Raw genomic sequence first — 72,089 nt, 5'->3', positions numbered from 1 at the left:
CATGTGCAGCAAAGAATTAGACAAACAAATTAATGAAGATGGTGATGACATTTAGGTCATTAGTTTCCTACATTCTTAATTGCATCTTTCCAGTTCCATTAACTGTTTTTAGTAGATCTCCTTTGGCTATATTAGATGTTCATGATGTCGAGATCTAAAAATCATGGACTCACCCTGATCTGCTGCATGTTCTTAGCTCTTCAACAGTAGAGAACCTCACTGTGGCCCAAACATAATAAAGTTCACTTTCACATCTTTATTTAATCTGAACCTTTCCCACACTGGAGAATTTTATTGAAATCCTCATTTGAGGGCCCTTCTAATCCATGCCTAACAATTTGAGAACCAGTGTGTACATATCTTTAAATATTATTCATGTCAGTGTGCCTAAATAAGATTCATGTGCCTGAGAATTCTTTATTAAAAATGTGATTTAGGGACACATGACACATAGTGACATGCCAGCTCATCCACCACTAACCCAACTGCTCATAAATCACCTCTTTGAAAATGAACCAGAAGAGTCCAGGAAGAGTTTACTTGCAAGTACCCAGTGTCTCAGGAAATACAATTGTCATGCTGGCAGAGCATGAGTACATTTAAGAGATGACATTATTTGCCTCTATGCCACAGTTTAGGTATCAGACAGCTGAAGAAAACAAAAACAAACACACAAACAAAAAACCCAAACCACCCTTATGATGTCATGTGTATCATAAAGATGATTGTCCAGAAACTCTCCTGCTGTCCTGATGTCTGTGATGGGCCTGTTCAGCTGATCCTGGCAAAAGGGGCAATGGCCACTCCACCTCAACTTGCCTGTGAACGAGCTCTGAATTCTACAGAGAACAAATGGGAACAGTCAGAGGGCTGGGCTGTCTGTACAGGGATCAACCTCCTCACCTCCTCACCTCCTTACCTCCTCACCTCTGCCTCCTACTTTTGCTTGAATACAAACTTTGTCTCCCTTCTCAGGGCATAAGCTGTGTCTTTCTTTATCAGTATGATATTAGTGACCCTGGTGAGCAACTCCCTTGATGGTGCAAACCAAACATTGCATAAGAGAACAATAAATCACAGTGCTGTTTAACGGTGACCACAGGTTTCCCCTCCATAGTTACCAGAAGCAAAGGTACAGGAAAAAATACCAACACAAATAAAACTTAAAATTCAGGAGTTGGATATTCACGAATTGCCACCTGGGTCAAATGAAGTCTTTCCACAAACTTCCTATTCCCATTTGGGTGTGTGGCCAAGCCTCTTTGTACCTTATCCTCCTATTCTCACCAGCAAAGCAGAGCAACACTTCCCTGTCTAAGGCTGAATATATCAAAGATTGTGATATACCCACATATTTTGGCAATAAAGTTGTAGAAGTATCTTGGGTAGATAAAATCTCTCCAAACAAAATACTGGATTCTTTTAAAAGAATAACTTTTTTTTTTTTTTTTTTTTTTTTTTCAGTTCAATCAAGCTAAAAGAACAATGTTCATTATACAAACAGGTTTTCTGATGTAATTACCAGGGTTTCAAAGTCCCCTCCTGTACTTAACACTCAGGTTATGGAGCTTGTTGCCAAGCAATTACCCCTTAGATTTGCTTTAATCCATGCCGATCATTTCCCAGAGTTGATCATTACTGCAGACTTTAATTGCCTTTGTTGGTTTGTATGTTGCTGGAGTTCAAACAGAGCAGATTAACAGGAGGCTGCCAGCCACAAAACCCTTTGAAAAAAAGGCGGGAAGATGACTTAAGAAGCTCAGTGTACTTTATTTCAAGGACTTCCCAGAAATTGTGGTTCACACCTATATTATCCTCAGAGAAGGTCTGCAGGAGTTATATCCCAATCTCGCTACTATCAGCTTTACAGCGGTACCAGCTATCTGTGTTGCATGGAGTTGCAGGCAAGAAAGTTAGTAAGGAATTGGAAAAACAATGACTGAATTAAGCAGAAAGAAGGATAAGAACATTATCTGTGGATAGTGAAGAAGACAAGACAACCAAGATATCCAGTGCATGTAAATCTGAAGCCTGTGTCAGTAGGACAGACTGTCCCACACTATCACTCCTGTGTGGTTTGGGTTTGCAGGTCACTGGGAAAGAAGGGCACTCTCATTCCTACTCCAAACACACAACCTGGTTCCCATCCCTTCAGATCACGTCATTTATCTAAAGGAAGCTGCCAGGTGCAGCAGGAAGCTGGATTGAGTCTGTGATAAAAGAGATCTTTTCCTCCAATAACATGGTTTATCTATTAAGTGACGCTGCTTTTAGAAGAGGCTCAGTACGTTTGCAACATCCCCCCTGGTAATGAGGTTAATGCACTTGATACAGCTGATACTGTGCAGCATTCATCAGGACCATTTCATTTAAACACCAGATACATCTGCAGCCATTCAGTACTTTGCCATCTAACCCAAACTCACAAAAAAATTCTGGTTTTCAGTTTGTTTCCCATGTAAGCATAAAAACTCTTTCTACATTTGCTACTTTTAGCGCAGATTTAAGCTAATACAAAAGAGAGGTAAATTTTGTCCACACCATACATTTTTCTTCCTTCCCACACTATCGTTATCTCTTTTTCTTTGTACTTCGGTAACACCTAAAAGCTCTGGCAGCACACCAGGGGTTGCACCAGCTCTCAATATTGTACAGCTACATGGCAGTCTCAATTAGAGTGGTATCACAAACCCAAAGAAAAGTAGGTACAACGCATATGTGTGCTTGAAAATTAGCAAAATCTGGGAAGAAGGAAGTGAAAAAACCAAACATCACATAAAAATGTGACAAGCAATAGCCGGATTTACGGATAGTCAGTGGTGACAGTGCATCAGAGGGTGACAAGGTTATGTTTGTGTAGTTTATGCGGCAGGAACATGTTGCTACAGCCACCAAACAATCATCAGGCATAGTGCATGTTTACACACAGCTGTGCCATGACAAGAACAGACTTTATAGGGAGAGAAAGGAAAAGAGCTAACTTCATGGGAATTCGATGTCGCAGTGTATGACCTATACCAGGAGCCCATTATGCAGTAATAATCTTTAGATCTTTGGGACAATTTTTTAGCATGGCCTGTTGTGATAGGACAAAGGGTAGCAGTTTTAGACTGCAGGAGGGTCAATTTAGGCTAGGCTTGCTATAAGGAAGTGGGGTGGTTTTGTTTTTTTTTCCAATGAGGGGGTAAAGCATTGGAACAGTTTGCCCAGAGACGTAATAGATACCCCATTCCTGGAAACATTTAAGGTCAGATTGGATGGGGCTCTGAGCAACCCAATGGCAGGGGCGTTGGACTAGATGATCTTGAAAGGTCTCTTCCAAACCAAATTATTTTATGATTCTATGTTCTGAGCTCCTGAAGAATACTTTCTTAAAAATCCCTTAGAGGCCCCCACCACAGTCTCAGGATAAGGGCCTGGAGTGAGAGGCACGTTGTTACAGCCCCTTGGAGAACAGCCTGAGGTGTTCTGCATGGGGAGAGGCCGTATGAGCCAGTGCTCCAAAGTCCTTCTTTTTCCTCCTTCCTTGTCTAGATAAATAGATATTCTCTATCTGTGAGAACAAACGGGCTTGTTCAATGAGAAGGTGCAATTGTGCTGTGATACTCTCCCAGAACAACTGACAACATTCAGCAGGTAGCTGCTACCTGGAAAACTATTTAAACTGGACAAAATGGGAAATGAAAAAATAAGGGTTTACACACTTTCATTTGCTGTTTTGGGAGAAAAACCAAAAGACTACGGTTAAAAGAAAATTTGAGAAAAGCAAATAAAGTAGAGTGGAGATCATCAACCCTAAGACAGAATACTTTAACTGAGAAATTGTTGGTGTGGAGATAGAAGGCACTGCTTATGATGTGTGGAACAAGACTATCATACAAGGAGAACAAGAGAACCTGGAATAATAGAGATGGACTGGAATGTAATAGTATAAATGTGAGGTTCCACAGCTGGGAATAAACACCACTAATATTTGCCATGAATAGAGGCTAAGGAAAGAGAAACAAAATATTTTGTGTATACAGTCAACAAAGAACAATAGGCAACCATTATGTTGTAACTGTGAAGAGGAATAATGCAGTCCTAAACTGTTATGGGATGTGATATTTCAAAGAAAAAATGAAGAGGGACTAAAGTCACCATTCCAAAATGTGAAAATATTTGTGCAATTCCAGCCCTACATTTTCAAAGCAAGTTAAAATGGGAATGGACAGGAAAACAGATATATTTTTTGCTTGTTCCAATAAAACAGATTGTCAGGAATACAACTGTTTTCTTCCTTATAACTGTAGATCTGAATTATGGAGTAAAAAAAGACATTTAAGATTAAGGACTTTGTTGACTCAAGAGGGAATTGAGTACACACCAGCCATAAATGTAGTTAGCTTGCAAATTGCAAGAAAAACATCTATCTATCTGAGAAAATAATTTCTAGAAATTTCCATAGGAAAAACCCCAATGCATAAACAGAATAATCATGGAACTTGATAAATTTACTAAATATATATTTTATGGCATATTTGCCTCCAACAGAATAGGAACAGACTTACTGAACCAGGAGATGACTTTCCACTCTATGTCTAAAACAGAATTCACCCTTTGTAGAAGATGCAAAATTCAAAATAAAAATATCCTTGAGTCTACAGTTTGAACCTTTACAAGAGTTTTAAATAGTTTCAAGATTCTTAAGTTTCAGCCATGGCTCATAACTTGTATATCACACATCTGTTTGGCTCTGAGGTTTTTATACGTAGTTTAAAGAGACATTTTTTCCTCTTATGGGATTTGTTCCATTTTTTTTGTGGGATCTTCCAAACACCAGATTAAAAGCATCTGCATCAAACCCATCTTGGACATCACTGCCAACATTTAGTCCTTCCTTTGCCACAGAACAGGGTTTTGTTGGGCTTCCTCAGCTTGACAGCATTTTTACATCTGGGAACACGAACCAAGAAAAGCTTAGGGAAAATATAACAAGAAATAATAATACTCATTCTGGCTGGAGGAAAGTGCCAGAACTTGCTGCAGAAAATGACTAGTTTAATGCTTATGTAGGCTTTTCCTGTCCGATTTAGAAGGACAACAGAAAAAGTTGCTATGAGAAATATTTCCGTAGAAAGAAAGCTACAAGTTAAACAGAGTAGGAAAGACAGAGGCAGCTGTTCTGCAGGGCACACATCAGATTTTTCTCTTCAATCAATATGCATCAATGAATTGGAAACAAATTGCTGAAACTGTGCTTGGCCAGGATGCTCACAGCTCAGGGACTCACCCACGTGTGAGGCTTGCCCTGGCCCTGGGTTGATCTGGGTTGTTTCGGTGGATTTAAAGTGAAAGTGAGCAGACATTCACAGGAAACTGGGAAATTCAGATTTGGATTGGGCCTCTCCAACTCACCTTCACTTGCTATTTTCTTAAACCCAGATCTTCTCAGGAGACCAACCTGAGGGTCCTGATGCATATGGTCATATTTAAGGACAGGAGACAGAGATGTTACATATCTTCCTTTGCTTCAAAGTGTATCACAGGCACACCAGTACTCCTTAGAGCTGATTTCTGAAGCATCTGCACCTTGTGGCTGGCTCTCATTGCACCTTGTGACACAAGCTGTGTTAGAAGTTTTCCCATGTCTGAGGTATCTACAGGACCCTTCTCCAGGGGGAATTCTCTACTTCTCTCACAGATGAGGGCATGTACAGGATATATATTTTTTTTTCAATCTAACCAACAATTTTCACTACATTTAGAAGAATCTAGTCATGTTTACAGTTTTGTTCCCATCCTCTATGTCCAGCCAGCAAACAGGTACAAAATGTACCAGCATAAGATATTTGGACACACTTAAGCAGTGCATTGGAACATATGCCTCTTTTTCTTTGAAAACAAGGCTAGAAAGCCTGTTCTAAAATCTAGAATATAAGTTAGAGTACACAAGAGTATTCACCTTTTTTTCAAGACCTGGGATACAAAGAGCTTTGCTTATACTTCGTGGACTTCTCAGCTCACTGATGGGCACAGGGTTAATAACTGCACTCACAGAAGCAGCAAGCTTTGGATTCATCCCATCTCATGTGGGCTGAAGACTTGGTCTGTACTTAGTGGAAATGGAAAAAGTCAGAATTGCATCCCCATGACACTTTTCTCTCTATGCTGGTGGCAGAGAAAGCCCAGAATTATTTTGGTCCTCGTAACTTCAAGTGCTGACTCTGGCTGGAGCACTGTGTTCATCCCACCACAGCATTTCCACTGACACAAATTGTTCTGGAATGGCTGCAAAAGGCTCTGAGAAAAAACTTAATGTAGGGCCCATAACTGCTGCAGAGAGCTCTGGCTCTTCTGAAATGTAGGGGGGATGGTGAAAAGGTTTGTCTTTCTGGAACTCTAAACAAGGGTGGCAACTGCATCATTTGTGCTGATGGTAAGAGTTTGCCTCCTTTACAGCTATTGCATAAGGAAAATATCTACTGCCCACTTTGCAATGATTTGCCATTTTTACTGTGCCAAAGCAAGGTTTTATAAGTGTCTCTGTCTTTGCACATTAAATCCAGGGTGTGTAAGAAAAAAAGAATGTGGGGCTGGTAAAAAAAATGCATAGGATTTCTTAAGGAAATTTTTTATTGTGTAGCAGAGAAAAGAGAACCAAAGGGTCTTTTATCTGTAAAAGGACAGAATTTGAGAAGCAAATTTTAGGCAGAAAAGGCTAATGTTTTTTCTACTTCCTTTGGCCTCAGGAAATGGAGAATCACTTTAAAGATGAATAGTGAGAGAACCCTTGAATTTCTTTTTCCATTTCAATTAAAATGGGTGCTCACTCATAGATATTTCAAATAGAAGCAACACTTTTGAGCAGCACTCAGTCAAAGAAATCAAGGGTTGGCTCAAAGAGGAAGGTTAATCAGTAGATAGAGTGTTAGCACAGAATTTACAAAACCTATTGCAGAACAGGGAGTTGAATACAAGCCTCCTATATGACCTTAAATTACATCACCTTTCTCTACCTTGCCTTTGCTTTTCACATGTACTTGATGTGTTCCCATAGTCCAGTGAAAGCAGGGACTGGACAGACACATGAGTTAAACAAAGCAAACTTCAAAACCAAGTGGTAAACCAGCCTGACTGTGATGAGGATTAATAAAAATAATTGGATTATTTCAAGTTCCAGGTCCTGTTATAAATATTTTGCACCAGTATTTGAATGAGCACCTTGCCTTGCACACTGAAAACATTTGTGGGGCCAGGCGTTATCTAACAGGAGAAGGTGGATGAGGTCTTCTTCAGTGAGGAAAGTTTCTTGGGGAAAATGAAGCCAAGGGTATGAAGTGAGAGGAAGAAAAGTCCAAGGTGCTTTGTCAGATCTCACTCTGTCAGGTTTGAAGTTGAACTAGTGCATATGCAAAGACCTGTGCAACTCTGCACCATCAAAGCCTACTGAATCAAATTCATCACCTTTGCATTTCACAAATAATTTAATCCACCAAATGTCATACTTGACTGCATATGCCTGTAACCTTCTCTAGCTAGAAATCTATGATTTGGTTCCAGTTAATCTATCTTATCTTTTTTCCTCCTCAAATTGGTGTTACCTAGATGTTAGCTACAAAAGCCCCTTCCTGGCACAATTCTGTGTCTTTTAGTCATATGTTCCAGTATGAATGAGATGTTTGATATGCTAGTCATAAAAGAACTAACCCTCCAGAGAAAAATATCATTATCTGACACTGCACAAAGTGCATGTCAAATGGCCTTTAAGTTTGAGTCATTTAAGGCTTTTAATTTCTGAATGCAATTGTAAAAATGAAAGCTTTGCTCCCATCTCAAGCTTTGTTAATCAAACAGTTAAAAATCAGACAAACAAACATCATCAGCAAACACAGCTCCAACTGATCATGATTTCTACCTTCATCCAGTGACTGAACTGGTTTCTTTATTTTCACAGGACGCAAGAATGGAAATTCTTTGAAAGTGTTATAAATAGCATTCCTTCTTAATCTGTTTTAATCTTGCTTTATTTTAGTAATCTAGTGTTTAGTCCTCCTTGCACTGGCAAATCAGGAGTCCAAAATGTACGTATTTATTTACATTATCCTTAATATCACAGATTAAAAAGCTTCCCCTCCCTTAATATACATTTAATAAATCCATTTTTCCATCAACAGCTTCTGCTTTGGCCTCTATTTGAGACACCACCCTCTGCTCTGATGTAATACACTGCTCTCACATGTTTATTTCCAGCCCAGCTCAGGCAATGGCAGTGAGTGCCTTAGGAACGCAGACAGGCGGATCCCCACATTTGAGCTCATTTTCTGATTTCTTGCTATCAGTGTCCCATAATCCTGCTTTATTTCCTGCTTTTGGTACCCATTGCCAAATCACAGCTAATTGCAGGGCCCGACCATAAACCCTCATCTGTTCAGATGGATTCCTGCACTCTCAGAAGCCTGGCACTTCTGTTTCACTCCTTGCTGGTGGGAAGATTTTTTTACAGGCATACTAAAGACAGATTAAGGCTGATGGGGATGAACTACACAGGGTATTCTGTTCAACAGTGAAACCTCAGGCGTGTTACAGATACTGTGAAACAGCAAATTCATTTTCCAAAATAATATTGCGTTAGCTCTGCAGATTGCACTGATGCCACCAATACTTTCATCACCGAGTATTAAGATTCCTTTTTCTTTCCTTTAATCTTCGAAGAAACAACTTTCCACCTGATAAAAATCAGCAAAGTATGTTGATAAGCACATCATCAGCTACGCCTTTAGATTAGGTTATATTTGATTTAACATTATTAATTATTCTACTTTCCAATGAGTAATCAGCCAAGTGATTGCCTGCCCAAGCCATAGCAGAACATCCACACATGTTGTGTAACCTGCAACTGTGGTAAGCTGAAGGATTCCTCACAGTATAAAGATCTGGATAGAAAACTTGATAAGCTATATAGGAATTTCTTCAATAGATGCACACATCTGTAGGCCAACATCTGGACACCACATGCAGGTTTAGGATGTCCAAGAACCAAAGCAGAAAGAAGATTGTATTGTCCTGAGTACACTTTAACTTCAGTAGCCTTCATCCCTTCTGGGCAATAAAATGGTTGAGTTGAAGTAGAGTGGGAGAGGAGAAGAACCCAAAGGTGAGCACAAAAAGACAGAATCCCTGCTAATACAAAGAGATACATCAAAGCAAAAAGACAGAGAAGCTGTGGTCAAAGGAACCACAAAACTATGTGCCAACCAAACCTGCAGTGAGGAGAGTCTTATAAGCACACAAAGACACCAAATACTTCTTCATAAATTTAAAGCCAGACAGCACACTAAAAGATTAAGCCTGGCCTCTTGGATGCCATTAAACCACATACTACACTCTTGGGTTAAGGATAAGAGTTTAGGTTTGACTAAAGCTCATCTTGCAAAAATGCATATAGGCCTGATGTGAAAATGTCAAGAAATGTAAGATCCAGTACTGTCCTTCAGGACTCTACCCCAGATTAAAACAAAATTTAAAAAAAAAAAAAAAAAAAAAAAAAAAAAAAAAAAAAAAAAAAGCTATTTTAGTGGTAAAATTTTCATTCAGTTTAGAGCCCTTGTTTCTGATTGTCTTTCTGTGACAGACTGAGCAGAGTTCAACAACAAGCATTTTCTCTAGTGAAAATATTTCTGTTCACAATGAAGTCATCCCTGTATCTTTCTTGCTGTGGCAGATGAATATCCCTAGGTGTCTCTCTGTTATTTCTGCTTAGAAGAAAGAGTTTGCTGACTGGATTGAAATTACAGCTCACGGTTACAGTTTGCCCCTAAAAGTGAGTAAATTAAACAAGTTAATCAGTAAAACTGACAGTTTTTTTAAAGGTGAAAAGTGGCAAAGAAGAGACAAATTCTGATAAAAACATCAACAAAGACATACAATGGGAAATTACCTTGTGGTCTGTTACTCAACCGTTAGATGTCCCCATGTGCCATCAGGACAGGACACTGGCTGGGCAAACAAAAGGGACTAAACAGCCACACAAGCCTCCGGGTTTGTAGCATTCACTCTGTGTGTGTATGTTTCATACACATTTACTGCTTGAGAGCAACAATGATTGTCTCAATGTTAGTAGTTCCAGAGGGGAGATTTCAAAGATGCAGTGACTATGAAAAAACTCACACGGGATCTTATTCAAACAGCCACAGGTTGAACCTCAGTTATTAAAGTCAGTGTTCTCTGTACAAAGAAACAAGACTGGAGTAGAGAACAGAGGCCAAGTTATTGATGGATATTTATTTACCTACAGATCAGAGCTAATAATTTGGTTCTCCTGCACTAGTGGCCACATTGCACCTCCCCACCAGAACCACACATGACTTTAGAAAACAAACAAGGTAAGACCACATCTTCAGCTGCTGTAAATTAAAATTTATGATTAACACCTTCATCTCAAGCACTAGTCAGATGGCTGGAGCAGTTACAGCTCAGAGATTGCCAGCCCTGCCATTGGGGCAGCCCAGCAAAATTACCCACAGGCACTGCAGTCTACAGAAAGGCATGTGAAAGTAAACTTTGGGTTAGGATTTGAGATTTGTAGCTCAAGATCTGCTTCACCAGCATTTTGGCAAGATGCTGAGTACCAGGAAAGAAATGGACAGCTAGATGCAGTAACTTCCACAGTCATCTCAGTTCCATCAGTTCCATCTGCCTGTGGGAGGAGTGACCTCCTCCCTTCAGTGACAAGCACAAATATCTCCAATGACATTTTTAGTTGAAGAGTAGGTGCTTGAGAACAATTGTTTTACCTTTCTTTATCTATTATTTTAGTTAGCTGAATGCTGAACTTGCAAGCCTAGTCCATCTCCTGAACAACTCAACTTTGTGCTCATTTTGAGCAAAGCACTGTACTGTTTTAACCAATATTTATTCTTTTGTTCATAAAATCATTTCATTTACTAAAACAAGAACCAGGACACAGTATCGTTTTTAGCCCTACTAACATCTCCTATGCTTCAACAGATAATCACACAAAAACACACACAAAAAAATTAAAAACCATTAAGGAATGCAGTGATAGCCAAAGGATCATTTCTAGATTTACTTAGTCAACACACAGGAAAATGGAGACACTCCCCTTTTCATTAACTGAGGAGCCAGCTTGGAGATGGCACAGGGAGTTTCACAACACTTCCTTTCTGACAGATGAAAGGCTGCAGATTATTCAGTAGTGAAGGTGAGCCAGGGGAAGACAGGAACATCCAGGATGACAAGGCTGTCCACACCCACTAGCAATTTTTAACCAGAGGACTGAGTTACAAGCAAATATGAGCCAGCTACATCTGTAAAACTATTCCTTTTAGATGTTCAAGGACAAGACTGCAAAGGCTGCAGAGGATAATTTGCTAGGAGCTCATTTGAAAAGCCACCACCAATGGGCTGACATTTCAATAGAGATGTGGAATGGGGCTGGCCCAAGTACTTTCAGCTGGAGTGGAGTCAAGACCCTGCACACTTAAGGAAAAGTTTCTTGAGGTATTTGAGGACATTGAGTTTTCCTGTGTCTCCAGTGCTGTGTGAGACATTAAGCACTCTATGCTTTACTTGGAAAAAACCATTCATTTCATGGCAATAATTAATGTACAGTCAAAAATGCCTTCACTCCACCACACACATTCCTCCCACTCCCTCATGCTAACCAGCAGGACTACAAGCAGGAGCATATGCTCTTCCTCTCCCCCCCATCGGTCTTCCCCTCTTCTGGTGACAGAAGGTACTTACACTGGCAGCTTGGAGCAGTTTCACAGACATGCTTGGCTCATACCACAAGTGGTTAACCAAGACATCAATAAACTACTCAGCAGAGGACTCCAGGGACTTACCTCCTCCGAGTACTCCCTTGCAGCTGGATTCCAGCAATGTGGAGCCAGCTTCTGGCTCCAGCTCTGCTAGGAGATGGCTGGAGCCCTGCACCCCATTCCCTGGCTCCCTGCAGGCTGCACACAGAGGTTTTGGCTCTGGGGCACATGTTGCCTCCTCCTGGTTTGCTTTGGCCACTCTCAGACAGCTGGCCTGAATCTTCCCTTGTCACTGCTGCAATAATGGTTTGAGGAGTGCAGGGTCAAGGCAGGCCAGGAGACCTGGATGGCTCTGGCTGGAATAATAAGGGATTTGTCCAGCCAACAACAGGCAGCAGGTTTGACTCTTTTTCCAGGACCAGGGACATAGTAGAAAAGGTCTGAGGTTTTGAATACAGGGCTACAGCAGGGAATTCAAAACCTTTTCCTGTAGATGCACATTTTATGGGCCAAAACAAGTCCATATAAAAAGAGTTTCTGCCAGAAGCATTTATTCCAGGTCTCCAAGTAGAATAAACAAAGCACTTCTGTAAGGGGATAAGGACAGGCTTACAACAGTTTGGGTCAATTTTGCAGGATTGCCTGGGATCCCAGAGCCCTACAGGAGTTTGGTATCCAGCAAAAGATCCTTGGACTAACCTGGCCCCCAGTCAACCCAAAAGGAACGAGGCAGAGGTTGTGGGGGTGACTGTGATGACAGTGATGGGGTCAGTGTCACATCATGGAACCAGGGAAGCCCCAACCTTCTTGGTTACACTCTGATGTGAATCCAGTCCCTTTGGAGACCTATGAGCAAGGATGACTGACACCAGAACACAGCACACTGAGCTAACTGGGGAGGTAAACCCTCCTGTCCACCCCGCTGTAAGCAAAACTACTAATGCCCAGAGATGGAGGAACTCTCTTCTCTCCCTCCTGGCTGGTGTGTCCCCAGTCTCCTCTCAGCTGTGGCCCTCCTGCAGTTTGGGAGCACATTAGACAATGCAGAGGGCACTTCACTGAACTGAAGCACTGAGCATCTCAGAACACAGAGCCAACCCAGCTCCCAGGGAAGCCTCCTCCTAGAAAGTCAAGTAAGGTTTCAGTAGCTGGAGTAGAAGTGGGATAAACTTGACCTTGAAACAAGATGCCATTTCCTGGGGGTAAGAATGATTAAACACGGGACAATTTGCCAAGTGAGAGGAGGAATCACTTAGATCCTTTAAAACAAGATTAGATCTCTTTATCAAACCTATGACTTAATCCCATTTCTGGGGAGAAGTTCTACAGTCTAAGTGAGCCAGAGGGGAAAGGAGGGTGAAATTTGCTAATCACTGCCTCCTTCTTAACCTGGAGTCCATGTGTCTCTGAGCATAGCCTAATTAATGACAGTCATGGTGCAACAAGATCAGAAAGACTTATTCCTTCCTACAACACAGCCTGCTTAAAAAAGAAAACATGTGAGGAGAATATTGGAGGACCTATGGATTTCTGATTTCTCTTATCATACATGTAAGATTTCAGAGGTCAGATAATTTGACTAGTAGCATCAGAAGACACTCTTCCATAGAGTCTCCTATGGATGCAAGGTCACCCTTGAGTGCACATAATCTGGTTTCCAAGCACTGCATCTCCTAATCCTGACACAACTGGTAGCTTTTCCCAGTAAGATACAGTGACCCTCTAGGTCCCACTGCAAGAACGAGGACAGGTCACCCTGCTGTCAGGGATGAGACATGAGGTGAGCAAGTGAGACACTCTGCCAGATAATTCATGAGACTTGACAAGCCTAAGTGTAGTCAAGTAGGTTTTGGACCTTCCAGTGATTGCCTTCCAGCAAGTTGATTTCCATCAGAGGTGACACAGCTAATCTCTTCTCCTCTGTGCCCTTCAGGGAAGAGAAGTAGAAATGGAGCTTGGTCTACAGAGTAGCTCATGTCATGGCTAAATAGCTTCCATTCCTTTTGGCCTCTCTGTCCCTTGCCTGGCCTTCTTTGCCAAAAGCACATCAGCTCATACACCAAAGAAGAATGAAAATGAAGACAGAGGAGGCAAATTAGAAATTTCCTAGTTGGCGATCCCTGCAAGAATTATTCTTTTTTAGGCAGTGTAAAATTTTCTAAAACTCTAAATCTTGTAATAGATCAGACCAGTAGTTGTTCATGTTTGTGGCATTGCTGTGTGACAGCATCCACACCAGCACTAATCTCACTATGTATGGTTCACAGATTTTAAGGTCAGATGTTTGAGATCATCCAGGCAGTATAACACAAACTGCTGAATTTCAGCCAGAATTTCACCCACATCAATCCCATACATTCACTTCAGCGGATTGCTTGGGAAGCACCTTCTTTGGGCTCAGTGAGATCTTTGCTTTATGTACTCCTTTCTATTTCCTTTGAAAACAATGGCTAAGGTTAGAGGAAAGCAGGAGACAATGACAACAAAACCATCTCCGCCAATGCAACTCCCCACCTCAGAAAGTTAGTGAGGAACTCTGAGCAATTTGCATCAGAGACAGTCACATTTTCTGCAAACTGCCATAAAGTGGAAAATACCAGGTGACAGCTCCATACTGGAGATGCTTCAGCACTCGGTGGGCTTATATAAAAAGCCACAATACATATAAAGGTCTAAAGTGCCCTCGAAAATACCTCACTTTTATTTAGAGATTATTTTACCCTTGTCTTCCTTTATTGCTCTTTATATGAGTGGAGAGGCTGGACAAAATGAAGGCAATTTAGGTTACTAAGTGGAGCTAGAGTTCATGGTCAAAGTTAGGCTCTGGAGAAAGAACTCCCGAGCCAACCCACCTCTGCTTTGCAGTCAGCTCTCTTTAAATGCTTTTTTCCAGCTCCAGCCCCCACCCTCTGCTTGGTGATAAAGCTCTCTAGTAAAAGAGGAAAACACAAACAGAAAGCTATGGAGGGCAGTGGGATGAGGGATAAAAATAGCAGTAGGGCTTTTTGTAGTGGCATCCTTTGTACCATTAGAGTGAAAATTCTGGCAGCATTTCTATTCCATGGGATTGGTATCTCCAAGGGGGAAAACACATATATGCCCTCCTCTAGGGGAAAAAAATAAATAAGGCAATAGGCTGAGTTTTGGCCATGCCAGTGACAGGATTTAGAAAACAGCTAGAACTGCTGAAACACAACACTCAGGAAAACAGTGAGAAACCCCTCCTGGAGCACAGGGTGATGGAGGATGCAGAAGCCCCAGCTCTAACCTGCTTGGCAGCCTGAGCTCACACTGTTGTCTCTATCTTTTTGTTGTCCCCATCCTTTTGTTGTCACCCCTTACCTATTTTGAGGCTCTTTGGAGCAGGCTGCCTCTATCTGTGTAGCACTTGGAAGACCAATTATAACCTCTAGGCTCTACCATAACATAAATAGTGAGACTCCAGTTGGCTCCAAGGTCCACATATCTCACCAACTACTAACGAGTCAAAAGTTCTTACTTGGGGAAAAAATAAAAAGGAAAAATTAAATTTTAAATTTAGTAGCAGTAGCAAATCTGCAGCTTATGTTTTCCCATGTAAAACAGAAATAGTGCTGAAGAGCAAGATGGAGTATTGAAGGAAAGAAATGCTAGTCTTAGTTTTTCTTCCTGTCCAGAAAATTCTTAGTATCTCCTCTATTTTTGCTGGTATAAATTATCCCTAAACCTATTTGGATTAAGACAACATTTGCACAGAGATTTATTTTCTCCTAATGGAGAGGCTGTAGCCTTCTAGTGAAGTTGCTAACACTGGGTACCTTCCAAGACCAGATCCCAGACCCTTGTCTGCAATTTTCACTCTGCTCCAGCATTTCTATTGTATTCTGTTCCTCTGAAGGTCTTTTCCAACAATTGTTATAATGTGTTCTGCCAGTGATATAATTGATGCTCCCCCTCTAATCTGGCCAGATTTGGAAAACTTTCATCAAGCTGCTGAGCAAGCAGGCTTTGCTTGCTTTTGTTTCCAAAATCCTAAATTACAAACAAACAAACAAATAAAAACAAATAAACAAAACCAAAAAACCACACACTCAAACGACAAAAAATTACCAAAACATAACGCACCCCCCAAAAAAAAAAAAAAAAAAAAATCCCACCAAAGACAAACAAAAATAACCAAACCTAACAAGCAAAAAACAAACAACCCCCCAAACCACAAACAAACAGCTCTAGATCCAGACACCCTCTAAACTCTGACTTTCAGGAGAAGTGAATTATGCAGTGAATTCAACCCCCAAAATTTCAATTGGGATGTAATTTATATGCAAACATTTGGCTTTCAGACTTAAGATATTCCTAAGTGGCACCAAATCAAATGTTTTCTGAAGTTGGCTGAAAATTGAATTGGTACCTTCAGGTAGATGTTTTTCTGTTTATTTTAGAGGATGACACTGACGTAGCTGCACTCAGTAACTAATCAATAATTTAATTTTGATCCCTAACTAAATGAAGCTCGATAAATATCAGACAATTTTAAATTGGGTTTAATTAGTGTTTATGCATATATTCCAGGGCTCTGATTCACAAAATGTGGCAACTCCACAATGAATCTTGTCTTTCTGCTGGAAGACACTCACCCATGCCCATGTCAGAGGCAGCAGATGGTCCTGAGACATGCAGGGTTTGGGTGCCCTCATCCTAACGGGAAGTAATTTCATAAACCTTATCACAATGTCAGTGTTCAAAGGGAGCGATGTAGGTGATGTGGAAGGGGAGAAAGGGACATCAAAGTGGCAACTGGGGAGGGGCCTGGCTTTGAATTTCCAACTTGTGGGTTAGATGCAGCTCAGGAACAGCTGATGAGAGTGATGAGCAGCACAGAAAGACGTCAGCACGGGGAGAGATGGAAGAGATTGCATCTGTTTCCTCAGAGACTATGCAAACAGGGAATGACATAGTGCCAGCGTGTAGAAAAATTAATGGTCTAGAGAAGTTATGGCTACCAACACACCAGAGCTCCTAGCACACCAGAGGTAATTGCAGTTCAGCACAGGGATATTTTAAGAGTAAAACCACCTGCAGATCTCATTCTTACCATTGGTCAACACCAGAAAAGCAGAGCCATGAAGGCAGCTTCCAGCTGGTCTTGTAGAAGAGCATGCCCTGCTCTGTGAAGAAGGAAGGCTTAATTCCCTAAGTACAAGCCATGCCATGCCTCTCACCCTCTGGGCTGGAGCAGGTCCTGGCCTGCTTCCTGTGCCAGCACAGGCACGGCCAGTCAGGTGAAGAAATTAGCTGGAATCCAAAAGGTGCAAGATCCTTATCAGAACCCAGCATTGCACTCAATGGGAAAGGAAAACACATAAGCAGAAGCCAACCACGTGTTGGTAGAGATTACAGAGAAACACACTCTAGGTATATGCTGTTCCTGACCTTTCCATACTCTTCTTCCAAAGTCACTGGTACCAAGATTTGGCAAATCATTGGGCTGTCACTATGGTTCTCAGGCTTTGGTACCCCAAAACTGATGTTAACAACAACCTTCACCTCTCAATGGAAATTATCACAACCCCACCATCTGAAGAGCTCCATCACCTTACAGCTTTCCTAGATGTAAACATACATACATAGTGCACCCTGGACTGGTCTGGGAAAACCACATCCCATGGGCAAAGGAAAATGCACTCCTTAACATGCAGCTTTGCCAGCATAACCACATTGGCCCTTAGGATGTCTGCCTGGAAAGCTGTGGTGCTGGAAGTCCACACTTCTTCATGCCCTGACATAATGAGGGTGTGCATTTATCTATCACACTTCATTTAAAATAAATATCAATATTTTTCCCCTGGGCTCTCCTTTCTTGTTTTGTCAAGAGCAATGATTGTATCATGGCCAACATTATGATGCAAAATTAGAGGGAAGAAAATGCCTTAGAAAGGTGACATCATCTGAACAGATGTGATGGCTACTTGCATTAGCTCAAGTATCTTTCTCCCTGAAGTCTGACCCTAGGTGTAAATCAGAGAGGCCTGACGGAACATAAAAAGAAGTACTATCCTGTTGACCCAGTTTTCATAGAGAGCAGTGTGTATAATTATTTTGGCCACCTGCAGCTGATAAACCAATCCTGTGTGAGGTTAAAAATTATCCAGGCATTTACTGGTGACACAGCAGTATGCTAGAAACTTGCACAGCAAACCTGCTCAGCCACACTCTGCTGCAGGGAGGTGTGCTGAGGCATGAGCCAGGGCTGACACAGATCTGCTGGCAGATGTCCTCAGCACAGAGAAAGCTCTACAGAATCTGCTTAGGTGGTTTATGTCATTCAGGAATGGTAAAAGTAAGTGATATCACAAATATCTTATTTTGTGAGAGGATAGGAGCTGCACAAGGGCTGTCTGTGTGGTGCTCCAGCCTGCAGGAATATCAGCAGTAAATAAAGGACCTTAGGACGTATTGCATTGCTGCAGGAAAACCACTCCCTGTCAGAAAAGTTATGCTACTAAAAGTGCAATTCTTTTTTTCTTTAAAAAGATGTGCAGCAGTGCAAAAATTCTCTGCCAGAAAAGCTGTGACAGTGAGAGTGCCCCTTCCACAGGCCCCAGCAGATGTCGGTGTGCTGGCAGAAGTCCTCAGCAGGGACTGGGAGGAATTTGCTGAGAGTGCATCCTCTGTGTCTGTGCTGATGACACTCCTGGGCATTACCAGGCTACGATCAGGGATTGCTGTGATGAGCTCCAGCAGTTTAGGTTCACACAGTGTGTTTTCCCAGAGGCAGGCTGGTGCTCCAGGCAGCAGAGCAGCACAGCTTGGGCACTCAGGTGTGAACGTGACCTCCAGATGTGCAGTGGGTCCTGCAGCCCTGGGAAAAAGGTTCTTGAAAAATCCAACGCGGTACAAATCTAACCCCTCACAAACCTTACTCATCACCCCTTTTGAGAAAAACTAGAAGGATTATTTATAAATAAAAATCCATAATTTTGGGCAAAGTGCATAACCTTCTTAGACCACCCAGATGGAGTGTGAGAGACAAGGGTTTATATGCTTTCATTTTTCACAACTAAAACATGTTTCACCTTTTTTTTTTTTTCTTTTTTTTTTTTTTTTTTTTTTTTCTTTTTTTTTTTTCCCCCGGCACTTGATGTGTTACAGAGCCTCAGTGAATACCCAGAAAAAAATAGTGATATAGCTGTTACTAATTGTTCTAAAATTAAGTGACCTGCTTGGGAAAGCATTTTCCCTGTAACTTAATGCAGAAGTGCAAATGGATATAATTATATAGGCATAACTTCCTATTCTGTCTTGGTTTTGTTTATGTCACTTGAGAAGAGATTTAAATTCAGCCCAAACATCCCCATTTCTATGGGAAAAAAAGGTGATATTCTTAAGATAAATTATAGTTATACTATACAGTCTAAAGCATTGGTATTAACAGTAATTGTATAATGCACCATATAAAAAAATCTAATTCCCATATCTTCCATTAGAATTTATATCCGGATTTCATGCAAAATTAGAATAAGCTATTAATAGCAGTGGACTTAGTAAAGATTTACTCTAGATTAGAAGAATCTCATCTGCTCTTAGCATGGAAACTGTAAATATTACTTGAATACAAACACAACTGAACTGTAAACCATCTCATTACATCTCAGGTCTTTACTAAGTAATGGGTTTTCTCTGTTAAAAACTTCACTACAGGCAAGTTTTTCCTTTAACAAGATCCCCTCAAGACTGGTCAGCTAATGAACAGGGTTTAATGATTATACTGAGCCATTTTTGAGGGATTATTGAGATTTGCACTCAAGTAGAGAAAATGCATATCAGGCAAAAGTCCTATGTGTCCCCACAGTTCACCAGGTCTGTATGACCCATATCCCCATGAGATACCTCATTTATAACTCATCTGTTATAGTCACATCTGCTGGGGAAACCTAAATATGGCTCCCTTTGACACAGATGAGTGACATACATTGTCACAAGCACATTTCTGCTTAGCAAGCCAAGCATAGTACAGGTTCTCTGCTGAGAAGACACACTCTCCTTACCTCCAAAGCTAACCAGAAATGGTGCTGTGGCCCCTTTTTGCTCCATGCCTGTTTGCTGCAGAGGCCAGGCCCAAATACAACCCAAATCAAGTCATCTGTGATGGCTGAAGCAGTGCCACCAGGTCCTATAGCCACACTGCTGAGGTGGCTCTGCTCTGGTGGCACTCAGATGGCAGCCACAGCCAGCTCACTGCTGACAGCCATCCTGGACAGAGAGAGTGCTGTGGGTGTGACAGGCAGGTTCAGCTCCTCCTTGGCTTCTGCTTCCATCCTTCACATTGTGCTTTTCACAGCTCGGTTATCAAGGCAGATGGCTGCCTGCAGAGCCCCAGGCAAACGGACAGATGGGCTCTCCTCAGCTCAGAACTAAGAGCAGGACTTTGCTGACCTTGCCTGTTTTCTTGGCTGGAACCAGTCAAAAAAACTTTTCTGTAGCTTCAATTCCTGCTTCCACTAGAAGCAAATTGGAACCAATGCAAATGTTAAATTTCCTCATCTGCCTGCAGATGCAGCACCAGGTTGGGTCTTTGCACTCCAAGATGAGCCTGAACTATTCCTAAACTCAATGGTGCTTCATCTCCTCCTGAACTGAGATTGCTCCCCTGCTGCCTTTGTTCTAGATCTGATCAGGCAAGGAAACATTCAGCACATCATCTCTACATACTCCAAGCAGGACATTACCTTTGTTCATATTCATGACTACATGCATTTATGATGCCATAAATGCTTAGAAGAGCTTTCAGGATCCATGTTGCTTGGGAGGAAGGAAGAAGAGATAGTAGGGAATATTAAAAAAAAAAAAATTATATGGGAACATGCTGACCTGAGAACTAATTTAGAGTGATGTTCGTACTAACTATCACATTGCCTGGTAACTACCTTCATCTGACATTGTTACCCTCGAGGCAGAGGTGAGGGTGGTGAGGCACTGGAACAGGATGTCCAAAGAAGTTGTAGATGTCCCACTGGGGCCCTGAACAACCTGATCTAGTGGGTGGAATCCCTGCCCACGGCAAGGGGATTGGAACTAGATGATCTTCAAGATCCCTTTCAACCCAAACTGTCCTATAATTCTATGAGAAACCATAAAGAGAGGAGAAAAAATGGAAGTAACCGAGCACTGAGACACTTCATCCTTCACCCTCCAATACCATGATGGGACTACCTGTGTGAAAAAACAATACAGAGGTTTGGGGATTACTAGATTAATTCAGGCAGTCCTTTCTGATGTAAACTTTCCTATAGTTCAACTCATAGAAGTAGGACAGGAGGAAAAAATCCCCAAATATACCTCATGGTAAGAGATTTTAAAAATCCATTTGGACCATTTGCAACCTGTACAATCCCTTCTTCAACCTCTGCAACACAATTTCAGGTATCAATGCTGTGGGAGCATAGACAGCAAGAAGACAAGCAGGTACTTGGTGGGACATTGAGGCTTTTGTATTTGGTCCAGGAAGTTTTGCGACAATTTGAAAATTGCACCAGAGTTGCTGAAAACAAGCCTGTAGAAAGTGAACATGACAGACCTGCCCCTAAGGCTTGTGAGCTTTAGCAAATCTTTCAAAAGCTTGGTTTGAGGGAAGAATTTGAGAGAAAATTCCAAGTCAACAGCTTTACCGTAAATATTTTACACTGAAGTTGATCTGCTTTCCTTCCCACTTTTTTTAGTAATGTTCCCTCATGTTCTCTCCTTCTCCCAGATATCTGCTCTTTGCACTGCTCTGCTGTCCTTCAACCTTCCATTCAATTCACCCAAAAACCAAGGAGTACTGCATCCAGTAGGAAAAGGAATGGAGGAGAGAGGGGATCTCATGGAGAGTAATTGCCCAGAGGTACATTTTGATGCCACAAAGCTGGTTATGATTTCTCAGTAATGACAGCACAGGCCTGCTGAACTGAAGAGGAAAACTGTTGGCTTTTAGCTCAGTGAGCTCTTGACTCACTGCTCAGCAAAAGGCCCTCACCTACTTGCTGAGGTCAGTCCTGCATCACCCCACCCGCAGGAATCACACAGGGGCTCATTACTGGATGAAAGCTCTTCTCCCACCACCTATTTGGCCCCCAAATCAGGAGCTCGTAGGTGAAAATGAAAAGGAGCCTTGTCTACAGGGCTTGCTTCACAAAGGGGGTTACTCAGGGAGGGGAAATCCAGTAGAGAGACTGGGAAATTAAGAGCCCCTCTAACTCCCTACCAAAAGTGGGACCCACAATGACATCACTGTTCTTGCAGAGCTCACAAGCACCTCCAGGCTTGTCTCCGAGTTCCCAGCTACCTGCAGTTACACCTTTTCTCCAGCAGACTCTGCCTAAGGCAAAGAGGGTCTCCAACATTTGTCTTCAGGAAGACTATCTATTCCCATGTCCCAGATTTTTCCCTCCTCACTCTCCTTTTGGATACTGGCACTCTACAACCTCTTTTCATCTTCCCTCCAGAGGAAGCAACATTTACACTGTCCCAAACCGTGTAGCTCACTCATGTGCAGGCTGCTGGCCTCTACTTATGCATCACCTCCAAAGATTTCATTTGGCAGGCAGTCTCAAAACTGCCAGCATGCTACATTAACCTGCATTTCTCTCTTCATTCACCACTCTTAATTAGTGTTTGGGAATGTATTAACATGGGGCTAAGCCACAAAGTTTGCATCTGGGCTTGCCTCTTGTTCAGAGGAGCTGAGCTAGCACCAGAGCCTGGTGAAGAGTCACCCCTTCCTCATGTAGAAGACAAAAGCAAGAGCATAGAAGTGACTCCCCATGACAGAATTCCCACTTCTGTTTGAATATACAGTCACTGTGATTTTTTTCCCCCCTGTTTTCACAACTCTAAGTCACTAAACAGTCATTTGGTCCAGTAACAGAAGCTGTTCAGAAACTACCAGCATTTCTAGCTTGACCAAAGTCATTGCCTTCAGGCAAGGATGTAACAAAAAGTGATCAGTGATAGTGGATGAGTTAAGCAACATCAAATCTCTCTGTAGCCACTTTAGGAATGAATACATGAGCTAGTTATTACTGAGTTTCATGTATATGTGAGATAGATAAGTGTACATTTGCAGCAAGATAGTTTCTCTGATATCACAGGCTCTGAAATAGCTGCAAGGTCAAAGAGACCTTGGCAGAGGAGACAAAGGGGTCTCTTCTGCTCCTCCTCAAGGGGCTCACCTCACCAGCATGGTGCTAGGAGGCAAGTTGAGGTTTGAACTTCCTGTATGCACGCTTCCATGGTGCAGCCTCTCCTACCTGCTGCTATGCATGGGACAGAGGTGTGTTTATTAGTGTCTGTGGATATGCAGGTCTGAAGGTCCTGAGTTTCCCAAAGACACTGAGAAATCTGCCCTCATCACTGCCCTCTCCTAAGGTCTTTGTGTGGCCACCAAAACCCTGCTCCTCTTTGATGGTGTAAGGAAACCTAGAAGTAACAACCAGCATGGCCAGGAAATGGCCCTGCTAAGGATAACAAACCAGAGGCAGCACTATGCCAGGGATAAAAGTTGCTCACACAAACTACTAGTCCACACCTGAAGGAGACCACCCCTCTTCCTGCCCCAGATCCTTCCCTTAGGTTTCCAGCAGCACCAATCCATTTGGCAGCAGCAGTAGGTCTGCAGTGCACACAGTAATGCAGTGATGCACTGACATACCTGAGGCATCTCAGAACCGCCCAGCTTATGGTGCAGGAGAGTCCTCACCAATTGATCTCAGAAGAGGCTGTAAAATCTCTATGGAAAAAGTGAGGTAAGTGAATTTTGTCTAAGCTCTGAGCAGCCGTGGGACCCCAGGTACTGAGGTTTGCTGCTTTAAAGCTGCTTGGTATTTGTATTAATCATAATACTGTAGACATGTAACACACCTGCACTCCATATCCTGTATCATTTTAACTGAGTCACCTACAAATAGGTTCTTCCATTTTCCATGTACAGAAAAGCTAAGAGTAGTTGGAAATCTTTATCACACAAAGTAATCCAGGTCATTTCCTATTCCAGGACTCCTTGAGAACTCCATCTATTCAGTGTTTAGCAGACAGCAGCTTCTGAAACTCTGAGGGAGGGAGTATAACAACTCTCACATTAACTGCAGTTAATGCAGGAGAAAATGACCAAGCATGTAAATGTAAGGATGTAAGAATGTAAGAATGACCTTGAACCTCCCAATTAAAAATATCATTACTAAATTCCACAGCATGCACACACACAGCCTTTGGCTTCATAGACATAATATCATTTTCTGTCTGTTTAGCAGAGGGAATAGCAAGGGAAGCTGAGAAGAACATGAGCGGAAGGCAGAAATACCTTCTGGTTAAATATCAGAGCACTGATGATTTTGTAGCTGTGTATATTGTTTGTGGGGGCTAGCAGATGTACCTATCCAGCCTTCTCACCACATGTATAGACAAAACTCGGTGTTCTGAAGCACACAGAAGTCTCAACTCTAACTTATATAATTTTAATCATCCATTTTAAAAATAAATAAAAAAATAAAAAAAAAATAATAATAAAAAAGCCTAGTCCTTAATACGGAGCAGCACTAGATGGTCCTAAAGTACATATTCTAATTTTTTATCTCTCTTCTCACCAAAACTGAGATGCATCTCTCGGTGCTCTTCCCTATGACACCAACAGGAGGGTACATCTACTCTAGAAATTAACTGGAGCTATAGTGGGAAGGAGGGTTACCCTACATCCATTGGATAAAATGGTTTGGATCTGCAGATAAGTCCTAATGGAAGTGAACAGGGAGGTGTTCCCTGCTCCCCAAGTACTCAGGCCACGATAGGTGAGAGAAAATCTGGGTCTTCCCAGATTTCTCTGATCTACACCTGTACTTCGGCCTTCTGGCCCTCCTTTCCTCCCCCAACCCTGCTGCACATCTCGCCCAGCCCTTTCAGAGCTCAGGCAGGCACTACAACACCCTTGGCCCTTCAGGATGGGGTCTGAGCTTGGTGAAGTGCCTTTGCGATGCAAAACGATAACAGGAACAATAATGGTTGTAGCTCACTGACAACCTCTTCTTTCCTTTCTAAGACGGGGTGTAAATAATGTTCTTATCTTCTAAGAAATACCTCTGGCATCCCTGACTAAGTGATAAGTAGAAAGAAGAGAGACACTCTTAACTGCTGATCAAGAGGGAGGAGAGTGATTAGCATCCTCTGGGGAACACCTTGTTGATGATGGCTGCTTTGCATTGTTGAGGCTGTAAGGAGCACCTAAATTCCTCCTCCACAGAACTCCCAGCTGCTGATGAAGTCAATTCTACATTAATCCCTCAGCACACTCCTCCTCAGGCCCATTTCTGATCAAAGCTTTTCTTCCCACTGCAGTCATAATTGCAACCCTCTGCTCCCATTTGAGAAAAGGACAGAGTCTGAAAGTCAGTACGACATTCTGACTGTCAGGAAGGACTAGATTTAGGCAACACTGGGAATCTATGGAGTAAGGAAATAAAACAAAAACAATCTGCAAAGGAAACAGTTAGTAGCAAAGCTGAATCAATTTTTGAGGTTTTCATACCAGGGGTTGTGGCTCCAAGTCCCCGGTAGCTGGGTTCGATATGCTGAGTCTCAGCAGTTCCCTGGAATTGCCCATCAATGCACCGTGCACAGCGGTTTTTGGAGATTCAGCCCACTTTCTGCCATGCACAAACTTAACCAAAGCAAGCAGAAACAAGCCCAGTGAAACAGCATTCCTCCTACAAGGTCGAAGCTTGGACTAGCACACAAGTGTCCTGAAGCTCAGACTTAATCTCGAGCAGTGGATCAATGCAGATGTGTGGGCACAACCCACTGCATAGATTTGCATTGCTGAGTACCAACAGACAGAGGCTTTCTTTGGCCTCACCTCCCTCAGCAGTGGAAATCAAGGCATTTGTGGCTCTGCACCCACACTGGATCCTGTAGGACAGCCTGGCGGTAGGACAGCCTGGCTCTGCAGCCAGACGCATTGTACTGGAATGCATCCTGACATCTGGCTGAGGCCTCCCCAGCCTGGGCAACCAAACACAGATGAAAACAGATGTGCATTTAGGCTCTGTGTTTTAAACACCTCAGAAAACAGCTGTAACAGGAGATCCCTCCATCCCAGACATTCCTGCTCTTTTGGCAAAGGTGTGCCCCAATGCTATATTGGGTCCATGTGTATGACATGAAAAAAACCCACCAACCAGATCAGAAATACATCTATACCTAACAACAACCTATACTTGGATAGTGTAGGAAGAAAATAGAGCCTCACTTTCAATTACAGACCATCGCTTAATTTGGGCAATCCTAGCCCAGAGCAGTGATGTCCTTCCTCCTTTCTTCTTACAGTTTTTATCTCCCCATATTATTGCTTACATGCAACATCCATTTTCATGCATGATATTTCCTTTTCTAACAAAATGCAGCAGGAGGTTCCACAGGTTAATTATAAATTGATTTTAAAAGCATTTACCCAAAAGTTATTTAAATCTATTTCCCTTAATTTCATTTGATGCAGCATATGTCTTGCAGTGCAAAGGGGAGATGCAGCTTTATTGCCACTATCTGCCAGATGAACATGTTCATCATCAACAGTGCAGGGATTGATAAGTCACTTATCTGATAGTGAGAGACAAAACACTCCCTCTTTCTTATCAACAAATTGAGTTATCAGCCAAGTGAAGTAGCTTCTTGGTAGCCTTTCTGACTGTGTTTTTCTTTTAATCCATACTGGCAGCAAATGTTCATGGATGCATTTGCCTCTTATGTTCATTTCAAAATGCAGCAGCAGCAGCCACCACAGATAAGAAAGCTTCAACTGCCAAAGATGTCTAGCCTGAGCGCAATTAAGCAGTTCTGAATTTACTCTGATTGCTGGAAAGCTGAACTAAACTACACCAAAAATAACAGAAGTGATGCTAAAACAGTCATACAAAGAGCTCGGAGGAACACACAGCTGTAATATTGCACATCCAAAGCCTGCTGACATGACCATTACTGATGGCTTAACCCACATTTCTCAATGCTGACCCTCCTTTCTGGCTGCCTGACCTGAGACAATTACGACTTAGAAACCTGGGAAGTGTAAACCTTGATCTAGCCAAGGTAACGTTTTTGCTACACTAGGCTACATATGCCCAAACGAATTCAGAATTAACTGCACTGAATAACAAAGCTGGAGAGAAGTTAGGGTTATCAGCCAGGTAACATTATTGGAAGACTGTAACTGAATGCATGGAAAGGTTTTCAATTTTAGAAACTGTCTGATGCCTTTCAAGGACTCAGATTGGTGACGAGCAGCTACTCTGAAAGGCTCTGTGCAGAGTGCTACTCATGAGAAGGGTGTCAGCAGCACACTGACTTGAGCAACAGGTGAATGCACTGAGTTATTCTCAGAAAGTGTTCAATGCTGGAATCAGCATCATTTTGGCTAAGTGTGGCTGGAAAGTAAACTCCATTGGGATAGCACCGAAAAGGAATTGCCCTTGACTGCAGAGGCCAAACATTCACCAGTATAATTTTTAAATATGACTGTTCTCTTCCATAAACCGATCCAAAGAAAACATGACTTGATAAACAAAACCCATAGAGGACAGACACGTTAGGTCAGGAATGTTTCTTGTAAATACTTACAAACTCACTGCTACAAACTCATCTTCCTCCTTCCCATAAAGACATAACCAAACAGGACCCCCAACATTAATATAAGGGTTGCTGATGAGAAAATCATAATTTCACCTGCTGAACAAGACAAACAAAACCTGTGAGCATTTCTGAGCTTGCTCAACATGGAGCCAGAAAAAGGAGCTCTGACGATCTTCACCAGAAGCTGGAACTTTGAAGAAAGCATGGACTTTGCATTGGCTCAGATAAGTAGATTGCATGTACCTTTCCACCTACCCATATCCAACTGCCTATGAGCTGTGACAAGACCAGTAACACCTCCAATCTCCAGTGTTCTCTAAAGGCCACACAATCCCTACTTTTCCAGACATTCTCCTTCAATAGGGTCACTTTCTTTCTCGGAATGTGTTCCTGTGGCTGAACCTGTTAATTTGATAGAAATCTGATACCGCATCTCTAAAGCAACCAGCTGCATAATTCCTGGAAGGGTCCTTTGCTCTCACCTGTTTGTAGATGGGACAGGATTGTTGGATATTTAATTCTCGAAGACAAGAGATACCTATAAGGATGACCCAGCTGACAATTGTTTCAATAGTTTCCAGCCTTGTTGTCAGCTGACACATTCCTTTCTCCAGATAATATCTGATGCACTCAGATGTCTCTGGAGCTGTGCCCCCACAGGATGTGTGGCAAGAATGACAAGCAAGCTCTTTGCTCCTCTGCTTTCATAGCAAACCTGCAAGGAAGTTGCTGTTGGAGAGTTTGTTTATTTTTCTCGAGCGTTAATAAGAAACCTGCAGGATAACATTCAATCCTTCTCTCCTTTTCAGCTGCAATGTTGCAAACCTCCTCGGTGTCGGGCCAGGTCGAGGGGGGACTCTCTGCACTTGCAGGTGTGATGTGGAGGTGGCTTCACATGCCATGAGGAGGCAAAAAAAACCTCATTCCTGCTGCCTCACAGCTGATAGTGAGTCCTGGACATGGGAACACCAATATTGAAGGGCTGGAGCAATGGAAGAGACTCTGAACATCTCTAAAGATCAGAGCTTGACAGCGGTGGTACCTAAAAGGTTCATTAAGTAGTTGCAAACGACCTTAATACTTTCAAGAGGACTTAATCAAGCAGCGCTGGGATGTCTTGACAATCTGTTAACAATTCAGCAGCATACAATTCAGAGAATGCAGAGGCTAGGGATGGGTGACTGGCCTTTGGGACTGATTGTTCTGATATAGCTCTGCTTTTTCTTTTTAAAGAGAAATTTAAATTACCCAGCCTTTCAAAAATAACTGTTTATCTTTCACAGGGACCTTGGAAATAATCTCATCTATCACACGCTCAAGTCAGCGCAGATTTCCTGTAATTCACCCTTAATCCACATCTGAACAAAACTCTCTTCTACCAAGGAATGCCAAAACTACTGGTGTTAACTAGGTGCCTTCCAGTTATCCATGTCAAAAGGTGTTAATAACTGTGGGAAGGTTAATTCAAACTGCCTGTATTTTTGGCGTTGTTTCCATGGGACTTAGATCAGCATACAGGTAGTGTATTTAAGCAACACAAATAGCCAGCAAAAAATAGTTTATTTGTGATTTTAAATTAGTTGTATACACAGATAAATAGTTTCATTTAACATAATTGAGAGTAAACTCATCAAGGGCTGCCCTGTTTGAAAATAAACTAAAATTTGATACCAAAGATACTATGATGGCTTGAAAGAACTGCAAAGTCAAACTGTCTAAACTAAGTCAAACTGTAAACTAAGTGTTAAATTAACAGCTGTGGTAATTTTACCCCAAAGCAAAAAAGGTAAACGCTGCACACTATGGAAAGACCAAAGCTGGTGTAAAGGATTTTATTGTCTGTATTCAAAAATGTTAGTTACATTACTGTCTTCCAGTCTGATGTCTTCTTCAATTTCATGATCCCAGACAGTAGTACAAAGCAAGAGAAATATATACAAATAAATATGTGCCTAATGATAGACCACCTTAAAATTTGCTAATTCTTTGGTTTCACTGAAAACCTATTTTCATATGCAGTCAGTTTAAGAATCAACATCTGAAATATTGGGTTTTAGCAACTACAAATAATAAAAAGTCTTATTTCATATATATTGCAGATTGAAAAATTGAAATGCAAACTGTTTTGTTTTAACAATAATAAATAAATAAAAGTCTTAACACTGGATCATGGGAAGTACCATTCTGTATCTCCTCTGGTTTGCCCAAGTCAGAGGGCAAACTTCTTCCTGATTCTCTTGATGACAAAACTTACTTTTCCCGGCCCTCCATGAGTTTCCATGAAGGAGGTGGTACTCAATGAACTTCTGGGGAGAGTAATTTAGTATCAATGTAACAGTCTCTTTACTCAGCACTCTCCCCATTCAGTTTCATCAGTTTCCTTCTCTACATTTCCCTTTTCCTGTTGGTAATAAAAAGCTTGAGTTTTTCCATAGTGAGGATCACAGGCTGGCAGGATGCTGAGGAAGAAGCTGCCATGTTTGCTGCAAAAACTCTAGAGCACACAGCTGAGAGGATGAGGAAGAGTCAAATAAATAAATAAATTACACTAGAAAGCACTTTCACTGACCCCCTGACATCTCTGTCTGAAGATGGACATCCACAGGGTGAGGGTAAAAACAGCCTTGGCTTCCAACAGCAGACAAGACCTAAGTGTGTGATATGTGTGATATGTGCTACCTGTGGTTTAAAACTAGCATATTTTATTATTTTTTATTTTATTTTATGATACTGCTGTGATTTTCTTATTCATATTTACTGATAACACATCAGCCATAAAAACCACTGATTTCTTCTGCATACTTTATGATTATTCTGAAGACTCACGGACCGTGGCTGCTCTACTGAGCCAGCTGGATGGAAACTGCAGTGGTGGGTCCTGCCTGTCCTCAACAGAAGGTGTATTTTAGTCTCTGTTTTTCACCACAGTAAACAGACAAGGACAGTGTCACTCCTAGATGTCTGCATTTCTCCCCTGTGCTGGGGAAGTCCACTGAGAAAGTACTCATTAGCACAGCATATAAGTCTCTCTGAGCCTGGAGGAGTGGGGTAGGAAGATGTTATTAATTTAGTCAGTGCTGTGCAGCTCACAGAAACACTGTCAGCTTCTGCCTACACATATCTCACCTCCTATTGTTAAAGAAATTAAGCTGCTGAAAGAGATGAAAAAGTAACTCATTTATTTTCTGGCTTTCATAGTAATAAAGCAAATCTGATTCTCCTTGATTCTGTAGTGGTAATTTTACCCCAAATGTCTCTGCTTGTCAGACTGGGGTCTTTTGGAGTAGCAGTGGGGACATGATTCTCTGCACAGATGCTATCAGCAAAAGTGTGCCAACCTGTCTTAGTGGCTCTGACTGCACTGATCACATTTGTTTGGGTGTATCACTCATTCAAGGACTTAGGACTTTCCAAGACTAATTAGTATCTAGTTAGTGCTTTCCTGTTTCTCACTTGAGGAAGGCCAGAAACCTGCAAAGGTGTGGAGAGGTCGAGTGTTACTTTCAGCAGAAATTTCTGAAGATAGCTGTGACTTCAAAGACACATGGAATGGTTTGAGTTGGAAGAGACCTTAAGGATCATTTAGTTCCAACCCTCTGCCATGGGCAGGGACACCTTTCACAAAATTTTTCAAAGCCCCATCCAATCTGACCTTGAACACTTCCAGGGATAAGGCAGCTACAACTTCTCTGAGCAACCTGTTGCAGTGTCTCACCACACTCAAAGTAAAGAATTTCCTCCTGAACTCTAATCTAGATCCTCAGTTTAAAGAGGATCTCAGTTTAAAGCCATTTCCCCTCACCTTATCCCAACATCCCCTTGTCAAAAGTCCCTCTCCTGCTTTCTTGTAGGCCCTTGCTAGTTACTGGAAGGTGTTGTAAGTTCTCTTCTCCAGGCTGAACAACACAAATTCTCTCAGCCGTTCCTCACAGCAGAGGTGCTCCAGCCCTCTGATCACCTTCATGGCCTCCTCAGGACTTGCTCTGGCAGGTCCATGTTTTTCCTCCATTGTGGGCCCCAGAGCTGGACCCAGTACAATGTTCATGGTGACTCCATGACTATTAGAGAGCTTATTGTCCTCTAAAAAAGAAACTGCAGATGTCTCCTGAGAACAGAACATGCAGTAGGTGGCACAGGCACACAGCACATTATGTGTCACGGGTTTCCAGACAGGGGGTGCAAGAGCTTTTCCCACCATCTCATCTTCTCTCTCAGGTTTTGCTTTCATTTCTGCTCCTCACAGGTTCCCACCTTGCCATCACACATAAATTCCACCCGGGGTCCCAGCTCAGTCCCCTCCCATTTTCTATTGATCTAAACCCTTCCATGTCATAACAATTACATTGACTCTGCTGTCACTGTCACCTTAATGTTACACTTGTGCATTTATTCTTTCTGTATAACAGCTATTTTGTCAAAATGGCCCTTTTACTGGAAATTGATACTAACTGATATCACACCTTGTCCCTGTTCTTTTTCAGCTGGGGTTGAACTTAAGAAATCAGAACAAAAAAATCTCTTTTTTTTTTCACCTGCACTGAAGCTGCCTCATAAGATCCATGCTGGTGGAACTCAGAGTTGGCTCCTCAGCAAAAAGTGAACTCACAGTCTGCACAAGCCTGGAGAAATACTGTAGAGTACTTTGAAGACAGTTTTCCTTCAGTTTCCTCTGAAGGCTGTATTGTTTCAATAGCACATTTCTCCCAGTCTTCCCTTCCTGTTTTTCCATTCTTGTGAACACAGGGTATTTTAAGAGTCCATCTGCTCATTGTTACTTATTCCTCTCCACTTTAAGTCATAACCCTCTCTGATATTAGAGTTAATTGCTCTGCCTGTGATTCTATTGCAACGATGAATGGGATCATGATTTTCAACCCTATCTGTGCCAGAGTAATTTCAAAATATTTCACCTATTACCAGCTCCATCTGAACTTTAGAGGCTTTTACAACTTTGAGGACAGTTATTGTGTATCTGGTGAAACTGATGCTATTTCTAAATAGACAAGTGCCCATATCACATTTTACACGAGTTGTAACTAGAGTAATTTGGATGTTACATCTTTCTGGCCTGCCTTTAGTCACGTTACTTCCATTTACAGCAGCAAGGTTTGCTATGGACAGAGGGGGGATATTCTTTAAAAATAGCGCAATGTATTTGAGGCCATTTCTGAGCAAGGCTATGGATATCCCGTTCTGGAAATGCCAGTAGGCAAAGCATCTACACCATGCCTATGCCACGGCTTTTGTTTTGTCTGCGTAAAACTCCCATTCCTTTTATCAACAGCACACGGGACAGAAGATGGGTCAGAGCTTCCTTGGGACCCATTGCTTGGTGAGGACTGCGGCGTTCGAGTACACCCTGCGTGGCGAAACATATTTACTGATTTACTCTTCACCGATGGGAAAAAGCAAAATGAGTGAGAATTCTTTTGGTTTTCTGCTCTGAGCTGGTATGTTACTGTTTTTGGGGGCCGGCGGTGCAGATGCAGCGCGGGGGTCGCGGCGGCGCGGCCGGCCGGTAGGGGGCGCGCTGGGCCCGCGGAAGCCGCCGTGGGAACCGGGGCCGCCCCGGCGGCTCCTGGCGCGGCACCCTCGGGAGCGGGGACCCTCCTCCCGGGACCCTCCTCCCGGGACCCTCCGCCCGGGGACCCTCCGCCCGGGACCCTCCGCCCGGGGACCCTCCGCCCGGCGTCCCCCCAGCCCCCCGGGGCGGCCCCGCGCTCCGCATCACAACCCCGAGGGCTCCTGCTCGCGTGTGCTTAGCGAAATGCCGGGAAAGCGGGGAATAAATACATATATAGGTATAGAACATCCCAGCGGTGCTGCCCGCGGTGGGAGCCGCCTGGAAGGTTTTAGGGGGGGCACATGGGAGTCTCCCTCCATCTCCCCCGAGTGCGGAGGGCAGCGCGGGGATGCGGTGGCGGGATGCGCGGGGCGTAGCGCGCCGGAGGCTGGGGGCTGCCCCAGGGGACGGGAAAAGGAGCAGGTGTGGGAGGGGGTCGCCGGCAGCTGAAGGCTAGTCGGAGGCGGGGTCCCCCCGGACCCCCCGCGATGGGCGGCGGGTTTAAGAGGGAGCGCCCCGTGGCAGCCCCGCGCCCCCCGGGCTGGCCGAAGGAGGGAGGTCACCGCGGGAGGTGGGTGGTCACAGCGGGGGCGGCACAAGCCGGGGCGGGGGCACACGCAGGGACCGCCAAAGGGAGAGCGGCTGCAAGGTGACCCCCGTGGGACTCTGCCTCCGCCCTCTCCCGGTTTAATCCTCTGCAAACGCCGGCAGAGGCGGGATAATCAAGCGGCAACCGGGTTGGGGGTGCCCGAGCTACACACGCTCCTTTGTGCCGGGAGCCCGCGCCTCCCCCGCCGCCCCTCGGCTCGCCCTGAGCTGCCGGAGCCTCACCGATGAGGGGGCGAGGGGCGGGTGAAGCCCCTTCCCCGCCGCCGCCATCGGCGTTACCGCGCTCTCCTTGCGGGAACGCCAGCGGGAGGAGGGGAGCAGCCTTTAATCCCTGATAGTATTTTTTTTTTTTTACTATGTTTACTTCCGACCTCTCCGTGCACGGCTCGTAGTAAAAAAAAAAAAAAAAAAAAAAAAAAAAAAAAAAAAAAAAAGGGCCGCGGAGCGCGGCATCGCTTCTCCCGGCGCAGCTCCCTCCCTCTTTCCCGCCGGGCCGGCTGGGAGGGGGCAGAGCGCGGATCTGAGCGCGGGGAGCGCGAGGGCGCGGAGCGGGATCGGGTAGCGCGCCCCCCCGCGGCGGGACCGAGAGCGCGCAGCCTTTTGCCAGGGGCAGGGGGCGGGAGCGAGCGGGAGCGGGAACGGGAGCGCGGCGGGGCCCCGCGCTCTGCCCCCGCCCCCGGCCGCTCCCCCGCCCCTCGCGGCCGGCGCTTTAAAGGAGGAAAAGCAACTAAAACTTCTATTGTACCGGCCAGCTCCGCGCCGCCCCGGACCAGCCACTGAGCGCGCCGGGAGGCGGCTGCTCCGCCGCTCCGTGGGGTTTATCGCACCGTGGTGGGAGAAAAGACCTACATACTCCCGGCGTTTTGTCTGCTTTTTCCTTCTTTTTTTATTTTTTAATTTTTTTCTCCCGTCCTTTCCGGCGATTCTTTTTATCGGCTACCCATTTTCCCCTCGTTGTGTCTGCACCGCCTGCAATAATCGCCTCGCTACGTCTCGCAGCTGGCGCGTTGGAGAAGCCGGTGAGTTGCGGGGCTCTTGGCTTTCCATCGCTCGATTCCCGCGGTTGTGGCGTTTGGATTGACACGGGCTGTGACACCCGGGCTGCGCTCCGCGGACCTGGATACCGACGGACGCTCTCCTCTGCCGGGGCTCCGGCGTTCCCATCCTTTTTTTTCTTGCTCTCTCGGATTTTAATTTAATTTTTTTTGGGGGGGAGGGGAGCATTTGCTTCTCGCGTATGCGCGGGCAGGGTATGATTGTTGGTTATGTATATATATATATATATATATATATACACACATATATATGTGTGCGGGTAGATGTGGATATATGACAAGATTTGGCAAAGTTTGCCAAGGTCGCTGCTTGTCCCCGCGCCCTGCCAGCACGCCCAGGTGGGTGGCTGAGGAGCAGCCCGGCTCTCCCGGCTGGGAACCGCCGGGCGCTCGGCACCCCTTCCCGCCGGGACGCGGGACAGGGATGCCGCTGGGTTCCCGGGAGGGAAGGAGCCGGGGCCGTGCCCCGTGTGAGCGGCGGGGAGCCGAGCCGAGCCGGGCTGAGCCGAGCCGGGCTGCCGCAGCCCCTCCGGGAGAGTGGGGAGGGTGGTCCGGGAGCCGGGAACAGACCCCTCGGTAGATCTCGCCGCCCGATCATCCGGCCGCTCTTAGAACGGGGCGAAGGAGGGTCCTGGCTTGGGGTTTTTTTATTACTATAATTATTATATATATATATATATATATATATATATATATATATATATATATATATATTTAATTACTAAGCGCGGCTGCGCATTTCCCTGCCGGCGCGGCGCGGGGAGCCGGGAGAGGGAGCGCTGCTGCCCGGGGAGATTGAGCCGACCCCCAGCACTCACCCGGTGCCCTCTGTCCCCCCTCCCTCCGTCCCTCCCTCCCTCCCGCAGGCACCAGCCGCCGCGATGCCGCTCAGCGCCGGCTTCTCCAGCAAGAACTACGACTACGATTACGACTCGGTGCAGCCCTACTTCTACTTCGAGGAGGAGGAGGAGAACTTCTACCTGGCGGCGCAGCAGCGGGGCAGCGAGCTGCAGCCCCCCGCCCCGTCCGAGGACATATGGAAGAAGTTTGAGCTGCTGCCCACGCCGCCCCTGTCCCCCAGCCGCCGCTCCAGCCTGGCCGCCGCCTCCTGCTTCCCCTCCACCGCCGACCAGCTGGAGATCGTGACCGAGCTCCTCGGGGGGGACATGGTCAACCAGAGCTTCATCTGCGACCCGGACGACGAGACCGTCAAGTCCATCATCATCCAGGACTGTATGTGGAGCGGCTTCTCCGCCGCCGCCAAGCTGGAGAAGGTGGTCTCGGAGAAGCTGGCGTCCTTCCAGGCATCCCGCCGAGAGGGGGGCCCGGCCGCCCGCCCCGGCCCGCCGCCCGCCGCGCCGCCCGCACAGCCGCCCGGGCTGGCCGCGTCCCCCGCCGCCTCCGCCAGCCTCTACCTGCACGACCTGGGCGCCGCCGCCGCCGACTGCATCGACCCCTCGGTGGTGTTTCCCTACCCGCTGAGCGAGCGCGCCCCGCGGGCCGCCCCGCCCGGCGCCAGCCCCGCGTCCCTGCTGGGCGACGACACGCCGCCCACCACCAGCAGCGACTCGGGTGAGTGAGTGGGTGGGTGAGTGGGAGCCACGCGTGCTCCGGGGGGGCGTGGGAACCCGGGGCGCAGCTGGAAGGCAGCACCCCTCCGCCTCCCTCCTCTCAGCCCCCTTTTTGCTCCCCTCCCCGCCTGCGATTTTTTTTTTTTTTTTTTTTTTTTTTTTTTTTTTTTTTTTTTTTTTTTTTTTTTAAATGCCACGTTTGCGAGGCACAGAGATTCCCAGCCAGCTTGTTTCCTGGAAAACCAGCCCACTTTTTCCTCCGGGGAATAAGGGAGGGAAAAGTGGCGGGGAGGAGGGAGGAAATATAAAGAAAGTGTGTAGGAGGGTTAAACTTTCGTCCTGGGGTCCCGATAAGGCTGGCTCCCGGTTTCACCCGTGGGCCGGGAAGGAGTTAACTCCAACCGGAGAGAGCCGCGGGGAGAATGTGCAGTCAGGGAGGTGCTAGTGAAAGTGACTGCAGGGGAGTGAATGGGGCTGGGAAAGTTTTAGAAATGCTTCTTTAGGTATGTGACAGCGGGTTCCGCTCCCTCGTAAATCTGGTTTGAAAGTGAGTTTCTACCCAAAGCGCTACAGCCTTCCCTTTTTCCTTTTTTTTCCTATTTTTTTTTCCCAAACTCCCTCCTAGTTTCCACAAATTAACAGATCAAGAGAGGTTCAGAAAATGTCTCTGAATACCCATATGTGTTAAGTAAGCTTTCTTTTAAGGCGTGGCCAAAGCCTTCTAAATCCATAATTAAGGGCAGCTTGAGTCTGGGAGCTTTATTGCACTGTACTGCTGACAACCGAGGTTAAACTTTCCTACTATCTTTCCTGCACTCAGCGTTACGCAAGATCATTACAACTTTTTGAAATCAGAGAGCCAGGGTTTGGACTGCAGTCCATGTGTCCTATTGCACTTGAAGCATTGCTTCCTCAAAGGAAAGGCTCTTGGGGAAAGCCATGTCTCTAGTCTAGCATCATGAAGTGGATTTAAGAAGGGTTTGTCATTGGGTTCCTCATTGTGCAGCTCAGAGTAGTAGCCTTCCCTTTACATACAGTAGTCTTGAGAGTGCCTACATACAGGTTATAAATTTTTTAATTTTTTTTTTTTTTTTTTAATGGCAGAAGAAGAACAAGAGGAAGATGAGGAAATCGATGTTGTTACATTAGCTGAATCAAATGAATATGAATCCAGCACAGAGTCCAGCAGCACAGAGACGTCAGAAGAGCACAGTAAGCCCCACCACAGCCCGCTGGTCCTCAAACGGTGTCATGTCAACATCCATCAGCACAATTATGCCGCTCCTCCCTCCACCAAGGTTGAATACCCAGCTGCGAAAAGGCTAAGGTTGGACAGTGGCAGAGTTCTCAAACAGATCAGCAACAACCGAAAATGCTCCAGTCCGCGCACATCAGATTCGGAGGAGAACGACAAGAGGCGAACGCACAACGTCTTGGAGCGCCAGAGGAGAAACGAGCTGAAGTTGAGTTTCTTTGCCTTGCGTGACCAGATACCCGAGGTGGCCAACAATGAAAAGGCTCCCAAGGTTGTCATCCTGAAAAAAGCAACAGAGTACGTTCTTTCCATCCAGTCGGATGAACACAGACTGATTGCAGAGAAAGAGCAGTTGAGGCGGAGGAGAGAACAGTTGAAACACAAACTTGAGCAGCTAAGGAACTGTTGTGCATAGGAACTCTTGAGCATCACTCAGAATAATGCAAACTAGACTGAAACTATGATAAAATATTAATGATTCTAATACCTATCATGGACTACGCAGTCCTTCGAGTATGGAGCTATTGCAACTGCATGCTGTGCGATTTAACTTGAGACTACACAACCTTGGCTGAATCTCCCAAGGGTTTGGCCAGAACCTCAAAACTGCCTCATAATTGATACTTTGGACATAAGGGATGATGGGACATTCTTCATGCTTGGGGATGAACTCTTCGATTTTTTTTCTTTTAAAATTTTTGTATTTAAGGCATTTTTTCATACGAGAATCCAAAAGAAAAAAGTTGTCCCCAGTTTGCTGTATATATTTACACATCATATTGCCATGTAAATAACTTTAATAAAGCCTTTATAGAAAAATGTGCAACATTAATACGCAACAGTTGTGGCAACTGGATTTATACTTGTCTTGAACTTCTGTGCCATAACATTTCACAATTTTGTTTTTTATTTAAGTACTTTTTTCCTTTTAAAAATGATTTTTATTTTGTTTTTAGATAAATAAATATTTGGCCAAAATATAATTAGCTAAATCCTGTGTGAAGACTTGACTTTGTCTCCCACTGTTGTCATTAGATGTCTATTTCCATGACATTCCTTTTTCTGTCATCCTAGCAGTGACCTGACTGAAGTTAAAGGGGGGGTTGGATAGGGGGAAATGGTGGTAGTTTTGCAGCTTAGAATTTGTTTCTTGCTCCCACTCCATCTCTTAATTCAAGTGGATAGAATTGTTGGTTTAATGTCCCCTGTCAATTCAACTTGCCTTGCCACCAAGTCCTCCATGCTGGTGGTAGTAGCAATGCTTGTGTTGATCATGGTCATCTGCCTGCTGAAAGTAAAGCTGGAGCACTGTATTTTCTCACTGATCACCCCAGTATATGGGCTCTGCATTCCTTCCACATACATATAATTACATTTTCAGGGCATGACCTTCATTCTGCACTAGGGACATAGCCATGTACTTTGAGGGCTTCTTTGTAGTAGGCTCACCTTAATTGCTTCCTGTTTGATTTTAACAGAAGTTAAAGAGGATAAGAAAATAAACTGAGATGGTGACTGTTGAAGTGGTTAAAACAACAGAGCGGTTTCCCTTTTTAAGTGCTGAAATCAGCAGAGCCAATCTTCTTAGTCAAACACCTTAACACTTTATTAATGTGAATAGTTACTTGGGATTTCATGGGATACAAAGTTCAAGGACAGAGAAAAGGGAGCAAAGGAAAAAGAGAGCTATTTCTCACTTGAAGAATATGCTCAGACAGATTCCTAACATTTGCCAGACATATTAAATAATATTTACATTCAGGACTTGTCTCATGATCAGCTTCAGATGGGCCATAAGGTACTTGCTTGACACAGCTCTGAAGAAGAGATTTGATCTTTTGTCCCCTTTTCACCCTCTTAGCACTACTTTGGTCATGACTTCAGCAACAAATCAATGAGCCCTTTGATGTGGAGGAAGAATATGTTTTTCAAAAACTTTCAATTTTTAGATTTTCATAATTTTTCATAATATTTAGATACATATTTGCTTGGCTTCTAACCATTAGAGGAGCAGTGCTGCCAGACAGCACCATTGAACTGGGACCAGGGGTTCAGGTTTTCTATTGCTTTTGAGTTCAGAGGGGAGGAGGAATGATTGGGTGTGGGTGTATGTGGGATAGGGGCAGGTAGCACTATGTAGACAGGGTAGATGCCAAAGGTTTCTCTTCTGCAAAGCCCTGGACAACTATCTGGCATGAGGGGGTTTGGAAAGAACATAAGTGTGTAAATCCTATTTGATGTAGGGCTTTAGGTGTTTGAAGGTTTCTTGGGAGAAAAGAAAAAAAAAAAAAAAAAAAAAAAAAAAAAAAAAAAAAAAAAAAAAAAACACTATTCTGATAGAAAAAAAGGACAAAGCAAGTTTTTTTCTTTTAGTATTTTTTTGTATCACCCTCTGTCACTGGGTTTATAGAAGTGGTCTGCAGTTGCTTTTTTCCAGCATGGGATTCAGATATTCGCTTATGAGGAAAAGAATTATGTACTGTTCATTGTATCTGAACTGCAAATCAGGACAACTTGCAGCTATGAATAACATAAAAGTTCTGTCTTTAATTAGACAGGATAGCTAATTTTAAAAATACATTAATTTCATTTGTCCTTTGATTGCTCTCTATATTAGATATTGCTTCAGAAGAGAAGCAAGATGTTCAAGAACTTATAACTGCAACTCCATCCTCCAAAATAAACCAGGAGGTGTAGATCCATCCTCAAAAGCTAGAAAAAAAGTCACCTTTGAGTCCCAGTTTTGTGTGTTAGCAAAACCCCCTGGCTTCTTCCTGTTAAATGAGGCTAGACCACAATGATTAATGAACTTCTTCTTATTTGTCAGCTTCTTTATATCATTTGGAGAATGGTTTTGGGTTTTTTCTTCTATCTGCAGAAGGTCCTTAGTAATAGGATACTTGCAGTTACCTAATTTCTTACTCTCATTTTTTAATTGAGTATCAGTTCCTCTTGCCACTCTCCTACCGGAAAACAAACAATGAACACGATCCCAAACTGCCATTCTAAAAAAATATGTTTTTATGGGATGACACTTCATATTTATGACATTTCTTACTTTGTTGTAGGATTGCAAAGTACCTAAATAATGCAATTTTTTAAAAAAATTAAAAGAGGCTGTGGTTACTGGGTTAAGAAACCTCTTCTGGTCATTAAATTGCTGCTGGAATAAAGAGGAATGTGGCTTCCACTTTCTGACTCCTCACCAGAGATTAGCACATTTGGAAGGCACAAACATCTCACAGGAGTTTCTGGGCTGGATTCAGTTAGTAGTGCATTGTATCTGGACAGGAAGGTGTTGGGGTTTGCTGCTGTTTTGGAGCAATAGAGGAGATAAGCTTACCAAAGCTGCATCTGAGCCTTGAAATGAAATGTGGAATTTACAGTGCTTGCCAAACAGCTGGACCAAAGTTCTACTTGAAATAAAAGGAGCATTTTAAACTTCATTTCTCTGCTCCTTTACTTTCACAGGACACTTCAAACTACTTCTCTTCCAGAAGAACTTTAGGCAAAATGTGGCATCAAAGGAAACTAAAAACAAATCATCATGGCGAAAATAAAATTTCCTTTATAATATACTCTCACTGATTAAATTGAATTAAATGCCAACTTTGAGGATTCCATCTTAATTTTTATTCTTGTGCTCTAATTTTGTCCTTCTAGCCAAGTTATCATGTAATTGGCTTCAATGTTTCAATACAGAATGTGCTAGGGGAGAACTGGGTTGTATAAAAGAATACATCTGCTTAATTCACCTCCCACCAGAATCTGTGGAAATTCCATGTTTCTTCCAGAGAAACAGATTTGCACCAGTGGAGGATGCTCTTGAAAATTTTATCATTATCTATAAAGAAGTCACTTTACTTGTCCCTACATAAGCACTCTTGCTCATGAAGCACTTTGCAGCCCTTGCAAGCAGTTGAGAGATGACAAATATTTCATCAGAGTTGCGTGAAAGGGAGAATTTCAGGTAAGTGGAATAGAATAACTGTAAGCTGGAAATAAGCCAGGCCTCTGCAGCTGAAATCTGAATTTATTCAAAACAGAAGGTGGAGGTGGTTGTTTCATCTACAGAGATGAACTATCTTCTAGTATGTTGGATTTATTTCTTTATTTTATCGATTTGTGTTAGAATTATCTGCCAAGGAATTAACAGAAAAATAGAACAGAAATATAAGTGATCCTAACATAGGCAGACAATTTGGGAAGAGACTCAGGATTTACTTCCCAGCTTACAGGTTTGCTATTCCTTCATTTTAAAGGGACGCTTATGGGAGCTTCTGAAAAAAGGCTCTGCTGACTGAGAACTATGCCCTGGTTTCCCCTTGTTGTTTCCATGCAGATGAGGCCTAAACTTGCCTAGAAAAAAAAGTGAGATCAAGAAATGAGATAGATAAGCCACAAAAGCCAGATTTCATTTCCAGTACAAAACATTTGATGTTCAGCAGGTTTTACCGACCTTCATATCATTTACTCATCTCAGGTATAGCTGTAAATGTCAGTGGGGACAGGCAGTAAAAAAAAAAATGTTATCCAAGATTCACAGTAGCAGCTAGAAAGTCAAAGGGAAGTTTTTACTAATTTAACCATTCATCTTCTACATAGATCGTGAGCGAAGAGAAGGTGCAAGGATTTGGAGCACTTTGCTTAAAGCAGTGGACTCAGCCATGTAAGTAATTCCCTTTACAGAACCATAGAACTGTTTAGGTTGGAAAAGTCTTTCAGATTGTTGAGTCCAACCACCAGCCTAGCACTGCCAAGTCCACCATGAATCCATATCCACAACTGCCACACCTACACATCTCTTGTATCTCTCCAGAGATAGTAACTCAGCTGTCTGTCAACCAACACCCTCAGGTCCTATTCCATTGGGCAGAAAACACCGGCCCCAATACTGGGTCTTGGGGAACACCACTTGTAGCTGGATTTAACTCTACTCACAACCATTCTCATCCAGCCAGATTTTCACCCAGTGAAGAATGCACATGTCCAAGCCATAAACACTCAGTTTTTCCAGGAGAATGCTGTGAAAGATGCAGTGTCAAAGGCTTTGCTGATGTCTAGGCAGATATCATGGCCTTTCCTGCACCCACTAAGTGGATCACTTTGTCATAGAAGGAGATCAGATTGGTCAAGCAGGACCTGCCTTTCATAAATCCTTGCTGGCTGGGCCTGATCCCCTGGTTGTCTTGTACATGTTCAGGTGATGTCACTCAAGATGATCTGCTCCATAGCCCTCTCTGGCACTGAGGTCACACTGAGGGTGTGGAGCTCCCCAGATCCTCCTTCCAGCCCTTCTTGCACATAGATATGCCTCATGAAAGAGTTGCAGTTACAGTGCTTCAAGGAGGGGAGCTGGTTTGGTTTGGGAGCTTGCCAGGCAGTGGCAATATCACCCTCAATTGGTCTGTACAATAATATAGGTATTTTTTCAAGTCTCTACAAGCCCAAGCAGCTTGTCTTCAAGTGTGTCCAGACTGCACCTTCCTAGCAAATGAGATTAACTTTTTCTGATAATGATGAGTATGACCTTTGGTGCTGAATAATAACACGTATGAAAAAGCATTATTGGTCACTTGCCAAAACTATTTTATATTTGTAGTTACTGAGCAAACCTTGCTCCAAGTTGCCAATGCATGGGAGCCCAAAGGCATTTCTGCATGGTTGTGCTTGAAACCATGAGACACAGGGGAGAAATCACTGGTTGAGAGTGGACCTGCACAACTCAGGCTGTGTCCTGTGTTGTAGTGTAGGATGTACACAAAGTATTTATTCTATCAACATCTTCATGAGCTGTTGGAACCAGGTGGGGCAGTATCTTTCCAGGCCCCCTGCCTTTGGGCCCTTCTGCTAATGGCCCATCAATGCCTTGCCCATGACTCACAGGTAACTCCCTCCAGGAGTTATCTCTGTTTAATGGGCCATCAAGGACCCACTTCACAACTCATCATCCCATTGGGAGATGCTCTGCCCAGGGGAAGAAGCCACACATTCTCACCTGGATATAAGCTGGGATTTAGGACAGGACAAGCAGCCCTTACCCACTGGATTCCCAGAGGACCAGAGCTACCAGACCTTTCTACAGGATCACTGCTTCAGGAAGAGCACCTCACCTGGACTGATTCCACCATCCTGCTCAGGTTGTATTCTGACTCTGTCAGTGGTCTTTTGTATTATTGCATTTATTTTATTTTATTTTATTTTATTTTATTTTATTTTACCCTTTTACCTTTCTTCTTATTAAATTGTATTTCTGACTTGGAGCCTCTCACTCGTTTTGCTTTCAAACCACGACAGGATGACTAAAGTATCTCATTCCCAAGAGCACCGTTTCCAGTTTCCAGCTTGATACAGGAATTGTGGAGCTGTTCTTTTTTCTAGACAAGTCTGGGAGAAACCAGCTAGTTCCTGACATTATGTGTTATGGTGATTACGTTTTATTGCTAGATTCACCCTTCACATATGTCTGTCTATGGATCTTGCCATGGTTACTTTTCTGTTGTATACATTTCTATTCAAGGCAAAAATCTTTCTTGCCACCATGTGTAATTTCCATCACAAGCTTCTGTGTCCCAATTACATGGAATTATGTTTTCCAGATAGGATCAGAAAGGAAAAAAAAAGTAGAAATAAAGGATTAGGTGCAATAAATTAAGAGATTTGAAAATACAAACTGCAAAAATTAAGCAATCTGACTGGGTCACAAAGAGTTCCAATCAGAGAAATTAACACTGCTCGGAACTAATTAGCTCCATCAACTTCCTTCGCGCTAATTTATTCACGAAGAAAAAGGGGGAAAAAATTACGGGGATTGTGCTTTATATACAGCTACTACGAGGGCAAACACTGGAGAGTTCTGCAGGCCGAAGTTAGAGTGTGCATGATCAGACACACAGCCCCACTCCCACAGCCACATCCCCTCGGATCCCTCGGGACATCCCCCTGGATCACTGGGCTTGCAGTTGCACAGCAGCGCTCCCTTTTCCCGGCACAATTTTTCTTCCAGGCACCACCACACGTGTATGAGGGGCTGCTCACAGGGGTGCAGCTGCCAGAGCGAGAGCTTCTTTTCACTCCTTTTTCTCCCATTAATCTGCTCCGTGACGACAGCAGAGCCAAACAAAGCCTCTCGGTGCAGGTAGTTCCTGTGATCTAGTGCCCGGCTGAGTGTCTGACAAAGCCTTTTTTTTGGCTTGGGACCAAGGCCGTGCTGGGCTGCGGATGAATTAGGGGGAGAGGGATCAGCGCTGCAACTGTGTCCATACAGCAAATGTGAGCTAAAGGTTGGTGTGCTTCCCTACGGCACGGAAACATCCCTGCTCCCCCTCTCCTGAATAACAGTGGTGTCCCTGAATAACAGTGGTGTCTGCAATAACAGGTGGGGTCCTACCCCACATGACTCAGGTTCCAAATTTATTCGGTCTTATGTAGTTCATTTAGGTTTGTCCAGTGTGATGAACTGTCAGTGCTTTTTTCCTAGAACTATTTATGTTCTCATTTGACTGCACTACAATAGCTCGTTAAGTAATTTTGATTTATTCCCATGTCCCAAGAAGGAAAACCTGCTGTGTAACAGCTGCTATCAGGGCAAGGCTTTTCAACAAGAGTTCTTCAGGGAAGCTGATGTTTAAGTGTCTAAAACCAAGTAAAAATGTAGAAAATATGGTGAGGATGCTGGATCAGACAGCAAAGTTCCTACCAGGGTGGTTCCACTATTCTGCACTTTACTTGTTTACTTTCAGGCTACACTTTGAAATCATGAATAGATGAATAAACTGAATCTATACTAAAAGGATGCAACAAAATATATAGAGACCATTTTGTTATAAATCATGTTCCACGAACATTAAAAATTCAGGGGAACTAAATGTGTTCCATTAGTTTCTGAGGAACTTGAAAAAAGATGCTACTGGACTGGGATGGCTTTTCAACAGTACACAGCATCACTGTAGAACAGTTGCAACAGACCTTTTAAATATTAGAGTGTTTATAGTGTGTAAGTGTGATGGACAGGAGAGGAAAAGGGAGTTTTGGTTTGATGATTAGGATTTTTTAATTTACTTTTATCAACTAAGTATTTTTCATAGAGATTTTACCACAAAAATTCCATCAGCCTCCTAACAGTTCACCATGTACTGGCTGCAGACACTGAGATTCACAATGGATTGAGAGAAGAAAAGCTGTATTATTTTGATAAATTGTGCTGTTTTATAATATTAATTTGATCTGCAAAATTCCTCTCATCTGGGCTAAAGCATATTTTTCTTTGGGCACACATAAAATCTTATTATGTGTTCCCATTATCGTTCATCATTATGGTAAAGAGTAAGATAATACTGTATTGTGCCTAGACTTGAACACTTTAAGGGAATAAAAAGACTATATGAATATCTTATGAAGTGATTGCAAAATAAAATTGATATCAAAGTGATTCGACTATGTAACATATTATTTCCTCCCTGTAAAATTGGATTCCTGCTGAAAAACACTTTCCTTCTTTTGCATTTGTGAAAGAGAAAACGTAAGCCTCTTGCCCTTGTGGAACTATACAGCATTTTCCCACGTCTACAAGGGCAAAAGTATTCATCCTCATGTGTACTTTTTATTTGAAATTTAATTTTTGGTGCTAATTAAAATGAATCCAACCCTTCTTCATTCATTTCAGCGAGAAAAAAAAAAAAAAAAAAAAAAAAAACCCGAACCAAACAAACAAAAAAAACCCACAAACAAAACAAAACAAAACAAAAAACTGTCCTAAAATTGAGGCCTGATTGTGGCAGCTGAAACAGTCAACACATACTGCAAAAGCATTAAGGCTGCTCCAGGGCCCAAAATAATCACCAGATATTAATGACCTGCTTAGGAGCTGGAGCAAAATATCTAGGCAGGGAGGTGAGTGCCACAGAGGTCTGTGCAGATGCACTGTGTGTCCTGGCCCTCGAGGTTGCCCCATCCTGCAACTGCATTTTCAAGCTTCTTTTCTTGAAATTGGTAGCCAACTTCCCATGCATGTCACATTCATATTTGGTAATGCTGCTTTCCAGAAGATTTTAAGCTCAGCTGATGTTTCCTTGAGGTTCCTCTATAAATGTCTCTGCTGGTGGCCCTTGGGGACTTTGCTTGCAGGAACAGTAAATCCCACTGGAGAGTACTGGCCCCTGGCATGACACAGAGTGTTCACACAACACCAGGTACTGACCTGTTCAAATATGTTTAAAAATTTTTGAATGATAAACTTCATCCTGCCACAATTTATGAGAAATTCTGCGTCCTACCACAGCTGCCCTAAAGTCCTCATGAACACTCTATAGTTTGCACATCAGTGATGATGTTGATATGAATTGTATTCATCTTCCTGGATGCTCCAGCCATGCATGGTGGCAATTTTGTGACTATGAGGTCACTATAACTTATTTATTCCCTAATATAGTTGGCTCTGTCAATCGGCTTTCAGCTGATACCTTCCTTTGTCTTGGTATGCATTGGGAGCAACATCTTGGCCTCTCTATGAAGCACCACACAAACCATGAAACACTTACTGACTTCAGCAGGGACATGATTATAACCTTAGTTTTGCAATCTTTCTTTAATCTCCTTTTAATTAATTTAATTCTGATATCATTATCTAGATTGCCCCATTCATTCGGCCTCATAGCATCTATATCTTCATTCTCACTGGCAGGCTTTGGTAACTTTGCAAATGGGGCAGCTCTATCTCCCATTTCTACCTTTTGATCTTTACTAACAACCTTCCTTTAATGTCTGCTGAGCTCAGCCTTTTATCAGGCAGAGCACTCCACCCTCCCTGGCAGAGGGGGCACTGCTCTGATCAACGCAGGCGTGCAGAGCTGAATTTCTGCCATCCGCCTCTCCAGCTGATCCTGCTGGCCCATCTTGGCTCTCCAGCCAGTTTTAAAAACAGTTCAACCAAGTCCAATTTAAAACTGAAGGGCAGACAGGATTTCATAAAGTTTTACAGCCCGTTCAAGTTTAATGAGTTTCAGGACCTGTGTCATCTCTGCTGGGGGATTTCTTCTGGTAACTTCCTTGGCTGGACAGTATTGGTGTGGGTAGGCAAACCTGGAGCTTGCAGCAGGCACTATAGGTTAGAATGTACATAATCCATGCTGTTCTGTTGTTCCATTTACTTAAGGATATGAAAAGAGCTCAACTGTTGATTTTTTTTTTTTTTTTTTTTTTTTTTTTTTTTTTTGCTTAGTGCCACAAAAATGCTGTGCCATTTGTACAGTTAAATGGAAAGGTCCAAACTATTCCATGTTTCTATGACTCAATAGATAAGCTGTCCTCTCCTCTGCTTGGCCTTGGTGTGACTGTGGCTCAGCTGGTGTGAAGCAGGGACCCAGAGAAGAGAACAGGCACTGCAGCCAGGTCAGAGCAAGAGAAACCCAAGGCTCAGGGTGTAGACTGGAATGACTTACACCAAGATCCCGAAATCCATCCCATATCATTGGGATAAAAATCCTTATTCTGGTACAATCTCATTCTAAATTGAAATAATTTATATTAGCACACCTGTGCACACAATACATGATTGCAACTCATTATTTTTTAAAGTGTATAAATCCAGGTCCACTCATCTGCTCAGGCAGGGTCATCCTGGTGGCCAGGACCATGACCTTTTATCTGTGGTTGTGGCTTCTGAATATCTCCAGGGATGGAGACTCCACATAACCTCCCTGAACAGTCTGTGCCAGTGGTCAATGATCAACATCCTGGTCATGACAGTTTTTTTCCATGGTTGTACCTTGATGTTACGCAGGACATAACACAGAGTATGTAAATTTTCAGAGATGCTGAGCAGATCCCATGGCTGGGATTGCTCATTACTTTTAAAGATCAAGCAAAAAATGCCGTGTTTTTCCTCTTCTGTAGCAGCAACAATTTCTGGATGAAAAGACAGCAGAGAAAGGACAAATCTGGGGTACAAACAGGTACCAGTGCACTGCCTGCCCTCTGCCATTTTTTTCTGAGTAACTTTAAACTCTGATGCACTCTGGCTTTCAGGCAAGGCACATTTTCAGAAGCTCTCAGATGTCAGCAGTTGCAAAGCTCAGCTGAAAACCGAGCACAAATGGAAAATCCTGTCCTTTGGTCTCTCCTGGCATGTCAACTATTTACTTTGACTTATTTAAAACTTACCTGCTCTGCCCTCATTTTCTCATTTCCAGTCACTTGTACCGATCAGCATCATTTGGCTGAAAGGCAAACTATCCAAACAAATCAATGTTGCCTCCCTGCCACGAACTAACAAAAAAAAAAAAAAGTCATTCCTGAATCCTGAGGGCAGACAGCAGACACTGGCAGGAGGGTAAGTATCAGCACACAGCCCTGTGTGGTGCTGGTTTCCTGGGGTGATAGTCTATTTATGTGATGCTTTCCATACAACCCATGCTTTCCCTACCCATCAGTCACTGCCAAGGTGAAGCTGCCCAGCACAAAGCAAAATAAGCTGCTCTGCCTAGTAGTGGAAAGGTCTTTTCCCAGTGCATATTACAGTTTGCTTAGATGGGTGGTTAAAGACAGTGTGTTGATTTTAATGAAGATTGATAGTCAACGTGAGCACGCTGCCTGCCTTGCTTCTCTACTGGATGCTCAGCAGAGAGCCTGGCAAACCTGAAACAGTGGGATTGCCTGTTGATTTGGAGATTAAAAGCTGGCTGTGGAAGACCGTGCTGAGAAAATGTGCTGAGAGCTTCTGCTGAAGGGGCTAATTCATACTTTAGTCAAGTGGCTTTATAACCATGTCTGTCATGAAAATTTGTTATCAGCATATTGTTTGAATCACAGATCAATGCACACTGACTTTGGCAAATCTAATTAGATTTGATGAGGAAGAACATGGATGCATTTTCTAAGGCTCTGTAGTTCCTATCTTTCTATGCGCAATTTCACTGTGGATTTGTTGAACAGCAATTAAAAGTTGTGAATCGTGATACTGTGGAGATGTCAGCCATGGCTATCCACTCACTTGGTGCCTGTCACCCAACTGAGAACAAGAGAGTGGGAGTCAGAACTCCAGTGCCTCCCAGTTACACCAGTCAGAAGTCAATGTGCGCGCTCTCTGTATGGCCACAGGCAAGATATTTTACATATCTGCACCTCATTTTGCATATCTGTGAACTTGGATATAGCATATATATACATCTTAAGGGCATTATGAGACTTCATTGATCACTACTACTAAGCTATTTCCATTTCTTCTGCTTTCATGGCACAACACAACACTGATTATGATAAACTGAGATGTAGCAGGGCCACAGTCTGGTGCTTATCTATCTTTGTGAGTACTGTGGCTGCGCTGCAGTTGCTTAAATTTCTTCTTGATACAGCAAGGATACCAGCAATACAGGTGTCCATCATGATCATGTCAGAGCTTAAATGGGACATTCTCCAGGACTAATCAGGTGAGCAGCTTATGACAGATGCCCACACCAGATACATCTGCCTCCCTTAGGTGTTTTCTGCGGTGCTGGTGGAGTTTCTTTAGTGGATGTTAACCAGTTTGCCTATATCCATGTCCTTGTAGCATAGGAACAGCAGCATCATGACTGTGATATAGACTTAAAATCCCAAGAGAGTGTCCTGCTGTGGTGCACATCCTTATCTCTGACATAGGAGCTGGGAAGAAAGGGGCCAGCACAAGCCAAAGGCTGAGGGTGCAGCCACTCTCCAGGCAGCAGAGAGATGCAAAGGAAGGTGTTGGACCAGATCTCCCACTTCTTAGGGTGGTGCTGGGTCTTTGTATGAAACATGGGCAGTGGTGCCACTGTCACCATCTGTGCTAATGAGAGCACAGGTCTCCCAGCTGCCTCTGAGGAAGATCCCATTCCTGCAGCCACGAACCAGCCTGTCCAAGCCCCCAGAGGACCCAGCACCTGCACCACGGCTGTGCCCATGCAGGCAGTGTGGGGCACATCCACAAAAAAGCACTTTGGGCAAGTTGAACTTTACATATGAGTGCATAAATAGCAACTGGTCTTGAAAGGAGAAGGACTCCAGGTCCAGCACAGGTTTCACACACCATCCCCCATTTCCCTCCTGTTGCTGGAGGAGCACTGTGCATTGCCCAAGGCTCAGGCTGTGGCTTGGATGTGTCAACAGTCCTGTCGTGACAGTCCATGGGCTGCCAATGTCACTCTCTCTTGAAAATTGTTCACATGAATCTTGTATATTTGTTATAGATGAAGAGATTAGTGTAAAGGCTAAAAAAGGAAAGTAAACAGAAAGGGAAGGACCCTGGGGATACCGCAGTGGTGTCTGCCAGCTTGGCTGGTCTGACCTGTTTATAATGTCTAACACAATCACAGGTGCCAAAGAATAACCGACAAGTTAAACAGTTTCCTCTTTGACATTTAGCAACAGGATCTTTGTGTGAGTAAAGCAGAGATCTTGCTGCTTTCCCAGGAGCTGAGTGCTTCAGAAATATGGAAGCAGACACCAGGGTCTCCTGTGGAGACTGGTCCCATTTTACCTGCTCTGAGCATCCTCTGCTGCTGTTGAGGCACACAGTTCTCCCGTGGGCACAGGGCTCCCCTGTCACCAGACCTGTGGCCCTTGTCTCTCATCCAGGGGTATCTTCATATCCATGGTTTTCTATCCCTGCTGACAGCACCACTTTCCACTTCCTCTCCCAGGCATGCAACTTCTCTTGTGATCTTTCACCCTTCAGACAAAACAAACTCCTTCTCCCCAAGGATTTAGTTAGTCCCTTTCTCAGGAGCTTCCTGGGAAATCTGGCTGGGACGTAAATGGTGCTGCCTCCCTCTCACTTGAGTCATTTGAAGTCTCTCTTATTCACAGCTTTTTTTTTTTTTTTTTTTTTTTTTTTTTTTTTTTTTTTTTTTTTTTTTCCCACTAATGATGTTAAGCCTCTGGCTCACATTTTTGACAGCCCTCCCCCAAACTCAAGAATGCTCATCTCTGGATCTACTTTCCAAATTTAGTAAAGCAGATGTTTGCTTTCACTTTATCCCAGGGCTTTCTTCTTTCTTAAATCACATTCAAGATAGTAATTTTAAATGTTCTTCATAATCTCTAATGGAGTCTTTCTACCTCTCTGTTCTACTAGTTCAGTCTTGCTGTACAGGCAGAAAGGCATCTCCTTGAAAAAAAATATTTTAGTTAGTTTGTTTGGGGTTTTTTTGTGTTTTGTTTGTTGCTTTTTGTTTTGTTTTGTTTTAATTATTTTTATGCCACAGACTTGGAGAATATTTGGAGCATCTCAGTCACACGTTTCTGTAGCTGGTAGCTGGGCCTTCAGTGATAAGTCTGTTATTTCTGTGCTTCATACCAACCCTGAATATCCTCTTTCTCTGCTTTGGAGTCACGTATAAGCTAACCAGAATCTGTTTTTCATCTCACATGGAGCACCAAGGGGACACAGAAGGCAGTGGAAATCTTTCCAGCAGCTTCATAAACTTTCCAGTCTTTATTTTTGCTGTTATTGCCTCCTGCTCCTGGCTCTTAGAGCTTTGACTCCACCAAAATCACAGGTGAGTCACCATCACCTAGAGATGGATCATTGTTTGGGTACAGAAATGCCTTTTCTTTAAATTAATATGAGTATTTGAATTTAAAGACTGGGAAAATAAATTAATTATGATAAGCACCATTGCATTTTCCCATTGTTTTATCACAGAATGAACTTGATACTGGTAAACACAGCAGAGAGGTATATATAAGAGTGAGGACAGGACAAGAGCTATGTCAAATCATAACATCTGCTGCAGAACAAATGGCTGTAACTGGCTGTAAATACATTCAAGATGACAATTAGGTGGTTTCTAATCTTCAGTGAAGCAAAGTTCCAAGATAATATCCAAGAAGGTGAAGTGAGGACAAGAGACTGACGTTCAGCTTAATGTCCTTAATGTCTTTATGGGCAGGCTCATGTAAAATGTTGGTTTCTAGTGGGAGAAGAACAGATGCAATGACCCAACCCTTCCTCCTGAGTGTCTGAGATGACTGAGGCTTTTTTGGAGAGTTCTGGAATTAACCTAGAACAAGCTTAATCCCTGGATGAGGGAAGGTATAATTATTACTGCTATGATTACACACTCAGCTGTTTTTTCTGCTCTGTCTCTCCATGGCTCATGTTTGTAGAGAATGTGTGATGGTTTGCTCCAGCCTCTGCTGCACCTACCTGCCCTGGCTGATGACACTTCACTTTCCAGCTGCCTGTGGTGACCAGCTGGAAGCTGTCACCTCCACACTCTAGTAACCTCAAAGAACACATCACAGCTCTCCTTGGCTCCACTGGCACAGGTTCAGAAGCACATGTGATGCCTGCTGCCAGCAAAGCTTGTGGGGTCATAGGCAGGGAAGCTAAAGCAGAGTGCTGGAGGGTAGAATGCTTCAGCTGCCTCAGCCTCATTGCAGCCTGACCCCTGATCTTTGCCTCAGATCTTCCTTTGGCCTCGAAAAAGTGTGTTGCGTCAGCTGGCCTTGACTTTGCTCTGTTTAATTTGCAGAGGTGAACTTAGAGCAATGCAATTGCCTTGTGTAAGTGTGCTAAGCTGTCGTAAGGATGATTACACTTGAGTGCTTTATTGATATGAGACTATTCAGATCACATTACCAGATGATTTTTATAGTACAAACACTAGATAGGCTGCAGGGCTGAGAGATAAGAACACAAGGCATATTATACATGTCTTGTAGATTTAAAAAAAGGGTCTTTTTATGTTTCCTGCACTGAAAGACCCTTGGTGGGGTGAAAATTGTGAGTCTCCCCCAGTTCCTGAGGCCTCAGCTGTGCCACCATGAGGGGATATGCTTGGTGGTCAGCTGCCATCCCCCTGCCAGCCTCCCTGCAAAGGTAAAATGTGTGGTCTGTGAATTTTTATGGGATGTGGGGTCTGATTTCCAAACCCCAGGACTGCCTTGAAGTGGAGGGGAACAGCATGTCCTTGTGCCACAGGTTGCAGAGGATCCACATTTGGATCATCATCTGACATCTCTATGTGTAAACAGGAAGGCAAACATTTTCTCTCCTCTGCATGATATTTTCCTGGCTTTGTCATGCCAAGAATTGGACATGAAATACTTATCTCTTGTCATAGCACACAGAGTTGTGTTCACAGCCATGCTGCTGGTGCTGGTAACACCTGGGCAAGTCTGTGGCATCAGGAAAACTTCTATTAATTTGAGCTGATGCTTTAACAGCAGATTTTCTATGTGTTTTTCCAAGGAAGGGAGTCCTAGGGAGAAAGGAATGAAAACTCAATTTTCAGAGCGATTTGATACATATTTCTCTTCTCCTCTGGCCACTGGAGCTGTGAAGGAGCCATCAGGGCCCCATTTAAGGGCTATACCCATGTGAAAGCAAAATAATAGTTTTATGTCACTGCTTTGCCCAAACTCTGGAGTGAGAACGGGCTTGGAGAAAAAAGTGTGTCAGGCTGCTCCAGAAGAAATTGTGTCAGTGTGCTTCAGGATAAAATGTGTCAGGGTGCTCCAACACTTGGCCTTTTTCAGCTGATAAAATGAACCTTTGGTCTCAGAGTAACCTTAGATTTTGTTCTTTCTCCTGAGTTCACTGACCTCGGAAAGTCGTTTATTTAGGACTTGGTCTCCAGCCATTTGTAGGAGTATGGCCCAAAGTGATCTCCACCTCTCTTCCTCTGCAACAGTTTGCTGAAAGGGACAGCACAAAACCTTTAATCTACCTGCTCAGCAGGGCTTCTACCTCTCTTACCATGAACATGGAAAGCCTCTTTTTTCAACCCAATGTTGTATCTCGTTAAATTGCAGGACCACAGAGCTGCAGCTTGGATTTATACCCTAATTTTGTGCCTTTTGCACAAGCATTTGCTTCTCCTGTAACAACTGAGTAGTTTTTGAAGATCAGCTCTTTCTTGAAATAGGCAAAGCATTGTAGAGGAGTTGGGAACATGTAATATTTACTAATTAAATGGAGCAGCATGTGTTATCCACATGAAGATGTCACTGTGCTGGGTAGAGACAGGCTCTGTGCAGAGGCTGATTAGCCTGGTGTGGCAGGGGCAGCTCCCAGGCTGGGCACCACAACCCACACAGATGCCAGCACCCTCTGGGGCTGTACACACTGCAGAAGTGACACTGCAGCTCCCACCTGGCTGTGAAGGTGCCAGCACAGCAGTATTCTAGATTCTCTCCTGGAGAGAGCAATAGCAATATGGAGAAAAATCTCACATGGCATTGCAGCTTCTACTTCATTTTTGGTCCAGCCTGGAATCGAGGGGATACATTTCATTTTTTCTTAGTTTGTTAAATAATTTTAAAAGGTAACAAAAATGGAAATAAAGCTTGTTCCATCCATGTGCTCTTTTCCTGTTTCAACAGTCTGCAGCCTGTTCTGTAGTCTCAATGTTCTCTCTTTGAGTTCTTTGGGGGCTGCAAGGTTCTACATTTGTATGTGACTCTTGTATCCTTCTTTCCTGTGATAACTTGGAGACAGACATGATATGTCAGCACTTGGGAGAACGGTATTTAAAAGGAAAAAAATAAGAAGCAAACCCGCAGGGTTTGGGAGAAATGGGGCCGAGGGCTTCTGTTGGGGTGAACAACCGTGCAGGACGGGCAGTGAAGGCTCCCGAGCTGCCCACCCGCTGATGCTGCAGCTGATTCCGCTCTTTCCGCGGCACCTTCCTGCCCAGGGGAGCAGGACAGGCTCCCGTCACCTCCCTGTGCACCGTGCGCGCCTCTGCGCCGCCTTCCCCCGCACCTGCGGAGCGCCGCCGGGGAAAAAATGAATCTGGTCTTTCACTCAATTATTCAAATGTCAAGGTACGCCGAGGCTTGCGGTGCCGGCAGTGTGGTGAGGTGCTGAGCGATGCCGTGCGGTGCCGGCCGCGCTGTTCCGTGCGGTGCCGGCGGTGCAATGCGGAGCGGGGCCGGCGGTGGGATGCGGAGCAGTGCCGCTGGTGGGATGCGGGGCATGAGCGCGGAGCTCGTGGTGGGATGCGGTGGTGGGGCCGTGGGATGCCGTGGGATGCGGGGCAGGAGCGCGGGGTTGGCGGTGGGATGCGGGGCTGTGGGATGCGGTGGGACGCGGTGGGACGCGGTGGGACGCGGTGGGATGCTATGGGCTGTGGTGGGATGCGGGGCAGAGCGGGGCAGGCTGCGGGATGCGGTGGGCTGCGGGGCAGGAGCGTGGGGCGAGCTGTGGGCTGCGGTGGGACGCGGTGGGATGCTGTGGGCTGTGGTGCGCTGCGGGGCTGTAGGAGCGGGGCGGGTTGTTGGATGCTGTGGGATGCGGAGGGCTGCTATGGGCCGCGGGGCAGAGCGGGGCGGGCTGTGTTGGCTGCCCCGGGCTGCGGCCGCGGGCGGCGGGGGGCGGTGACGTCACAGAGCCGCTCGCCAGCACAACGTTCCATTGAGCCGAGCGCGTGCTCGGGCGAGCACATGGGCAGCGAGCGGGGCCCGCTCTGCTCCCTCCGCTCCCTCCGCTCCGGCCCGGCCCCAGCCCCGGCCCCAGCCCCGGCCCCGGCCGGCCCGACCCCTGCCCTGCCCTGCCCTGCCCGCAGCGGGCCGCGGTGAGTACCGGGGCCGCAGCCAGGGGTGCGGGGTGCGGGGTCAGGGGGTATTTATTTATTTATTTGTATATTCTGCTCTTCCCTTTAGTTTCCCCAGCCCGCCCCCCCTTCCCCGCGTTGTTATCCCAGCCCCCGGCGGGGCGTGCGGGTTCGGAGCCCCGGGAGCGGGGGTAGCGCGGGTGGGGGGAGGGGAGGGCCCCTCTCGTGTTATTTATTTATCTGCCTTAAAGCGCCGGGTCGCCCGTGGCCTAAAAATAGCAACCGCAACGCCGAGCCCCGTGCGGATGGGGAGGAGACGGGCCAGGGCACCGTCCGACGGCAAAGGCGGCCGCGATGGGCTCGGAGCTACCCGCAGCGATGCGCCCATCCCCCGCAGCCACCCCACCCCGGGTGCCGGAGCCGGGGAGGGAGCGGGGACGAGGAAATGGTGCCCATCCTGGCGTCCTGCGGTGTGGGGAGACCCCCGGGGCAGGGAGGTGGCGGGGGGGGGGTCCCCGCGGTGCGGGGCTGGACGAGCCCTCTTCAAAAATGCGCGCAGCGCGCAGGCCGGGGCGCGGAGCCGGCCTTCTGCATGCCCTGCTGCCTGTCCTGTTCACTGCCCTTCTGCATGCCCTGCTGCCTGCCCTGCTGTCTGCCATCTCTGCCTGCCCTCTCCGCCTGCCCTTCTGCATGTCCTGCTGCATGTCCTCTCTGCCTGCCCTGCTGCCTTCCCCCTCTGCCTTCCCCCTCTGCCTGCCCACTCTGCCTGCCCTTCTGCATGCCCTGCTGCCCACCCTCTCTGCCTGCCCTCCCTGCCCTCTGTGCCTGCCCTCTGTGCCTGCCCTGCCGCCTTGGTGCGGGCTCCAGGAGGCTTTAACGCGCAGGGCTCTGCCCCCGTTGGTGTGGTGGGCCTGGTCCAGAGCTGGGCATCAGAAGGGCCAGAGGGATAGACTGGGGAAGGTTCTTTGCACGTTCCACAGAGGGTTGCTACAAATGATTTCTTAGGCCGTCTTTTCCTCAAAAAGTTGTTTTGGGGGTTTTGAGTACTTTAATAGGCCTCGTTTCGTTTTTTATACCTAAATAATACTGATGTGTTTCCATTGAGATGGTGCTTTAGGACTCGGATCTCAGTCTGTTAAACTGTTGGTCGCTGCATCTTAAAATATCGTGCCGAGAAATCCGAACAGAACTGAAAATTGAATCTGAGTGATGCTGCAGCCCTTCAGCGAGATCTTTTTAACCCCATCCTTGTTGACAAGTTTAGACATGTTGTCCTGGCCACATATCTGGTCAGACACATTGAATCGTGAGCCCTGCACTAGTTCCTCTTTATCAGTATGTTAACATTTTTGCCTTATTTAAGTCATTGATTTGGTACAAAAGAGCTTTTCTGAGGATGTATTAGAATTATGTTAGCCATTGCTAAGTACAAAGAACACAATTATGTTATGTATGTGTTACAGCTGCATGAGATGAGTATTTATCTCTTCACTATAGCAGAAATGCAGTCTCACTAATGCTAGTTTCCTCCAACTGCAATCCACTAGTATGGATTATTTTAAAAGTGCTTAAATACATCATTGCAAATTCGGAGGATATTAAAAAAAATGCAGCTCTGAAGTGTGGACATCACTAATAGATAAGCATACGGTCTGATACTTAAATCATGTGTCACAAACATCCAGTTTCCTTTCAGTTGTGATTTTTAAAATTCTTTAACAAATACGTGTGTTTTCCAAGCACGCGAGGCAGCAGGATGTTCTTTTGTGCTAGGAGCTGCATATCTCAATAAATGCCAGCTTGCAGCCCTGGGGGGTGCAAGTCATTTTATAGTCACTGTGCATCATTTTAGGAATGCACCTCTAACTTTATTCTTTCGCCCTCTCTCTTCCATCTCTTATGGCAATAAATCAGGAGTATGGCTTACAGCTATCTTAGGCTTGCTGTAATTCGGATTGGTCTGACTCTGCCTCTGTGCACTTTAAGTTATATTAAGGTAATTAGTGGTACAGGTGCAGTTTGTCATCCAGTGGGAACTCCTCTATACCTGTTTGGAGTAAAAATGTGTGTGTGTCTGGCATCCCTGGGAGAGGGGCTGCCTGCACAGGGACAGCAGGAGCGGTGCCAGCTCGCTGCCTCCGCACGGGCCCGGAGGATTTGGCATCGTTTGCATCTGCTCGCTGATGTCCAGCCCACGTCAGAGCCGTCTGCAGGCGCAGAAATAAGGAAGGACTCAGGCCTGCTGCCCTCGAGGAGCCTGTCTGCTGCAAAAAGGAATCGTGTTCCAGTTAGTTTGTGAATTGGAATATTGGCTTCCTGGGTGGAAGTGCACGCTTGGAATATAACTTTGGCCAGAGCTGACGGATTTCAGAGGTGATGGTGAGTTGTGTGTGCTGATGGCAGCACGGGTCTGTGGCTCTGTGTTGTGGTGTGTGCTCCTCTCCGTGCCCCTGCACAACCACAGCCCAGCTTTTTGTTTCATTAAGGACTTTTATCTTCTAAGATTGGATCTTATGCTTAACTCTCTGCAAGATTTGAACCATATCTTCCTGTTTTTAATCAGAATGCTTTACAAAGGCAGCTTATGCTTCCTGGCTGTATATATTTAATTTGCTTTTTTTATGAGAGATTGCTGTCAGGAGAAGCTGATGTGGAGCAAGGCTAGGAGAAAGAAACATGTAATCTGTACTTTCAGGGTATTGGTGCATCTTGTATTCCTTTAGTACCTTTGCTGAATGTGCTCAGTGTATTGTTACAGTATCACTTTTTCTACAGGCCTCTTTCTACAGGCTTTTTCAGTAATTATGCTGGTGCAGCTCTACTCAGAATTGCAAGGTTGTGCTTACAAGTGTGGCAGCTTAAATAATAGTTTTTCCCCATTGGTCTATGCAGACAGTAGTGCTGGCAAACCATGGGAATTTTTTTTTTTTTTTTTTTTTTTTTTGTGACATGGGAGGCATTTCTGCTGCTCGCAGGATTACTGGAGGTTTTTCTTTTGCTCCCAGTAGATGAATTTAGCGAAGTCTGGTGTCAGGAACTTGTGGTGCAGTGCACTGCAGCTGTGTGCCAAGCAGTTCAGCAGTGCAGACGGGTCCACCAGAGCCCCAGTGGAGTCTGTGTTGCTCTCAGTGCATCACTGCTGGAATGGAGATGCTGGGATGGTGGGCACGACACCCTGACCTCTCAGTGCTGGCCAGGGGGCTGGTGGTGTGGTGTGATGTCCTGCTTTGTGAGCCAGGAGGGATGCAGAGCTGCAAACTGAGCTAGCAGAGAGGAAAATGCATACCTGGTCAGGAAGCTTTTGCCTTTCTGCAACAAGGTGATACTGATCTTATTTTGAAGTACAGCGTGTTGTTTTCTGTCTCCATGATGGCTGGTAACTTCAGTATTGAACACTTGCATGGTTCCTGGTGAGATTTATGAAGAGTGAGAAGGGAATAAAAACATGGTCTGTCTCTTGGACTCATTATCATTGCATATAGGCACATTTTCCCTCATCACAGCTGCATCTGTTCCTGAGATTGTCCATCTTATTATGTAGCAAAGTGCTCAGTGCCCTGGCAAGCAGCACTGCTGTGTGCCTGCATATGGTATTGTTTTACCTGGGGGTGCAGTGCCTGCCATTTGCTCACCTAGTGGGTACAGTTCTGAGGAGGACAGCATTTTTTGAGCTACCAGTGTTGCAGTTAAGGAGTGTTCTCAGTTCTCTCCCTCTCTGGCAAGTGCCAGAGATGGTTTAAAATGGGGGTTGCTGGTGGTGTTTTTTTCCCAGATAAAAAGCACTGAGATGGTTAGCTAGAACATCAGCTCTCCTTAGCTGAACACAGCAGCCTGCTGTGACTCACTGGGACTGGCCAGGCACTTGGAGTGGTCTGGATGTTTGTGATCTACAACATCCAGATGTGTATGATCTGAATGCCTTTTAATGCATACCTGGATGGTCTCATTCATTATGTGAATTCAAGGTATGATGTGAACATTGATGTGGAGCTCTATCCTACAAATCAAGGTAGGATACCCTGAGCACTGGGGGTGTACTGGTTGAGTATTACCCAGGTTTTCCTGGCAGGTTTGTCCCACCCTTTCTGATGCCTGTGCTATCACATCTTCACTGCTATTGGTGTCTTACATTTGTCAGCAGATACTACAATTAAATCTCCCATCACCTCAAAGGAAAAATGATCCATGAATTTCTGCTGATGCAGTGCATCATGCAGGAAGGAGCTCTAGAATGCAGCAGTGACAGGCAGAGCTAGAACCAGTGCCTGGTAAATAATTCAAATCAGAATTTATGGCAAATTAGAAATCAAAGGCAAGAGTGATTAGCTGCTAAAACAAATTGCCAAGAGAAGGGGCAGGTTCTGTCTCTCGGTCATTTCTGCATTAAAACCTGAGTTGGAAGAAGCAGTAGAAGAAAGTTTATATGAAAATTACTGGATAGGTTCCTGCAAATCAGCTCATTATAAAGTTCCTGGATGATAGAAGGGAGGTTTGACCATGTCTCCCACACTGTGAGGTTGGGTTGTGCAGGTGTTGGGAGCCCACCTGAGCTGCTGGGGAGTGGGCTGAGCTGAGCTGCAATGTGTGGAGCACTCAAACAAGGAAGAGCAGCCCAAAGCCCTGGAAGGACTTTGTATTTGCATGGAAGAGTGTCATTGTACAGTAGAGTTCTTTGGCATGAGAAATTTTGGAAATCAGCCTTTTGTCACCTCTTTTGTTGTCTCAGTCAGGAATACCCAGTGCTAGATCATGTACCTGGCCAAGAGCTGCAGGATTTTGGGAACTTTTAGGGGAAGATGTTTACATCACTGGGATTGTAATCTATAAGCTGGGTCTTTTTCCAGGCATAGAACCCAGCTCCTCTTCTAGAGGTAAGAATGAATGGCAGAGAAGCCTAAAGAAAGCCTGAAAAGCTCTCCTGTTTTGGGGAGAGGGAGTCCCTACTGCAAGAGCAGTATCCAGAGCTGTAGGCTGTTTCCTTAGAGGCAGGTACAGAAATGAGTGGCAAGATCACATCCCATCATGTAGTTTTGTAAGCAGCTTGTAGAGACCCTCAGCACCATGTGGGTTGTGTTGGGAGCCCCAGACTTTGAAGGGGTCCAGTGCATGGATTTTAAGGTTGAAAACTCAGGTCTCCTAACCACCCATCATCATAATCTTCCATTTGTCCAGCTGGATGGTCCAGTGTGCTTCTCCCTGGCTTTCTCTGAGGGGCTATTCCCTGCTGCCTGGCTTCCATGAGTGTCTGCTGGTTGGCTGTCTCATTTGTGCTTTAGCTCTACTGCTAGAATGGAGCTTGTTAAGGGGTATCTCAGCCTAGTAATAACACCTTTGGTGTGGATGCAGCATCCTGATTCTTTGCTTGGAATTGGTAGAAGCCATCACATTAGTACTACTCTAAGTTCTTCTGCTTCAGGGGATTTCTGTAAGGTAGCAAATCCTCTGGGTATGAAATCATTCCCAGCAGGCATGGGACAGGTTGTCTGCTACCTGCTTAAGTGCTGAATGCCTGTTGTCTCAGGTAATTTTGTACCTTTCCTGAATTCCCAATAGCTGGATTTAAGAGGTTGTTTGCCTCATTTTTTTTCCTCCCTGTCAGGAGAACAAAAAACTATGGATCTTTTCACCAGTACTGCAGGAGTGGCATCCTGTGAGGTACTGTATAGATCTCAGCTGGTGTTGGGGAGCTGTTGCCAGCAACTTAAAAAAGAAGAAAAATTCCATTTAGGATTTTTATTAAAAAAAAAAAAAAAAAAAAAAAAAAAAAAAAAAAAAAAAAAAAACCAGCAACCTGCAACTCTTGATTAGCACTTTGTATTTTGAGGCCTAGATTTGATGATACTGCAACCATCTTATCTTGAAAATGTTGGCTGAGCACAATCCCAGCCAAAAGAAAATCCATTGCATTGCTTTGCACAATTCACTGCCCAGGTAGGGAGTGAGCCCTGAGTGCACAAGTGGAAGGGGCATGCTGGCTGTGCAGGGAACATGTTGTGCAGGAGGCTGGAGACTCTTACAGCCTCTGTGGGTTTAGGAGAAGTGGCTCTTTCTAGACATCTTTCAGAGAGTGCTGTGTTGTTGCAGTTTAGTGTCGGATCAGGACAGTCCCTGCCTGTGGTGCAGTGCTGGTGTTCATGTGCTTGTTTATGTGGTGGGAACAGCAGTCCTGGGCTCCTGGCTGAGTCTGTGGGATGTGGATCAATCACAAAAGCCCAGCCTGTGCTTGAACCCTTGACATCTCCCTGACTGGATAAAGCACGAGTCCCTCGTTGCTAATATCAATGTTTGGTATCATTATTACCCTCACCAGTGTAACCATCATTATTGTTTTATAAGCTGTGTTGTAAACATAATGTTTATTGTACAATCATGTAGTCATGCTATAGCAATCTCTAGAAGTGATGTACCAAAACACCTTCATGCTTCAGCTGGGGTTGTAAATAGGTAGTCACAGCTATCAGTGCTGTGGCCTATAATTTAACACACAGAACAGAAAGCTACCATACATCTTTTTGGAAATATTTAGCAATCTTTCCAGCTCTATTTAAATAATAATAATGGGTTGTTTCGTTTTGATCCTCCTTCATAAGAGTAGGAAAGTCTGAAATACATTTTCCCAGAAGTTGTCTTAGGGGGAGCAAAGGCCAAGAGCTTCATGCTGTGGCACAGGTAATGGGGATGCTGCTCAGGGGTTTTAGAAGATGATGTTTGCAGTTGCTGAATCCTTGGATTTACAGGTATCTTATATCTGGTTTTGGTTCTTCTTAGTTAGCTTTTGAGGGTGAGCAAAACTTTACACATTAACTGTTAAAATGGCTGCTGTTAGATTATATAAAAATGCTAACAAAAATGTACATGTGTTTGGTGTTACAGAGGAAAATAATCAGCCTTATTTATGAGCTGGGAGGTTGGACAGGAGACCCAGAGGGCTCTTTCCACCAGCATGTCTCTGCTTTTGTGGTAACTGAGGCAAAACTGAAAAGCTGAGCTTCAGGTCTCCATTTGTGGAAAAAGATGGAAGGAGGCCCAGCTTTCCTGAATACACAAGAAGACTAAATAAACATGATTAAGATAAATAGGTTCAGAAGGGAAATTTGTCTTGAAAAGTTTTCCTTGTCTTGGGTTGTTAACATGAAGACCCACCAGTTCTGAGTGCTACAAGCATCTTGAAAAGATGGACTTCACAGTGATTGGCTGTGGGGAGAGTTTGGTGGGCTCAGCAAACCATTTTTCTCCCCCAGCTTCTAGTCTTCTGCTTCAAACCATTTTTCTCCCCCAGCTTCTAGTCTTCTGCTTGGCTCTTTCACCTGCAAGTGTGTCAGGGCAGCCATTCTCTTTCATAGGGCTGTTCACAGCTTAGAATAGCAGAGCTCTTATGTCAGGTGGACCTCAGAGCCTCTGAGCAATGACTGAGCTCCTGTGCTTGATATGGTCAGAAATGCTAATGATGACTTGTGTGGGTGGTCATTGGGAGGGAGGTCTGGTGGCTGCAACCAACACACCCAGACAGAAAAAAGGCTTTTGGAAACTTCTTCCCAAGTATGTTTCATGTGCAAATGTTGAAGGTCTGGAAATAAGACCTTCCCTAGCTCCTATTTTACTGTGACAGGTAAGAGTGAGTACTGGCTTTTCATCTTTCATAGCACGGTTGATGTCCATTCTTCATATGGAGGAAGAAAAGGGAAGGGAAATTTGCAGCGATTTTGTAATTTTAAGGATAAGTGTATCAATCTACAGGTTACTAAGTACTAGTTTGGGTGTAACTATCTTTGAGATAGATTGTAGCCTGTTCAAGATGTTGCCATGAGCATAACCCACATCATATTTCCTGGGGGTTCAGCCTGTACCCTTCTGTGGGTACCCACTGTCCCTGCTTCCTTATAAATTCTGATGACCTGAGAGATTTTTACCAAATACCTCATTTTGCAGGATATTTTTAATAACTTCTAGTGATTATTTTTCTTTTGTGAGACAAATTACAATAAATAGGATTTAAATTCTGTACATCCCTCTGTTAATTAGCACCACGTCATGGATCACAGCAGTGTGGCAGGGGAATGGATGGCAGGGATCCAACAACCTTCAGTCACTTGTCCTGATCCACTAAGATTGGGAGAGCTTACAGTTGTTCTTGATAATGTATTTCACCTTCTTGTAATATTATTAGGAATGCTAATGTTCAGGTTGATAAATACCTGTATCTTGTTCTGCTTAGCAAATTTGGCTGCTGAGCAGGTGAAAATGTTGTCTCCACTCTGGCAGCAGAAAGACAGCTCAGGCCGTGAGGGTACAAGATACCATCAGGGATGGGCTGACATGTGGGATCCATGCTGTCTTGGAAATCAGGGCTAATTCTCTTTAATGCTTCCCTGAGGTGTGACAAAGCCTGTAGACCCAGGAAATACTGCTTATAACATTAATACTTTATTTGAAGATGTCCAGGGATTTCGATGCCCATTAGCAGCTGCCAAACGTTAAGGCTGAACTCCTGCGGCTGCAGTTTCACTGTTCTGCACAGAGACTCCTGACATCCTTCCACAGTGGCAGGGCACAATGGCACCAGAAGAAGGAGCTTGGAAGTCACACATGATTTCTTTGAAGTGGATGGTACCACAGTGAAAATGATGGGATTGCCTCCTCCCACCAGTCTTGGCACATGGAGCCCCTTGCACAGGAGGTGACCTGGCTGGGCAGCCCAGGCCCACTGAGCCACTGGCCACACATCAGTCTGAAGATGATCTGTTTAAACTTCTTTTAACCAGCTGCTACCAAGGAGCCAAGTTCCTGAACACTGTTGGCTCATTGATGAGGAACAGCTCTCTGAGCTCCAGCAGTGCCAAAGAGTATGGGGAAGGGGGTGAAGAGCCTGCTGCTGCCCTGCTGTCCACAGGTTGCTGGTTGAGTGAGCGGGTTAGGAGTGCTCTTGACTTTCTCCTGGTAATAAACTTTCTTCCTCTGGTGTTTCTCTCATCTCTGGTTGTTTAGCAGGTCCAGCATCTCTTCATGGGAAGAGTCCTGGTCTTGTCCTTGACATTTGCTGTGTCTTGGCTTGACAACAGCAGTGACATTCTTGTGTAGGGAGCCTGTGGGTGAAGGGAGCACCAGCCCATCCAGGAAGCTGCAGCCCATCTTGGATGTGTGTATTTCTTTGCTGGCTTCTGTTGGAAATACAGATAAAGTTTTGACGTCTTTTGTTCTCCTGTTACTGTGCTCCCTGAACTGCCTCAGGTAGCAGGAAGATTGCTTAAAACTTTGTGCCAAAGGCCATAGGAACTTCCTGCAAGGAAATGAAGCTCTGCTTTCTGAGGGTCCAGTTTTGCATAAATTATGCAACCTCAAGAGATAAGGATCATCACAAACCTCATAATATTCTGCTCCAAATTGTGTTCAACTGAAGGTCCTTTTCCTAAATATATAGCGATGTTTTGTATGATGTTTAAAGACAGTTAAAGAACACAGAAGCAGAACAAGACTCTCCACTGCTGGGTTGGAGGAAGGAAGAGAAAGAACACGTATCAGATGTTAGTTCATCAGCTAATATAGTACTCAAAAGATAATATGGTGATGACTGCAGTGTTTTAATAGCATTGAGAAAAATGCCTTTTACTGTAGTTCCAGTTACCCACAGTGATTTGAGACTCTTAGGAATATAAAAAAATGTTAGGAAATTGCAAGATTATGGTACAGGCCCAGACATCCTTACCTCTGCCCTCCCTTCACCCACTTCAAATTAGGGTTAATTATTAGAAATTTTCTGCAGTCACAAGACTGGTTTGGAGCACATTGTTGCATTAAGGGGTTCAAGCAAACTCTGCTATTGCTAGCAGATATGTTATGTGTTAAACTTTGTTTTTTAAACTATGTTGCCTTGTTTATTACCTGGGATGGTCTCACAGATTCCAAGTAAATTAATGTAGGATTCTTGGTCCCCAACTGTTCTGTATGTCTCAAAATGTGATATTTAGACAAACCAGCAGTTAGAAGAGGAATCTTGAAGTCAAGATCATGATGGGCACATTGTGGCCACTTTAGTTAGGGGTTGTTTCTGTGTGGTTTCATGGATGTGGTGGTTCTGATGTGGGCTGCTGCTTACTGCTGGTTGTTTCAGTAATGGGAGATCTTTACACCATATCCATTAGTGGTTTAAGTGGGAGTTCAGAGAACAGGGAATATCTGGGCCTTTGCTCCTGCTGTGTTGTGGTTGACCCCTTCCCAGCTTCCTGTCTAAAGCAGGATTCTTAGATGTGCCCATCTAGGATTGCCATGTATGGTGAGTTGACAGTGTCTCCTCTGGCATGGCTCCATTCTGGTCAGCCTGCCTTATTTGTTTCTGCTTTCTATCTATATCTTGGTTTTACCCCAGGTCATTGGGTCTCTGGGACAGGGTCTGACCTTTCTGTTCTATTTTTACATAACATCCAGCACAGACACGTTTGGTATCTCAGGCTCTTGGTGGTGCTGTGTGTAATGCCAATAACTAACAGTGCTGATATTCCTCCTGGGCATCTGTGGCTGTTTGTGCACATGATGACCATAAACACACTGCTGTAGAGTGAATTTGCTTCAACAGCTCCTGTGTTGTTTCAGCTCTGAATAGCAGTAAAACTGGTAGCCAGCTGGGTACAAGAAGTGTTACAGAAAGCATTTCCATGCCAGTGAAAGCTGTCAGTGCTGACCTGGCTGGTGGCGAAGATACAGAATCACAGAAACTGTAAAATGGTTTGGGTTGGAAGGGACTTTAAAGATCATGTAGTTCCAACTCCCTTGCCATGTGCAGGGGTACCTTCTACTAGAGCAAGTTGCTTGAAGCTCCATCCTATGTGACCTTGAACACTTCCAGGAACTGGGAGTCCCTAGCTTCCCTTGGCAACAAGTGCCAATGTCTCACCACACTCACAGGAGAGAATTTGCTTTTGTCCAGGGCAGTGTAGATAAAGCATGGCACAGTTTTTCTACTTGTGTTCATATGAAAATATCTGTATACAAGTAACATTTCTTGTATTTTATATATATACAAACGTATGTGTGAAAGCATAATTGCTTGTGTATCTCTAACTTTGCATCTTCTTCCTAGTTTCTCTCTGCTTTGTTTCTGTTCTACTTTGTGTTTGACTGTTATACCAATGTTGTTTTTATAGGTGTATTTCCCTTTTTTTTCTTACTTTATTTCCTCTTTCTATTGTATTCTGGCTTTTCATTCTTTACCTTCTTGTCCACACATTTCTCTTCCAGGTTGGTTTATAATTTCTGTTTTGCATGGCTTCTCCTTTCTCTCACCAGGACAGGTTGGCCAGGCACCCTGTTAACCTCTCAGAACACCCCAAGAGTTGGTGACCTGAGAATGATGGCAGCTGTACCCTTAATTCTTGGAAAAAAGGAATGAGAGAGTTGAAGCTGCTCTCATTTCCCTTCTTTCTAAATTATTCTCAGCCTGAATGTTTTGTTTTCCCTTGCCTGCTCTGGATTGCAGCTGCTGTGGTTGAGTAGATATTTCTCAGATCTGATGGCTAACAATAAAATTGAGGTTAATGGCCACAGTTATCCCCTGCACCTTGGGATCAGTGGTTTCCTTCCTTGGTGGGTGCAGTCTGCACTCCAAGCCCAGACTCTGCATTCCTTCTGTTACCTCTTATCTTTCTGCCACTAATTTTAGTAGCCTTCTCTGTCGTGCTGCAAGCCCAGGGCTCTTCCGCCTGTTTTCAGATGAATTTCTGCCCTGTGGGGAACTGAGGCCCTGGTTTGTGGTGGTTCTGTGAGGGCTGCCATGCCCTGATGGCAGAGCTTTTGGCTGTGGGAAGAGTTGAGCTGGTGTGTGTGTGTGCATTGGTGATGGCTTGATTTGAGCAATCCCCATCCCCTTCAGAAGATGCCACCTGGGAAGAGCAAGCAGGCAGCATTGGAGCAAGAGCTGGGGACACGTCCTGCACAGCACTTCCCAGTCTGTGCAAGCAGGGAGTGCTGCCTCTTTTAAGGGTTGCCTTGGAGACAGTAAAACAGCATTTTGACTACTTTCGGTTATAGGAGCAGAGAGCCCTGAAATGGGCAAGGCTTTGATGTTGGTGATCTGCAGAACAGGCTCAGTATCACTTGACAGCAGACATTTTATTCTCATCTGCATCAGCCTTGCAGCAAGCACATTGGTTGGGTGACTTTGCTTGCACAGCTGTTTTGGTTTTTCTCCCCCTCCCCGAGAAAAATCCCAGGACTCAGCACTGCATTTCCCACCCTGAAAAGCCGATGCTCCCAAGCTCCTGTTTGTGGCATTGGTTATTTTCTGTGCATGGCAATTGCTGAACGTGCCCAGCCAGCACTCCCTGGGGGTCAGATCGGGTGAGCTCTGCTGAGTGTGGTTTAGGCACGCTGACCTGTGGAGGGGCTTTCCTTCCAATAGTTTGAAAGAGGTTTTTTTTTTGTTTCTTGGAAAGATGTAACCCGAGCAGAAAATTTCAAGGGATGTCATCAAGGTGAATAAACAGAAATCATACTCCAGACTGTTCCCTGCATGTGGCTGATGATAATATGTGGGGCTTCTTATGTGAAATGTGAACACTCAGTGTTATGTTTCATTCAGGATGACACTTCATTTTTTTCCCCCTTTTTTTTCCCCTCTGCAATGCAGAGTTTCACAAGTTGTACAAGTGTCCTGTGGCTCTCACCCCCACCCCTCAGCTCCCTTGGATGAGGGGCTGTTTCAGGTCATGCTTATAACCTGATCCTGCTGATGCCTCTTGCACCCAGGGATCATTTAGTGAGAATTGGTAGGGTGACGTGCTATTTTCAAGACACTCAGGCCTGATCCCATTTTCCTTGCTTGCCCAAATGTTTGTTTTGGGTTCGTGGTGGTTTTTTTTTTTTTTTTTTTTTTTTTTGTTTGTTTGTTTGTTTTTTGTTTTTCTTCTCCTTGGTTTAGTTTGGCTCAGGAATGGGCTGTTTATCTCCTCATGAGTTTGGTGCCGTCTGTCCACTGAACATGAATTCCTCTAATAGCTGCAGCCTCAGGGTGGGACACTGAGTGACGCTGGTTGACTTGGGGGATGCCAAGGACCTTGCCTTAGAAAGCATGAGGAGCAGATCATGGCTGAGGTAACCTGGCAGACAGCTCAGAAAAATTGTTTCTAGAGCCGGGTCTACCTAATGCTGAGCTGTCACTGTGCAGATTCAGTGCTGAGGCTTGCAATGCTGCTGGTCCTAAATTTTTGGTCTCAAGTGGGGTAGACTTGCTGTACGGAGAGAGATGCTCATGTTGTTCTTAGCCAGCCTCCTGTCTCTGGCCCTGGTCAAAGGCAGGTGCCTCAGAACAAAACAGAACAAAGCAAACTGTGGGTGAAAGTTAAATAAGATGGCTAAAAAGTAGCCAGGTCATATGAGCAGTTTCCTACCAAAACATCTCAAGCTCGTGTTGGCTTGTGCCCGAGTCATACCTACTCACCAGAGGGCTTGGCCATGAGTTCTAGGTGGCACATTCCAGCTAGTTTACAGCATCTGAACAAATAAATCTTTCCTTTCTTCCCCTCCAGTATCTGTGTGTGGCCATTGCTACTTCAGTGTCTCTTTTAAGCAGCTTAAAAGTTTTTCTAAGTGAAATATGCTTCTATGCAGCAGTTCAGAGATAAATATAGTTGATGAGTTGAAAGAAGGCCATAGTATGTGTTATGTTGCCTTACCCAGTGTTTTTTTTTTTTTTTTCTTTTTGTGGTGATTCTGTGCTAACTCAAAATGGAAAAATCTTCTGAAAGATGTTATTTTTCCTGTTTAAAGAAATTACAGGCCAGAATACCATTCACTGCCTTAAGCTGCATCCAGTAAAGGATTAACCCCCCAGCCCTCTCCTCCAGCCCAGCGCCTTTGCAGCTGAGCCAGCTCTAATAATAATAATCCGTGTTGAGAAGCACAGAGCAGCCTGTGATTAGCAAAATAATTATTGCAGAGTATATAAATTCAGAGGTGGGGTTTTGACAAGGCAAGGGGAGTGCACACTGCAGCTTCCTGGGGCAGCAGTGGGCTCCTGTCTTCCTGTTGATGTTCTCCTTGTAAAGTCGGGTGCAGGAACTGTGCAGAGCAAAACATGTTTGTAAAATGATGATTGCTTTTGAGTTTTTCCAGTAAATTCTAGTGATGAAAGAACAGCCAAAAAACTTGCAAATAAAAATTTTACACTGTGCTAGACTCCCTGGGGTAATTTATTTTTTAAAATTTGGATGCAATTGTTGGATATGATTTCTTTGCTCGCCAGGAGGCCAAACTTTGACTATCTCTTGGCTCTGCAACCTGAAAAATAGCCTAGGAACCCTTCCAGAACTTCTGCTTGATGAGTTCTGGTTCAGATTTGGGTCAGCAGGATGGAGAAAGATGTCTCTATTACAGGAGTCTTCTCTGACATGTATAAAGGCAAGTTTTAGGCTCATAGCTGATACCTCATTGCCTTAAAATCTAATCTATCCCACTCCCTAATAGCAAGCAGAGCACTTTACACGTGCTTTCCCCTCTGTGCTTGGTCAGCAAGGGCAGAGTTTCTCCAGGGCAGCTGCTGCTGGAGCTGCTGGCACAGGGCAGGTTGGGAGGTGGCACAGGGCACACAGGGTTGCCATTGGCCATCATTGGTGCAAAGCTTCAGGGTAGAGCTCACCCCAAAGACAGGCCCAGGACCAGGGACTGTTGGAACTGATCTAGCCCAAAAACACTAACAGGGCTTGGGAGATACTTCCTAAGGATGGTAGCAGGACAGGCATCCTCAGACAACTGGTCTGTGGATGGACCTCTGCCTGGGTGCTGCCCAGCCTGTGTACCCTCCCTTTTTGTAACATAATCTATCTGCAAATAAATATTGTACCAATAGAACAAATCTCTAAAAAAAAGGTTTTGGCTAAAATGAATAGGGGGTACTTTTATGTCAGTGTAACTGAAGCCAGAGGAATCTCCTTCAGACTGCCATAAGTGTTCCCATCAGACTTGTACAAATAGGGCTTGAATCTTCCCCCATGATCCTTGCTACTGTAATAGACAAATAATAAAAATAATTTTTAAAAAGCGCCTTAGGTTTGTTCTACTTGAGACAAGCAGGTGGAGTGAGTCCTCTGATCCTTCCCATCCTTTGTTTGTTGTGATTTTGTGCTTTTCTTTCCTGAATATTTTGTGTCAATGATCAGGACATGTGAGTCCATGCATGTATGTGCATGTAAATACACATTCACACACTTACCTTAAGCTCTTTTTCTCTTTTATAAAATACATAGATGCTTTTTTCCCTGTGTCAGAGGCAGCTGATATTGCCTGCATCCAACCAAACAAGCCACTGAGTTAATAGCACCATGTAAGGTTCAGGAAACTTGGTGAACATTTTTCTAATAAGAGGATATTCTGGCCCTCTTGATAATCAGCCCCCCATTGTAAAGTAATTTTGAGTCAGAGGTTTAAATCTTTGTTCCAGTGGAAAAGATTTTTATGGGCAGTGCAAACAAGCATTACATTCTGGGTATTATTTTTTAGCATAGTTGCTTAAAATAGCACAGATTCTGACTCCAAGGGAAGAGAGAAAAGCTGAAACAATAGAAATCATGGTCTGGTGGCACAAACCTCTTGCCCCACCCCAGCCCCTCTTAGAAATTTGGCAGAGGCAGCAGGCTGGGTTTCCTTGCCATGAGACCTGAATCATTGGTTGCTCTGGACAGTTGGGTTTCTGTCTCTGCTGGTGGTCACCCTACTTTTGTTTTGAGGATGTCATAATATGGCTTTGGAAGTCAAAACTGCCCGTTTTATGCAGATTTATTCTGTTTCTTGCATCCCTCTTGTATTTGCAGACAAAAGGTTTTTTTTCTGGAAAATATGCATTTTGGAAACATGTTATCCCTATGATTTTGGGTTTTGACCCCTTTTCCTTTCCCTTCTTTCATACTGTGAGTAGGACATCCCCAAATGGGCCCAGTTCCTCCCACCAGTCCTGCACAACCAATTCATTACCTTTGTTTTCAGTGGCTGGGGTTGCCATGGCAGCAGCAGCCCTTGGGATAATGATTTTGTCATGGCAGAGCAACAGAGTCCACACCTCAGGGAAAGTGTGACTTGTGTGTTGATGAGGTGGCAGATGGCTCAGAGGAGACAGTACCCAGGTCAAGGTGAGCTGGGAAATCTC

At 44.4% G+C, this 72,089-nt stretch overlaps 1 protein-coding gene across 1 annotated transcript; it reads left to right on the top strand.

Moving 5' to 3' along the window:
- The first annotated feature begins 34,476 nt into the window (after window positions 1–34,476).
- On the top strand, window positions 34,477–38,676 carry MYC (MYC proto-oncogene, bHLH transcription factor). The gene is made up of 3 exons (XM_083881334.1): window positions 34,477–34,583; window positions 35,486–36,191; window positions 37,295–38,676. Exons 2-3 carry the CDS (start codon window positions 35,501–35,503, stop codon window positions 37,858–37,860), a joined length of 1,257 nt encoding a protein of 418 aa, XP_083737460.1. The 5' UTR covers window positions 34,477–34,583; window positions 35,486–35,500; the 3' UTR covers window positions 37,861–38,676.
- Window positions 38,677–72,089: the final 33,413 nt, after the last annotated feature.

The sequence above is a fragment of the Zosterops lateralis genome (genome assembly GCF_965231275.1).
Source record: "Zosterops lateralis genome assembly, chromosome: 1".
In the NCBI taxonomy this organism is placed as follows: Eukaryota; Metazoa; Chordata; class Aves; order Passeriformes; family Zosteropidae; genus Zosterops; species Zosterops lateralis.
Note: the sequence above shows the minus strand (reverse complement) of the source record. Positions and strands in the feature narration are given on the sequence as shown.

Excerpts from the sequence above, each read along its gene's own strand:
- MYC (XM_083881334.1), top strand. The coding sequence starts at position 35,501 with ATGCCGCTCAGCGCCGGCTTCTCCAGCAAGAACTACGACTACGATTAC. Across the intron at positions 36,192-37,294 it reads CACCACCAGCAGCGACTCGG|AAGAAGAACAAGAGGAAGAT; the intron begins GTGAGTGAGTGG and ends TTTTAATGGCAG.